The 72089-nt window shown below is 40.1% G+C and overlaps 1 protein-coding gene and 1 pseudogene across 1 annotated transcript; both read left to right on the top strand.

The window, feature by feature from the left end:
* The first annotated feature begins 39209 nt into the window (after window positions 1-39209).
* On the top strand, window positions 39210-41406 carry LOC148009727 (TGACG-sequence-specific DNA-binding protein TGA-2.1-like). The gene is made up of 3 exons (XM_087672823.1): window positions 39210-39225; window positions 40190-40428; window positions 40816-41406. The coding sequence occupies exons 1-3, from the start codon at window positions 39210-39212 to the stop codon at window positions 41404-41406; spliced, it is 846 nt and encodes a 281-aa protein (XP_087528949.1).
* Window positions 41407-45812: 4406 nt separating this feature from the next.
* On the top strand, window positions 45813-50373 carry LOC148009726 (pyrophosphate-energized vacuolar membrane proton pump 1-like; annotated as a pseudogene).
* Window positions 50374-72089: the final 21716 nt, after the last annotated feature.

Genomic DNA, 72089 nt, shown 5'->3' with positions numbered 1-72089 from the left:
GGCTGTTAGACGATTCTGCTATTTGCTTTGTTGAGCAATCAGCCTTATCATGAGCAACATTGCGCCTGTGGTGCTCATTATCCTCTTGGAAAGTCAAAGGATCCTTGGGCACTAGTGGTCTTTGTGCACCCTTGATGATTACATTTGATATCCACTTGTTAAGCACATTAGGCTGAGGATCTACCTTTCGAATAGTCATGTTTGGTTTCCTAATTTCAATCATAAGGGGCTCAGTCATTCCAAAGTTGTTGACTCGAGACTTGGATTTTCACTTGGATTTCCTCCTACGCTTCTTTACTTTTAATACGATTTGGCCTTTAGCTGATAGAGGTGGTTTAGCAAGGGGTTTTGGTATCCAAATCCATCAATTATCTATGTAATACCCTTGAGCACGTAGCAATACTTCTGATATCCATCATAGTGTTGTGATGGCTCTCCATCGATACCTTTGTTTATAAGGCATGGGCTTCTTTTGTGGTCTTCTACGATATTTGTAAGTCCAAAGCCTATCCTTGGTATCGTCTCCTAACCTTCTTGTTTCAAGCATGGCCTCACTAACCACTGGTTCTCCCTATTCAACACATGCTTGTATCAACTCTTTCAACAAGTCCTTACTCTCATTACTAGGCTTGCTTGGTATGTCAAATTATTCCTTGTATTTTCCCCTCAAGGTTTGATGAGGTTACCATTACTAAAGATTGTGATTATCCTCATACTCGGTAGTGTCAAGTGTATCCTCTGTGCTACATAATCGGCCTCACATTTTGTCACCCTTTTGAAGAGTCTTCCTAAGAGGGTTTCCTTTCCACAATTTGCACTATTTGGAAAAACATGGAATAGGATACACAAGCTTTCCGTTTCAATAGTTACAAGGATTCTGCACTTTCCTATAAGTTCTTGTGGGTGTTTCTTGTAAGGATTAAGAGTTGTATTAGTTGGTGTGAGCTCTGGTTGGCATAGTAGGGCCCATGCTTCATAGGTCAAGATATTAAAATCTACTCCTTCATCGATGGGAGCATTGACACTGTGCTCTCTTTTTGAGATGAGTTAAACCCTTAGATAAGCAAGTGATACTATGTCTTCATCTTTCGAGTCTTGGCTTATAAGTTCAAGCCTTCAAATATATGCCTTTGAGTCTCCAACTACAGAACCAGACGTGGATTCTCACTACAAGAGAAAGGCCATATAGACGCGCACTGTGCACGCGAAATAGCGGGCACGTTTATCAGCGCGTCTATTAGCGCTAGTATATAAAACGTGTCTATATACCCGCGTTTTTAAACGCGCTTATAGATGCAAAAATAAACGTACATATTTTTCATTTCTCATAAAGTCCTTAAATATGACCAAACATCTTAACAGCTAGTATTTTTTTGAATACATTACCAACTTTACTTCGTTCTGAGTATTACAAATATACATCCAATCATTCAAAGCTAATTATATATGCTACAATGAATGATCAATCTCATCTTCAATGAGATCAGCCCTTGCTAGACTATCTACCTCTAGGTCTATGTTACCAATAGGCAATGAAACAAATAAGTCTATCCCACTGTCAGATGTATTGCTATGCTTAATTTCTTCATCATCATCTACAACCATATTGTTATCCTCTTCTGCGCTTCCTTGAACATCCTCACGGGGATCATCTTGCACTGCATCATGTATATCATTGATCATGGCATCATCATGCACATCATCATTTATTTTTGGATTGTCATCAACTATCTCTATATTGGTAGCATTGCTATATATTGGTTTTGAATGATTAGATATGGGGATGACATGCCACCCCATCGGTTATTGTTTACCATTGGGTGATACACAACCTACATTTAAAAAACAAAATGTAAGCAACTTAGATATTTATTATATTTTAAAAATGTATCAAGAAGTAATATATATGAAAATAAATAGCTTCTAATATACTTGCTTGCATTGTTGAGGTAGTATGAATGTGCCATTCTTGCCTTGGTGAACTTTTGTAGAGTCAATCAGTACAAAACCACTTGGATGACGTCTAATTGTGCAATGCTCACCCGTTGTTACTACTTCTTTAAACCACTTCACATCTAGTACATATATAAAAAATCACCTAAATTCAAGCTTTAAAATATCTTGGATCAAGCCACAATAACCTTCCATGGTTCCATTGGTATCCCAGAAGTTTGCAAGGATACCACAATCATGGGTATTTCTCTTATCATCTATACGTTGAGTTCAAAAATGTTTGCCTTCACACCAAATAGCATTGAATAATGTGCACTAGTAGTACATTGTTGAGATCATATTAATAATTTAGTTAAAGATGAAACATGTGAAATTATTATATCATATATAACTAAAGATAATATAGTTATAAGTATGTCTCACCTTTGATAAGCAACCTCGTGCGTATTCCCACTCCTCTTGCGATATATCCATCGCCTCCTCTTTTTCCATCTTCTCCATTTATTCATGTAGCCAATCTATATCAATATAACGTGGAAGCGCACTTAAATGTTCTGGATATGGGACATTACATCCATGTTTAGCACGAAATGCTTGCCTTTCGCTTACTCTTATTGCCCTTGCTTCTTTATATAGTGTTACGCATTTGCTCACTACTTCGCTGTTAAGCACACAAAATACATTTAACTTACGAAGTTCCTCTTTCATTAGCACTTTGCTCCTTCCTTTTCCTTGAGGTATTATAGAGGTCATCCTCAAATCTTCATCATCTTTCCATAGTCGTGGTAAAGAGGGGTCCATTTTAGTAAGATATTCAGAGATTTGTACAAGGGATGATTGCACTAACCAACCCTCAGCCATGCTTTCCTCGGGCCATGCATTTTGCCTTACAAAATCTTTTAGGGTTTTCATAAAGTGCTCTAGAAAAAACATCCACTTGTATGAACTACCCCACAAATTGTGATCTCATCAATCAGATGTACGAGTAAGTGTACTTGAGTAGTCAAAATGGAACGATGAAAAGTTTCCTCCACCAAACAAACCACCTCAATGGACAATACTCGAGCTTCTTGCAACCTATTTGGATCGATTTCCTTCAAACTCACAAATCTACCAACATGCAATTGAGAACTATGATTAGTTTTTTCCATAAATTCAAGCGGGTTTACTATGTGATGTATGTAATATGTAAACTAAAAAATAAGTAAAAAGTATACATATTTCGAAACACAATGGGATATGCTAGTAGGAAGGATGAACTATATGTAAATATTCATACATTGTTAATTAGTCTACATAGTTACTCCACTAATTAATATATTTATGGCTATGAAAATCCTTACCTGAATCATTTTGTGCCAATCGTGAGACTTTAAACCAGATAGTTGCTCCACACCTCTTTTCTTTTTCTTTATGAAGGCTCCCTTGAGGCATCTCATATATCCTGTGGAAGTTCAAAAGCTACATATCTGCTGCTTCACCATCTTTTCTTCGTTCCTTGACAACATCCAAGGTACACGCGGTAACTCGATCTTTCCTCTGGGTCCGATGCGTGGCTGGAGCCCCAAGAGGAACACCAAGGAAAGGGAATTCTCTTGCAAAAAAATCTATCTTGTAACATCAACAAGCTTGTTTATTATGTTTTATATAATCACAATGAAAAAAAGAACACCAGGCACAACAAATCTTCATGCAGCATCATGTAGATCTCCCACGGATTTGATAGAATCAACCATATTCTTCAACATCTTCACAAAATCCATCAATATAACAAAGAAAGCAAAGGAATAAACCATCTTTGAATGGAAAATACATCACATAGTATTCATCTTCAATATCTTCATAGTCTTCTCTCTCAATCTCTCATATACAATCACTCTGTTCAGTAGAATTGACTATCTCTGACTCTCTCTCTCTCTCTCCATCAATAATACATCATATCCTCACTACAATCTCTCAAAATCACTCTCAATAATCCTTCTTAGGTCGTGGATACCCCTCCCAAGAGGTATGTCTGATATGAAAAGTCACCAGAGCCACTACAGCGTCCTTTCATAGCTCACTACTGCCACTTCACTCCAGTCTTTACTTGAGTCTTCAGCAGCTACTTATTCCACTTCTTTCATCTCTTTTGCACTTGTATTCACCTCTTTCCAAGGCTAGAAAACTTTCCCAACCTACACTCTCATCCAACAGAACACATACAGAAGCATACAGAATAGTCTACAGAACAGTACCAGAACAGCTACAGTACAGAATAGAACAGAACAGAGACAGAAGCTCTACAGAAGACCTATAGAAGGTTACAGAAGGTCATCAAAACCACTTAACTCATACTCAAACCATTCCAAACTCTCACAAACCATTCAATAAGCTTTCACAAGATCTCAATCTTCATCAATCAATACTCCATCCCTCCTTACAGAGAGAAAACATAACAAAACAGAACAAAACAGAAGCTATACAGAAGGTATACAGAACTAATCAGAACCTATCAAAACATCACAGAACCACTGATAAACATCATGAACTTTCAAAACACAATCAATATCATCCAAAACACTCTCAAACCACTTTCAAACCAATCAATCATCTCATAAAATCAACCATTCAGCTCTCAAAAACAACAAAAATCAGGCAAAAAACAAGTCATTTCAACACTCAACATATCCCCACACTTAATAAGGAAGCATCCTCGCGACCCAGGAAAAAAGGGAATACAAGTTCAGGTAAAAGCTCAACTTTGATCTTCAATATGTCTTCAAAAACAATCCATCCAACCACAACCCCAACTTATCACCTGTATCTAATATAAAAATACAACGAAAGGAAAACCCTTTATACATTAACACTTCTTATCAAACTGGAAATCAAAACAAACTTGTAAAGGATATAAGAGTTTGTCTTCTTCATCAGCATCTTCAACTCTCCAACCACGACCCCATCACCACAATTCTCCAAAATGTAACTCGCATGAAATCCAATCCAATAGGAAACCACCACGTTCGTATTACATAAATTAGCCCACAACACAAACACTACACACAACACAACTATCTGAATGACTCCTCCAAAAAGAGAGATTTTCATTAAAAATCATCCACCATACATTGAAAAAGGTATCAATGAAGATGATCCCTCTTGAAAGATTGATGATTTCGAAAACGATCCATAGACAAGGATTCATCTACAAATGTTTTGGGAGGATTTTGAAAAAACTGAAGGCAGCACATCCTTTCCAACAGGACCAAGTATCTGCTAGGCAAACAAAGGGCATGAAAATACAATATATCCACTTGCTGGGAATCAATGCTCACATTGACATTCATGCACAACTTTGGAATAGGCTTGGAATCATTATGAGAGTGCCTATGCATATACGCCAGATACCAAGCAAAGTGAGCAGTTAATCTCATTGAAGGATCTGCAGACTGTGAATGCTACTGAGCAAAATGAATATAGTTCTGATAAGCTTGACTGGCAGCTGTCCATTCTCCTAGAATTACTGGCCAGTTTATCTGAGGTCCTGTAAGGAAATCATTCGAGCTCCATCCCCTTCTTCTGGAAATCTGATGATCAAACCTGTCATAGTCACTAACCAACTGAGGTGGTTGAGATATAGAAGTGCTAGGAGAGGGAAGTGGAATAAGGAAAGGTGGATGAAGAGAGGGATAGGAAAAATCATAAAAGGAAGAATGATTTAAAGAAGGAGTGGCAGAAATTTGTAGGGAATCAGTTAAGAAGGGTGTTAACTGATAAATAGGAAAGGTAGAAGGTACATGAATGGATGGAGAAGGACATGGTGGAGAAGGGGAAAATACTCTATCCTCAATAAAAGAACAGTACGTAAAAATGGAAATTTGAGGAAAAGATTGAGGTTGGAAAAGAAGGGGTAAAATTGTTGTGGAATTAGTTTGACAAAGGGAAAGATATATATGATATCGGTGAGCCATTTGTTGGTAATACAGGAGGGTAGGAACAGAAGGTCCTAAGAGAGATCTTCTATGATAGGCATAAAAAAAGGTAGAATCAAACGGATTATGTTTTGAAAAATAAGCTAAGAGATCCACCCTCAGTTGATTAGTACTCTGGGCATAGGTAGGGGCTGTGTTCTGTCTTTGATTCAAGACCACAGAATCAAGCATGGTATGCCAGGAATTATTAGGAAAATTAGCCACTTTGGAGGAGTAACTCTAGAACATGCCATCTATGCGCAACTCCAAATGGTTGACATACAAAACATCTTGTAGAACCACGTCTCCCACATACCATGCCATATCCACCTCATCTGGAATCAACAACTCTCCTGGTAGATACATGTAGGACATCAACATGGTATCTATCATGATAGAAACTTCAAATACCATCCTTACCACCTCTGTCAGCAACTCAGCAGACCAAGCCCCACTCCATCCATCCTCAGGAAGAGGTAAATCCATCGTGTAAAGCTTCATGTAGAAGGCCAACTTCTGTAAGTGGTAGTGGACAAAGAAAGAATAGTCGAGTGGAACATATTCCTGAAACTGCTCAAATGTAGTCCATAACAAATCCATTCTGGATTGCAATCTTTCCACTTTATCTTGAAAGAGAGGACACAAGGTAGCCTGTCTCTGAAGAGCAGCCAAGTCCTGCTGTGAGAGAGAAGGAATCAAGGGAACATTAGGGCTTGGAGAAACAGACCGTGACTTTGCCAGTTGATCTTGCAACTGCTTGATTTGGGAGGCTTGTGATTCCACTGTGTCATTAGCAGTCTGTAAGGCTGAAAGTTTGTCATCTAAGAGAGTTTCGAACTCTTGCGCTTCTCTGGACATTCTCTCCTTCTCCTCTGAAAGGCTAGTAACCTCTGATTGAGCCTCGGTTAACTGAATCTTCAAAGAAGATAGCTCATCTCGTTGGGTTGCAACCAGTTGGGTTTGTTGCTCCATCTGCTTAAACAAATCTGCTAGGGTATCCTTAGCAGAGGCTAACTCAGATGTTGCCTTATGCAACTGGTCCTTAGATTGCATGAGTTCTTCATAAAAGGAAGCGTACAGCTGTTGAACACAGGCTGTCACTGACAATTCAATGGAACTCTGAATGTCGTTACAAAGGAAAGGAATTGCATCTCTCGAGACTAGACTGTTCAGTGAGGGGACTGATATATCCAACAAACCTTATCGATGTGCTATGAACAGGTTATTACATGTGAGATACGCAGGGAGATCACTGCCAGAGGTAGCAGGAATGGGCACGGAAGGAAGAATTGAAGGAGCTTTATCCGCTATCCGCTTCAAGCGTTTGCACTGTATGACCAAGGGAGGTGGAGAATCATCATCCTCTATATCAATGGGTTCGGACTCATCGGAAGGTGGAGGAGGAGATACTGAATCTGATGGAGGAGGGGGAGACACACTCTTCTGTAAACATGAGTAGGTCAAGAAGGCAGACAAATACGATCCATAGGTGACATTGGTAACATTACCACTGGTGACTTTGACGAAATGTTGATCCATTTAGTGAGGAGGTAAGTGCTCCAATCAATAGCGACTCCTTTCAACACCATCCTTGAAGCTATAAAAAGCTCTTTGGACAAGTACTGGGATGGCGTTTTTGCAGGCATAAACTTGTCTTGGAGAAACTGACAGACCATCTTCCACACAGGATCAGTGATCATGGAAAAGGAAACTCCTAAAGAGTTGATCACCTTCTTAACATCTAGCAATTCCCTTGTCTGCTTTTGTAACAACTTCAAAATCTCTTCGTTAGAGAAAAGCTAGCGAGTTATAACAAAGGGTTCACCTTTGGAGGGAAGAGACAGAGCCTTCCCTAGGCCTCGAGGTGTCAAAGTCATAGAAATACCCTGGACCAGTCCCGACTTCTTGCTGTAGGAGGCGAGAAACTTGTCACACAACAATGGATCCTCTGGAAGCAATGGAAAGGAGGTAGCCACAAAAGCAGCGAGTCCTGCCTTTGTGAGAGGCTCAAAAGTGAGTAGGGAAGAGTAATCCCTACTGACTAGTGGGACATACTGGATATGGGGAGGAGCGTGAGAAGGCGCTATTCAGATGGTTACACACCCACCACAAACACAGACAATCAAGGAGAATGCCTGCAAAGCAACAGACGAAAAACCAAGGATAAGATAACAACCAAAACGATAAAACGTGACTCGACCAACTATCCCCAAGCAAACCATAGCCTAGAAAAAATTCGGCATGACCTCGAGACATATGCGACCGAAAGCTTCATGCTATGCAACATGCAAACACCCAAAACCCCATATCAGGCAATAAAGAAAAAAAAACTACACACCGTAGCCTTAATCGTAACAAAGAAACTGAACCAAAACATCACCACAACCTACACATATCAAGACCACAACTTTGAGAAACCGATGTTTGACCATGGAAATAACTCCAAAGACTGCACATACCCATCCCACGAAACCGGGTTCATTAAAAAGGGGAAGTAAGTGCAGTGAGGAGAAATTAATTTAATGAAAAGTTCATTTTAATAAATTATTAAGAAATGGGTGAAGTTTTATTAAGTGATAAACCTTAGCAAGAAAATGGCAGTTCCTTCTTAAAAATTTAATTACCAATTATTAGGTTAAAGTGGTACTTTAATTCGAATCCCGGACTTCGATACCCAGACTAGGTCTCTAAATGCAAGTTTATTGATTACAAATTAAGGTGATGTGGAGCGCTTTTTTGCCAGCGCGTACTCTTGTGACGGCTGGTTCATTTTAATTAAAAATATTAAAGTGCCTCTTTAGCGCACTTAGCGCGTGCTAAGTGAACGGCGGGTTTATTTTTATTTTTAAAAAAATTATGTGTTTAGCGCGAATGCACGTGCCATGGTGGTGGTTAGGGTTCATTTGTTTTGGTATTTGTTTGTTTGTTTGTTTTGTTTTTTTTTTCTTATCAAAACCCTGGAGTACATCCAATATCATGTCTGAAGGCTATCCAAGCAATCTACAGGATTGCTGCTCTAAGTTCCGCCCGCTGACTAGTACATAGGCCTCAAGCTCCCATCTCGAGTCACGTCGGCCTCTTGTGCGGGACCCGGAGGCAAGGGATTTACAACCATAGCCTCCCCTCGCACCCAAGTGTCCTCCTGCTCCAAGCAACACCCACAAAGAGACCTCTCGCAGTGGGTTAGGTCCATATACCCGGCACGGCTAACAACCCCCTTGGATAGGGCCAGGCAGACAGTCGAAGGTAACTGTTCCTGCCTCTCCCTCCAGGATTTCAACCTAAAGCATTAAGTGTTTTCCTTGAATTAGTTCCTTGAGCAATGAAATCAAATAATGTACCTAAGTACAAGCACAAACATTTCCGAGGTCGTTTGTACGATTGACTGCTAAGGTGTGACTTCTTTTTTTTGGATGCGATCCTGGGTCATTTTTCCGAATGCTCCCAGCATTCTATCTTGGATCGTTCGCGACTTGGTGAGATCCCAACAATCTCAAACAAGATTACATAAGCAAATGTTTAACTTATTTTGATTTGCTCTTCCCTTGGGTTTTACCTTAGGGTATCTTAATCCCTAACTCAAGCATTAGTTGATCAGTCAAGGCAACATACATGCCTTATTCACAACCCAACCAAAGGTCTTTTCATCTTCTAGTTCCAACCAAGCTCAATTAACACACATGGCAACACATGATTCTTCATTTAGACCTTCAAGATGTAGTCTAGATGCATGCAATCCTTCCAATTCTCTTAGTGCGGTTCTATGCAGGATTTCCAAATCAACCTTATCCATCATGCACATGGTGCATTTAGTATAGTTGTACCTCCTAAATGACTTTTATCTCTCTTCATTCTTGGCAATGAGTACTTATTTCTAATGCACTGGATCACATGTGACTTGTGTATATGAAAGTCTAGGGTTTTGTCCAACGATGCAAGTGTATCTCATGAACAGAAACTAACATTTCATGTATTTCTTTTAACCATGATTGCGAAACGTGAATTCTAAATGACTATTTATGCAATGAACTAGTTAAAAAGCTATCATTTTATGTGAAGTAAGCCAATAACCTTATGATTTTATGTGTATAAAAGCTATCATTTTATGCATATAATCTTATGCGAATTCCAAACTCTACCATTTCGCGCATGCAACTTAATACTTAGAGTAAATAGAACCCTAAGACTCGTTCTTGTTCCATGCACGTCACCAACCCTTTCATCTCTTCCACGAGAAATAATACCTAATTAATTTTAAAGCTTAGAACCTAGGCTTGATTCGTGTTTGCTGCATTGGTTACGCCACTCACCTCTCTAGCATTACCGGTGGCTTTGGCTCCTACACTTTCCGCGACTTTCTTCTTGGGAGCCATTCGCCTCACGGAGATTGGACAGTTCGGACCTTGACGGTTTTTAGATCGATAGGTTCAGGTAGGAAAGACTGCTGGATGGGGTCCTTTGCTGAGGGAGTGATTTAAGTGTGGCTCTTTGCAGTTACTCACCAACTCTCACTCCCTCTCCTTCTTCTCTCTCTCTCTCTCTCTCTCTCTCTCTCTCTCTCTCTCTCTCTCTCTCTCTCTCTCTCTCTCTCTCTCTCTCTCTCTCCTTCTTCTTCTTCTTCTCCTCTTCTCCTTCCCTCTCTTTCTCTTCCTCTTCTCTTCTTTTCTCCTTCTACCTCTTCTTCTTCTTCTTCTTCTACTACTTCTCTCCTCTCCCCTTCTACCTCTTCTTCTTCTTCTTCTACCTCTCTCCTTCTCCTTCTTCTTCTCCTCTCCTCTCTTCTACCCCTTTTTTTATCCTTCTTCTACTTCTCTCTCTCCTTCTCTTCCCTCCTTCTCCTTCTCTTCTCTCTCCCACTCCTTCTTTTCTCTCCTTCTCCTTCTCTTTCTCTTTCTTTCTCTCCTCACTCCTTCTCTCTTTCTCCTTCTCTCCCTCTTCTTCTTCTTCCTCTACTTCTTTCCTACTCCTTCTCTTCTTCTCCTTCTCTCCCTCTACTTCCCTTCTTCTCACTCTCCCTCACGGGTGTCCTGTGGCAACTAGTGATCAGTCCGGGGGGGGGAGGGGGTGTGGCTACGGTCGTAGGTTTAGGAAGGGGGGTGTAGCTACCGCCAAGCAAGGAGGGGGGAAAAGAGCCGACTGACAATCAGGGGGGGTGGTTATGGTCGAAAGCCCCAGGGGGGGTGACTACTGTTACTGCGAACGAAGAGAGGAATGATCTTTAGTCGGGGGCCAAGGGGCCCACGCAGCAACTGATGGGGGTGGTGACATATGGAAGGGGGGGCGTAATCTCCTCTGTAGCCGAGGGAGGGGAGGGGCCTCCCCTTATATAAGGGGGGGAGGAGGTGGGTGGCATGGCCAACCCTCCCACCTAGGGGTTTCATGCCTCCCCCCCCATCACCACCACTCCTACTCTCTCTCTCCCCGACGTATTGTCAGCGGGGAGAGAGGGGGGAGTAAAAAAATTTATACTGATGATAATAAACTTTTCTTTTTTTAAAAAAATTTACAAAGGGGGGATTCCTATGGCATGTTACATATTTTCTCTCTCTCTCTCTCTCTCTCTCTCTCTCTCTCTCTCTTTCTCTCTCTCTCTCCGCCCCCTTTTCTTCTTCTCCCCTTTCTCTTAATTTTCCGTTTTTTCTTCTCTGCTTCTCTCTCTTTTATATTTTATATTTTTCTTCTCTCTTCTCTCTTTTAAATTATATATTCTCTCTCTCTCTTTCTTTCCCCTATCTCCTTCTTCTTTCTCCCTTCCTCTCTTTCTCAAAAAATATTTAAATTTTAAAAAGAATATTCTCTTTTGTCTTTTTTCGATCTCTCTTCCTCTTTCTTCTTATTCTTCTTCTCTCTATTTCTCTCTCTCTCTCTCTATCTCTCCCCTCTCTCCTCTCTTTTCCTTCACTCTCCTCTTTTTTCCATTTCTTTTTCTCTCTTTAAATTTTTTATTTTCTCTTTCTTTTAAACTTTATATTTCCTCTCTCTATAATTCTCTTTATGTTCAAATTCTCTCTTCTTCCTATTTTCTCTCTCATTTTCTTCTCTATGTCTCTCTCCCCCCTCTCTCCTCTCTCTCCCTCTCTCTTAAATTTTATATTTCTTCTCTATAATTCTATTTCTCTCTATTCCCCCTCTCTCCCCCTCCCTCTCCTCTTCTTTCTTTTTTGCTCTTTGTATAATTCTCTCTCTCTTTCTCTCTCTCTCTCTCTCTCTCTATTTTAATTAAAAACAAAGCTTCTCTTTTTTCTTTTTCTTTTTTTCTCTTTAATTTTTTTCTTTTTCTCATTCTTTTAAATTTCATCTTTCCTCTTTCTATACTCAAATTCTTTCTCTTCTTATTTTCTCTCTCTCATTTTCTTCTCCCTATCTCTCTCCCCCCTTTCTCTCCTCTCTTTTCTTTTTTTCTTTTCCTCTCTCTCTCTTAAATTTTGTATTTCATTTCTCTATAATTATTTCTTTCTTTTAAATTTTATCTTTTCTCTCTCTGTAGTTCTCTCACTGTGTTCGAATTCTCTCTCTTCTTCTTCTTATTTTCTCTCTCTCTCTCTCATTTTCTTCTCCCTGTCTCTCTCCCCCCTCTCCTCTTTTTCTTTTTTCTTTTCCTCTCTCTCTCTCTTAAATTTTATATTTCCTCTCTCTATAATTCTCTTTCTCTATGTTCCCCCTCTCTCTCCCTCCCTCCCTCTTCTATTCTTTATTTTTTTTCTTTGTATATATATATATATATATATCTCTTATATTAAAATTTTAAAAGTAAACTTTTTGTTTAATTAAAATTAATTCTATATTTCATCTCTCTATAATTCTCTTTTTTTCTTTTAAATTTTATCTTTTCTCTCTCTATAATTCTTTGATTGTCTCTTATATTAAAATTTTAAAAGTAAACTTTTTGTTTAATTAAAATTAATTTTATATTTCATCTCTCTATAATTCTCTTTCTTTCTTTTAAATTTTATCTTTCCTCTCTCTATAATTCTCTCATTGTGTTCAAATTCTTTCTCTTTTTCTTCTTATTTTCTCTCTCTCTCTCTCTGTTTCTCTCCCCTTTCTTTTTCTTTTTTCTTTCTCTCTCTCTCTTTCTCTCTCTTAAATTGTATATTTCTTCTCTCTATAATTCTCTTTCTCTATGTTCCCCCTCTCTCTCCCTCGCTCCCTCCCTCTTCTCTTCTTTCTTTTTTGCTCCTTGTATATTTTTTCTCTCTCTCTCTCTCTAACTTTTAAATGTAAACTTTTTGTTTAATTAAAATAAGGAGAGAGACAGAGAGAGAGAACCTAGGCCCTACACATGAGGGAGAGAGGGGGGAGGAATTTAATTAAAAAAGCGAGGGGAGGGAAGAAAGAGAGAGATTATAAGTGAAAGAGAGGGAGGGGGTTTTAATTTAAAAAAGGGAGGTGAGGGGGGAGGGAGGGGAGGCTTTAATGAAAAAAGGGAGGGGGAAGAGAAAATGAGATATTACACGTGAGAAAGAAGGGAGGGGAAGGGGAGGGAGGTCTAGAAAAGGGGGTAAGTTCGGGAAACCCTCTGGAAGTTTGGGGCTTTCTGAACCTATAACTAATATAATATAGTAGTAAGATTAAGGATTTTCATTTCCAAGGTATAAGAGATAGGTAATTGAACAAATTCCAAGATAAACATTGAAATGTAGACCATTAATTCAAAGGGTGCAAGCATCGAATATTGAATGGGGATTCAGTTTACTGAGAGAATATACCCGTGACGTTCTGCAATCTTTGCTATCCAAGTTATCTCAGTGATACTGCTATCCAAGTTCTTGCATATGAAGACACTATAAGAAACAATTGACATATACTCGCAGACAAATTGACAAAGCGTACCAATCACTGCGACAATTACTGTACTTGGTTGAGAAATTCTGTCCAGCCACAACTAATGTCATCATGTCCTGCAAATCCTGACTGCTTCCTTTTTTATGTAGCCTTTTGTCCCTTGCAAAATGTTGGCTGTGCTGCAGGTGCTATGTCTTGATCCTCTACATCCAACACTATTTAATCGAAAAATACAACACATATGCTATGGTCTTAGATAGTCAAATCAATGCTAATGAAAATAAATCGGTTGAATATAGAATATCACCAGTGACCACCATATGGAATTATTGTGCGTGGTTGAGGTTGACAGTCAAATATGGTCTAAAATCCCTTTTATTCAAGAACTCTGTATGCTTGTCCATTAGTGTAGTTGATATGGATGCACCCTATCCTATAGTCACTAAGCATGCTCTTGCATTGTGCCTGATTGTATTGAACATGTATTGGAAGAACACGTTGTCGATCCGCAATGATGATGAGTGAGATGACTTTGATGCAATGGTACTGCTTATTGACACCAATGCACAAGGAACTTTCAATCGTTCCCCACATAGGCAATTTGGTGAAATATAGGAAATTCTCCAATATTTCCTATGTAGACAAGTACGTATTCCCCATCTATAACTAGGAAATTGCATTCCCTACATCTTATAATAGGGAATATAGAGCATTCCCTACATTTCTTTGAAAGTCCCTACGTTCCCTACATCTTATAATAGGGAATATAGAGCATTCCCCACATTCCTTTGAAAATCCCTACATAAGGAATTATAAGGATGTGATTCCCTACTTTTATGTAATAGGGAATTAAAGGTAAAATGAGGATAAGATTGTTGAGTGTTGAAATGACTTGTTTTTTGGCTGATTTTTGTTGTTTTTGAGAGCTGAATGGTTGATTTTATGAGATGCTTGATTGATTTGGAAGTGGTTTGAGAGTGTTTTGGATGATATTGATTGTGTTTTGGAAGTTCATGATGTTTATTGGTGGTTCTGTGATGTTCTGATAGGTTTTGATTGGTTCTGTATACCTTCTGTTTTGTTCTGTTTTGGTCTGTTTTGTTCTGATTATCTTCTGTAAGGAGGGATGAAGTATTGATTGCTGAAGATTGAGATATTGTGAAAGCTTATTGAATGGTTTGTGAGAGTTTGGAATGGTTTGAGTATGAGTTAAGTGGTTTTGATGACCTTCTGTAACCTTCTGTAGGTCTTCTGTAGAGCTTCTGTCTCTGTTCTATTCTGTTCTGTACTGTAGCTGTTCTGGTACTGTTTTGTAACTGTTCTGTATGTGTTCTGATGGATGAGAGTGTAGCTTGGGAAAGTTTTCTAGCCTTGGAAAGAGGTGAATACAAGTGCAAAAGAGCTAAAAGAAGTGAAAGAAGTAGCTACTGAAGACTCAAGTGAAGACTAGAGTGAAGTGACAGTAGTGAGTTATGAAAGGACACTGTAGTGGCTCTGGTGACTCTTCATATCAGACGTACCTCTTGGGAGGGGTATCCACAACCTAAGAAGGATTATTGAGAGTGATTTTTGAGAGATTGTAGTGAGGATATGATGTATTATTGATGGAGAGAGAGAGAGAGAGAGAGTCAGAGATAGCCAATTCTACTGAAACAGAGTGATTGTATATGAGAGATTGAGAGAGAAGACTATGAAGATATTGAAGATGAATACTATGTGATGTATTTTCATTCAAAGATGGTGTATTTCTTTGCTTTCTTTGTTATATTGATGGGTTTTGTGAAGATATTGAAGAATATGGTTGATTCTATCAAATCTGTGGGAGATCTACATGATGATGTATGAAGATTTGTTGTGCCTGGTGTTCTTTTCTTCATTGTGATCATATGAAACATAATAAACAAGCTTGTTGATGTTACAAGATAGATTTTCTTGCAAGAGAATTACCTTTTCCTTGGTGTTCCTCTTGGGGCTCCATGTTTTTGGTGCGCAGCCAGGGAACCTTGCCATCAACAAGCACCAGAAGAGGCTGAAAATGAAGGAAATGGCATTGCCAAGAAGAGAAGAATTCAATGGATGTTTGTAAAGCTCCTTCTTCCACTGAAGAGTTGGAATTTCTCATAATCAGAGCCACTTTCCACAAGAAGTTCATCCCACAATGGTGGAAACACATTACCATCATGATGCATGCTCTATGTAGTGGATAGTTTCCTCTTCCTGTTGAAGCAACAGAAACTTGCATCTTGGTGGCAAACTGTTTGGGAACAAACTGAAGAGCAGAAACAGAGAGAATGACCATCCATGGAAGATTTGGCATTCATTGAAAAGTTTCCAGACATCATCAAGTGGGAGATTGTGAAGAAGCTTCAGGACTCTTGATCTGTAGAGGTTCACAAAGACAAGAAGGAAAAGAGTTGGAATTTGTTCGTGGATGCTCAACAGCAAGATACATGGGATGCTTGGTGCATTGATAACCTTCTGTTCGTTCAATTAGCAACCCACTGGAAGTTGGTAGACAGAGTGTTTTTCACAACATACACCGTTGAAACCATCAGAAGTTGGCATTACTATGATGATGGCACCACCACAATGCTCAGACGTATGCATTTTGACACCTTCAGAACCGAATACCTTCCTTTGTGCAGTGGAATGAAAGCAGAATTCAGGGACGTTGAAAATAAAGAAGTAGAAGAAATGTTGGCAAGAGAGTCCTCCAGAGACTGAAGCCTTCTGTTAACCCTCTGTGGAGCACTAACAACATAGTGGAGCCAACCCTCTGATGAATGACGCAATTAAGAGGCAAGCGTTAGAACGAGTCCAGAGGTACGTGAGAAGAGAGAAAGCAAAAATCAAGGCCGAGAACGAGCTCGCAGCAGAAGCCGCCTTTAACGCCCTTGTGGAACTCTTTACAGAAGTCCCAATGGCACATCAAGCCCTTCCTCCTCCTGCTGGAGGTCCACTTCCAAGCCAGATCCGTCCTGGAAATATTGATGACAGTCCAGCGAATGTAGTTCCATTGCCAGTTTTTAAGGGAGAGTACAATGAAGACCCCGATCTTCATGTAGCAGAGTTTATGGTAGCGTGTGTGGCTAGCAATGCCAGAACCCCTGAGCATTGGTGGAAATATTCCCCGCCACTTTCAAGGGCGCGGCATTTCAGTGGTATGAGAGACAAGCAGTAGGGACTTTTGGCACATGGGATGACCTGAAGTTGGCCTTCCTCACTAAATTCAGGCGTGAAGGTTTTGAAGAGCGGATGTGAGAGGAATTTATGAACCTAAGTCAGTCTTCTGGAGAAAGAGTGGAAGCTTATGTCTCACGAATGGAATCCATCCTGAAGAGATGGACTAACCATAATCTAGATGATGGCATTCAGAAGGGAGTGTTTCTCAGAGGATTACAACCAGAAGTCCGTAAGTTTGTGGAGCTGCAAAGACCAGCCACCCTGCAAGCTGCAACAGAAGGTGCAAGACTATACGATGAAGTGGAAGCTAGATTAGCGATGAATACAGGAAGAGGAGTCCTACCTCCTCTGATGCCAGGAATGATGTATCCACCAAATGCAATTCTAGGGACTGTTCCCTATCCCTACCAACAGATGCCCCCGGTATCACAGTATAGTATACCAAATCCACAGGGGCCACCATCCATGCCTCAAATGGTGGTTCAACCACAACAACAATGGTCCCAACCAATTTCCTCCATGCCAAATCAGCAGCAACAATGGAATCCTACCAACTGGAGCCAACAGCCAACAGTTCGAATAGGAGCCCTGAATCAGAACCAAAACAGAGACCCCTCTGTACCAGCCCAACCCGTTTATGCAGTGATTATAGAGACTCCTCAAAACCCTCCTGCCAGTACATCCGGAGGAGAAAGCTTGAAGGATTACTTATCCAACTCAGTTGCAAACATCAAAAAGGAGTTGATGGATGTGATTACAGAGCAGCTACAGACGCTGAAAGTGAATACTGCTAGCATATCCAATATTGCAGGAGCAGGAAGAGATGTGATGCGGTCAAATACTTGGTGTGGTAAGTGTCATCAAGCAGGCCATTTAGCCACTGAACGTACACGAAAACTGACCATTCCTGGAGCCTTCTGTTCCTACTGTTTGCGGAAGAACCATACAGAGGACATTTGCTCTCTAAAGGAGATGCATGATAGGAGAAGGAAGGAAGAAGACGCAAGATTTAACTTGCTAGAATCCAAAATGACAACACAGGATATTGGACCCAAGCCTAGAGATTTTGGTCCTAATTTCGGACCTAGAAGATTTCCCTCTCAAAGTTACAAAGGAAGACAGTCTGGCGGTGGTAAGAGATCAGAAGTGGAGTGTTATAGATGTGGAAAAAAGGGACACATCTCACCAAATTGTCCAAATCCCAGAAGGTCAGTGGATTACAAGCCCTTATGCAGTCGATGCAAAGGAGAAGACCGCACTGCAAAAGACTGTCCAAGCCCAGCCCCAGTGAAAAACAGTGCTACTGATAGTCCGGCCAAGGCCCAAGAGCCTACCTCCAATTTAGTGGAATTGGAAGTTGCTGCCATCACTCAAGCAAAGCAGAAGGAACCACCTATCCGAAAGAAAATAACCCTCCTACCAGAACAGTGAAGTTCAATCTTCCACCAGAAGAACAGAACAGAACAGAGCTTGACAGTGGATAGAAGGCTGCTTTATTGCAAATGCACTAATTGATGGTGGTTCATCAATGAACATTATGACGGATATGACAATGAAGGATCTAGGCCTACAAGGTGTGCAACCCACCCAATGGCTCATCAGACTGGCGGATCAGAGTAGAATCAAGCCTTTGGGCATTCTCCCATATGTGAAGACTACAGTGGCTGGAAAAGATTATTGGCTAACCTATCTGGTGGTGAAGCCAAACTCTTATGGTACATCCTACCCTCTGTTACTGGGTAGACCATGGCTTTTTGAAGCCCGAGCAAGGACGGATTGGTTCAAAGGAACCTTGACCTTGGGACGAGGATCCAACAAAGTGGTGCTGAAGCTCTATGGTGCTCAAAAAGGACATGGATCCACCTCCTTGGAATTATCTTCTGACTCTCCTAATGAGACTACAGATGGAACATCAGCAGACGAAGATGCTATCAAACAAATCCTTCCCAAGAAAACAGTGGCACGTTCCTTAACAGTGGATATTGTAAGCCAAATCCCAAAAGATGCAAAACCATTATCAATGGGTAAATACTTCCTGCCTGAACTAGGAACGATTTCCGAAATCACTTCTAACAGTGAGATAGAAGCATAGATGTACTGCTCTCCCTGTTATATGGCCATAGCAGAGCTAGAGACAGAGGCAAAAGATGAAACAAAGAACCTGTTCTTCTCTTACAGAGCTCCTACAGAGACAGAAGCAGAGACAGAGACAGAAGCAGAGATAGAGACAGAAGCAGAGACAGAGACAGAGACAGAGACAGAGACAGAAGAGGATGGAGATGATATGGACGAAGAAGGTTATGAAAGTGAGCCAGAAGAATCTATCCCACCAGCAGAGGATACATTTGGAGAAGAAGTTTCAGAAGCATCAGAAGTAGGAGAGCTCATGCTATGGGACAGAATGGCGATGGTACCATTTGGTCTGGTAAATGGATCTTCTCATATGCAAAATCTTTATAAGAGATGGTTGAAGAAGAACAAGCCATCTTTTAGCAATGGCTCATGCCACCCTCACCCATCCTTGCCAAAGAAAGATGATGATGATGCACCGTGCCAACAAGCACCAGTCCCACAAACCCAACAGAAATCAGAGGGTCCCTGTTATGTGACGTTCTTGGATGTGTCATCTTCAGAAGAGGAGTCTTCAAGCCAAGAGGTAATTAATTTTGAAACCAAACCCGAAACGGCTCTAATCCCATTCCAACATCTTAAGGAGCAACCTAAGTCTCCACCAAAAGAAGAAGTTGGTTCTAGTGGGACATCAGAAGAGGATACCACTCCTTTGAAGGAGTCGGATCTATACCTAGAAGCAATCCGTGGGACCTTCATTCGTGAAGTAGAAGGTGAAAGGTAGTTAACTTTTGTGGATGCAGAAGGCACTGAACGTCACTTGAAGGTGGGTAGCAGCCTCCCAGAAGAGGAGTTGTCAACCTTGTACAACTTGTTGAAAGAAAATTTGGACGTGTTTGCATGGTCCTATAAAGACCTAAAGGGGATTGATCCCACAATATGTCAACATCATATTGACTTGGAACCTGAAGCCAAGCCCGTACGGCAAGGACAGAGGCGAATGAACCCGAATTATTCCACATTGGTGAAAGCAGAGCTGCTGAAGCTTCTAGAAGCCGAGTTCATCTATCCAGTGGCAAATAGTGAATGGGTTTCACCCATCGTGGTTGTACCCAAGAAAAATGGCAAATTGCGAATCTGTGTGGATTTTCGCAAGTTGAATTCCAAGACGAAGAAGGATCACTTTCCTATCCCTTTCACAGACCAGCTGTTGGACACAGTGGCAGGACATGAGCTTTATTCCCTTTTGGATGGATTCAGCGGATGCAACCAAGTCCAAATCGCAGAAGAAGACCAGTCCAAAACAACCTTCACCACAGAATGGGGGACCTACGCTTACCGAGTAATGCCGTTTGGGCTTTGCAATGCCCCTGGTACTTTCCAGCAAGTCATGATGGCTGCATTCCAAAATCATCTGCACGACTTTATTGAGGTATATTTGGATGACTTCTGTGTCTATAGTTTGATCTGTGAACACTGGGGACACCTGGAACAATGCTTTGACCGATGCCGGGAGTATGGGATTTCCCTCAACCCCGACAAATGCATCTTTGGGATCTCTTCCGAAGTTCTATTGGGCCACATTGTCTCTGCACAAGGGATATCAACAGACCCTACAAAGATTGAAAAGATCGCTGCTCTGACAGCACCTACCAACCTCAAACAGTTGAGGGGATTCTTAGGCCATGTGGGTTACTACATAGGGTTCATAGCTCATTTTGCAACAAAGGCAACCTCCTTGCACAAGCTTCTAAGGAAAGATGCAGATGCAGAGTTTACTTGGACGGAAGAATGTGACAAAGCCTTCCACACTTTGAAGCAGTGTCTGATTGAGGCACCCATTCTGCAACCTCCTGATTGGACGAAGGAGTTCCATGTACACACTGATGCATCAATTGAAGGCTTAGGTGCTGTCCTTTGCTAGAAGGGCTCCTCTAAGCTGGATCAACCGATCTATTATACAAGCCGAAAAGTCACTAATAGGGAACGGAACTATACAGTGACAGAGCTGGAGTGCTTGGCAATGGTGTTTTCCTTGGAAAAGTTTCGCCATTACCTCCTATCTACCCACTTTAAATTTTATGTGGATCATGAGGCCCTGTCCTTCCTGATGAACAAAGCAGATGTGAAAGGCCGAATGATGAGATGGCTCCTTCTATTTCAAGAGTTCGACTTTGAGGTGATTACTAAGCCTGGTCGTTCCCATGTTCTGGCTGATCATCTGTCGCGTATCCCACAAACTGCAGACGAGGAGCAAGATGACCCAGACCTCCCTGATGCTTCCCTATTCTTGGTAGAAACTATAACTCCCTGGTATGCAGACATTGCCAATCTACTGGCAACCCAACAGTATCCTCCTGGTATTTCTAGTCGGGAAAGAAAGAAGCTTATGATAGAATCAGTCCCCTACACCCTGCTAGGTGGCGCACTGTACAAGAAAGGCAAAGATGAAGTGCTCCGAAGATGTGTTGCAGGAGATGAGATTGGGATTGTTCTGAAGGCTTGCCATGACGAGCCGTGTGGAGGCCACTTTGCAGGAGAAGCCACAGCCAGGAAGGCTTTGCTAGCAGGATATTGGTGGCCTACCATCCACAAGGATGCCTATGATTACTATAAAAGATGTGATGCGTGTCAGAGAATGGGAAAACCCACGAAGACAAGTGCCATGCCACTGCAACCTATCCTTCCCCTAAAGCCGTTTGAGAAGTGGGGCATCGATTTCGTAGGCCCGATCGATCCTCCTACTAGAAGGAAATAGAACCGATACATCCTCGTATGTACGGATTATGTTACAAAGTGGTGTGAAGCTAAAGCCCTAAAGCGAGACGATGGGAATAGCGTGGCCCTGTTCATGTACGAGAATATCATCACCCATTTTGGCAGTCCCTTAGAGCTGGTAAGTGACAGAGGCACTCATTTCCTTAACAAAGTCATGGAAGAGTTGACAGAGTTGTATAAGATCCGCCATCGCAAGTCCACTCCTTATTACCCCAGAGCCAACGGCCAAGTCGAAGTCACCAATCGCATCCTCTGCTCGATTCTGACAAGAACGATTGCCGCACATCGTCGTGATTGGGATGATGGACTTACAGAGGCCCTCTGGGCATATAGAACCTCCCATAAAGCATCAATAGGACAGACACCCTTTCAGATGGTGTATGGTACAGAAGCTGTTTTTCCTGTTGAACTGAAATTACCCTCTTTGAGAGTGGCTATCAAAGAGCGTTTGGGGGATGATGATTCACTGCAACGCCGTCTCCTGCACTTGGAATGTTTGGACGAAATTCGTAGGATGGCTCTACAGTGCATGGAAGCCACGCAAGCTCGACGCAAGGCTTACCATGATAGCTTCATCAAGCACAAGGAGTTCAAAGAAGGTGATTTGGTCCTAGCCTATGATTCACGCTTTGGCAAGTTTCCTGGAAAGCTCCAACAGCGGTGGATGGGCCCATATAAGGTACTTGCCGTCAACCCTAATGGCTCTGTCCAAGTGCAGACCATTGATGCCTCTGATGATCCCTTCCTGATCAATGGATATCGCCTGAAGAAGTACTTCCCTCCTTGGGGATCTTGACAATCAGGGTCACTTGATCTTTTCCCTCGTTGGCGCGGCACTCTACTTCTTATGATGCTACTTCTGATAGCCGTTCTTCAGCCACTCCTGATGAGGTGGACGCAACCCTCTGTCCCCTCAACCCTACCTTCCAACCTTGATCTCTTATCCTCTATTTTCCACCAGCGACAGTGGCGAGGTTGGTTCTGACAAATGGGCTTTCTACCATTTCCTTGCTCAATTCGAAGAGAAAAACAAAAGGAAAAAAAAAAAGAAAGAAAGAAAGAAAAAGAAAAAAAAAGAAAACATATCGATCATGGGAGAAAATGACTTAGGTCCCTGTCATGCCGACCTATTCTTCGAGAAAATGTGGAAACATCCTCGGAAATAGGGGAAAACAAGAAAAAAAAAAGAAAAACAAAACTGTTATGAGAGAAAATGAAGAAATTCCATGTCATAGCAGGCCTCGTTCCAAGAAAAGGTGGTAAACACCCTTGGGCGAGAAGCTGGCTGTGGACAAGGTGGCAACACCCAGCAGTCCAGAAAGTGGATTCATTAATTGATATCCCTAGGATCCAATTTTGAAGCTACCTCCCTTGGTACGCTGTGTCCTGGGTCTTTCTGCAGAGTGTCTACCTATCCTCTCGCAGACGACATGTCCTATCTAACACAACGTTCGATTTGATGGCTACCTCCCTGGGTACGCCTCTTCAACAACTGACGACGCGATCTTCATCGACAAACAATCAAGTGACGTGAGCTTTCATCCTAACCGGATGGGGAAGTGAGTATGGTTGCCCTCTATAACTATCAACAGAGAGTGAGATAGAGGGTGGGGCGAGTGACCAGTCTTTTCCCTTCAAATCAAATGAGAGGTGAGAAGTGTGAATGAAGTGTTGCACGCACGGGATGGACCTCTCAATGCACAAAGCACAATTTGTTTCTGTGCAGTGCACCATAAGGCTCCCTGGCCTTCCTTCTTGCACCGTATGCCGGCACAGGGCGGGATGCACAGTTGCACCATCAAATGCGCACAAGGCATACAATCTTTGCACAAGTGACCGTGAGGATTACATCAACGGGTTTCAGGAAAAGGTTGCCCTCCTGTATCTATCAACCGAGCGTGAGACAGAGGGTGGGATGAGTGTGACTGGAGTTTCTTCAATCAATTACCGAGAGGTGAGATTGAGAGACGTTACGACACTTGGAGTCAGGTATGTTCCCGTTTCCTTATGCACCCACGGGATGGGTCTCTATTTTCATCACAGGACACGTTACCTTGTTCTGTACATTGCACTATAAGGCTCCCTTGCCTTCCTCCTTGCACTTATGCCAAACGGATTGGACGCACTAATGCACCATCACCTGTGCGCCGTGGCATACTTCCTTTGCCCCATTTCCCTGTCAATTTCTCAACCGGGTACGAGATATGGGTTTTAATCCTTATTCCTCGAGTGATATTAGTCATGGGGCGAGTGACTGTTATTTCATTCCATTTGAGTGCCTGTGAGTTGAGTGCAACATTCCTCATCATCGACAACGAATTTCCTGCGATTCCTTCAATCAGCTACCTTCCTGGGTGCTGCCGCGTGGTCCCTTCTATGATGGATGTATGCCAGGAATATGCCTTGGTACCTCTAGCAGCCGACAACAACACAGGACGTGCCATCGACACTCAACCTTGATTCTTGACAAAATGGGCCAAGTTTTTCTAACCCTACAACTTCTGTTTCTCAGTGACGTTCATGTTTTAAGTGTAGGGACATTAGTGCATGGTCTGTGGCGTAGTCCTAGGTCCCTGTTGCTCGGTTAACCCTATCCGTTAAGGTCTTAAGTGTGGGGACGCGTCCCTGCGCATCTACATTGCATACCCTTCTGCATATGCCTTAACCTGCTCATGCATGTATGCCATGACTTGCTTTTACCCTAATGGGATTCCTTCCCACCCACCCCTTTATGTTTCCCCCACCCTTGGGGCTGTTCCCTTGCACTTTTCCTTCATTCCTTGCTTTTAAGGTCCTACCATGTGACTGCATCCTACGTTCACCGAAGTCCAAATCCAATCTCATAGCCCTGTTCCTCCCTCTGAACTGACCATTTTTTCTCTTTACCTACCCCTGTTCCAGTGCACGGTTCTCGCGTTATTAATTTTTGAAGCATTTTGCGCAAATTAGCTGGTTTTCCATGTGAACGCACTTTGCTTGCTTCAGACCCGTGATCTGACATCATAGCCCTGACAATCACTTTTCCCCTGAAATTTTTCCTTTTTACTCCGAGTCATTCCGATACAGGTTTGTCCAATATTAATTTTTCGGTTTTTTACGACTTTTTCGTGCGTCTTTTTAACATTTTTCCATGTGAACCTGCCCTGTTTGTATCGGAATTCCAATTTGATTTGACAGTCGTGTCCCCTGTTCCTTTCCCCACATTTTTCCTTTTTCCTCCACCCTCTTTCGACTTCTGGATTTTTTATTATTAATTTTTAAATGTGTTTTCGGGCGTATTTTTGGAGTTTTCTGCATGTGAACCCCTCCTACTTCCACCGGAACTGCGGTTTAACTTGATAACCCTGTGCCACTCCTTCCTGCGGACATGTTTCCTTCTTACTGCGTGTCATTCTGGCGAACAGTTCGTCCGATATTAATTTCCGATCCCATTTTCGGGTTTATTTTTGGATTTTTCACACGTGAACGCATCTTATCTCAGTTGGAACTATGTTTTGATGGGATAGGATTGTCAGGCACGTCTTTCTGCACAGTTTTTCTTTTTCCTGCACCTCGTTTCGATGCACGGATCTTCCGATATTAATTTTTACTTGCGTTTTTTTGTTCGTTTTTTGTGTTTTTTGCACGTGACTGCCCTTTACCCCTCCCGAAACCTTCGTCGCATATTTTCTTTGTTTTCCTCCTGTCGTCCTACCCACTTTTTGTTTTTATGCTATTTCGTTTTGACGTCCGGATTGGGTGTTATTAATTTTTCTTTATTTTTATGAGTTTTTACGCGCCCCGTCCCGCGCGTGAACGCGCTGCCGTCCTTCCTGCCGCCTGCCGTCCTCCCTGTCGTCGCCTCCGCCAGCCCGTCGCCAGGAGGTCGCCGTCGCTGTCGCCTCCGCCAGCCCGCCCGCCGTCGCCGCCGACGCCGCCGAACGCCCGCAGTCGATGCCGCCGCATCCCTGCCTTCGCCAGCCCGTCGCCGCCGAGGCCGCCGAACGGCCGCAGTCGACGCTGATGTCCTCCCTGCCGTCACCTGTCGCCAACGTGCCGCCGTTGTCCTCGAACGTCCGCCCGACGCCGCCGCATTCGCCGGATCGCCGTCGAGCACCGCCTGACGCCGCCCCCGCTACCCTCCTCCTCTTCCCCCTCCTCCTCCTCCCTAACTGCAATTAGAGGTTAGTTAACTAACCTTATATTAGTTAACTAACCTAACCTTACATTAGTTCCACTAACCTTCTATTAGTTACTTTAACCTTCAGTTGGTTACATTAACCCTAGTTAGGTTAGTTCCCCCTAACCCTAACCCAACTTAGGTTAACTAACCCCCTTTAGGTTAGTCTCCACTGACTTAGTCCCCCTAACTGACTTATCTGACTTCACCTACACTAACCTAGTTCCTTTTGACTAACCTGACTCGACTTAGTCAGACTTACATGACTTACATAGACTAACAGGACTTAGCTGACTTAATTTGACCTTACTTACCAGACTAAGTTGATTTTCTTGATTTAACTGATTTACTTAATTTATAAATTAATTTCCACCTCATAAAAATTTAGAAAAATTTCTAACAATTCCCTCCGCTTTTTGCCAAATTTTGGAAATTTGTTAGCTGGAAATTTTCACCCCCAAAATTTCTGAAAATTCAATATTTCCTAATTTATCCCACAAATTACCAACAAATGTCAAAAACTCATTTACAATTAGTGAAAAATTCTAAAAAAAATTCTACAAAATTCTACAAAATTCCCCTCACCCCTCTTGACCCTTTTCCATTCATTTTTCATTTTAAAATTCATTTTTCACTTTAAAATATTTTCATACATGGAACCCCTATTTTAAAAAAAAGAAAAAAACCAACAAACAACAATTAACCATACAAATCCCCATCTTATTTTCATACCCTAAATTGTGGATATTTCCTCCATGGCTACATTTTCATTTTTTCCCGTCATCACATATTCATGTGTTATATATCTTGATTTCATTATTATTCTTATTACCATTCAAAAAAAAAAAAAACAACAAACCAAACCAACCAAAAACACAAAACAAAACCAAACCACAAAGCAACCTCCGCAACAAAAACCAACCATAAATAATCACAAATTACAAAACTTAAAAAACCAATAAAAACAAATTTAACACATCCACTAAGGAGTTGTCTTTGTTGTTTCGTCAATGATCTTTACTTTTCCTTTACTAGATTCACTTCTTTTGGGAGACTCTTCCGTGCGCATTTCTGCATTACATACACACCCCTTCCAGGTATTTATTTTATGCGCTTTATTTATTTTCATTTCCCCCTTAATCACAAATTAATTGTTAAAATGAACTATTTATTCACCCACAGTTTCCACGCGCATTCGCGCTCAACACACAATTTGTTTAATTAAAATAAACCCGCCGTTCACTTAGCATGCACTAAGTGCGCTAAAGAGGCACTTTAATAATTTTTAATTAAAATAAACCAGCCGTCACAAGAGCACGCGCTGGCAAAAAAGCGCTCCACATCACCTTAATTTGTAATCAATGAACTTGCATTTAGAGACCCAGTCTGGGTATCGAAGTCCGGGATTCGAATTAAAGCACCGCTTTAACCTAATAATTGGTAATTAAATTTTTTAAGAAGGAATCGCCGTTTTCTTGCTAAGGTTTATCACTTAATAAAAATTCACCCATTTCTTAATAATTTCTTAAAATCAACCCTTCATTAAATTAATTTTCCCCTCACTGCACTTAATCCCCTTTTTTTTAACGAACCGTTTCGTGGGATGGGTATGCGCAGCCATTGGAGTTATTTCCATGGTCAAACACTGGTTTATCCACGATGTAGTCTTGATATGTGTCGGATGTGGTGATGTTTTGGTTTAGCTTCTTTGTTACAGTTAAGGGTACGGTATGTAGTTTTTTCTTTTCTTGCCTGCTACGGGGTTCTGGGTGTTTGTCTGATGCATCGCATGAAGCTTTCGGTCGCATTTGTCTCAAGGTCATGTCGAATTTTTTCTAGGTTGTGGTTTGCTTGGGGTTAGTTGGTCGAGTCACGTTTTATTGTTTTGATTGTTCTCTTATCCTTGGTTTTTTTGTCTGTTACTTTGCAGGCATTCTCCTTGATTGTCTGTGTTTGTGGTGTGTGTGTAACCATCTGAATGGCGCCTTCTCACGCTCCTCCCCCTATCCAGTACGTCCCATTAGTTAGTAGGGATTACTCTTCCCTACTTACTTTTGAGCCTCTCACGAAGGCGGGACTCGCTGCTTTTGTGGCTACTTCTTTTCCATTGCTTCCAGAGGATCCGTCGTTATGTGATGAGTTTCTGGCCTCTTACAGCAAGAAGACAGGACTAGTCCAGGGAATTTCTATGACTTTGACACCTCGCAGCCTAGGGAAGGCTCTGTCTCTTTCCTCCAAAGGTGAACCTTTTATTACCACTCGTCAGCTTTTCTCTAATGAAGAGATTCTGAAGCTGTTGCAAAAGCAGACAAGGGAATTACTGGATGTTAAGAAGGTGATCAACTCTTCAGGAGGTTCCTTTTCTATGATCACTGATCCTGTATGGAAGATGGTCTGCCAGTTTCTCCAGGACAGGTTTATGCCTGCCAAAATGCCTTCCCAGTATTTGTCCAAAGAGCTTTTTACAGCTTCCAGGATGGTGTTGAAAGGAGTAGCTATTGATTGGAGCACTTACCTCCTCACTAAAATGGATCAACATTTCGTCAAAGTCACCAGGGGTAATGTTACCAATGTCACATATGGATCATATTTGTATGCCTTCTTGACCTATTCCGGTTTACAGAAGACTGTGCCTCCACCTCCTCCATCAGATCCAGTACCTCCTCCTTTACCTTCAGATGAGTCAGAACCCATTGATATAGAGGATGATGATTCTCTGCCTCCCCTGGTCATCCAGCGCAAATGCTTGAAGAGGGTAGCGGAAAAAGCTCCTTCACTACTTCCTTCAGTACCCATCCCTGCTACCTCTGGCAGTGATCTCCCTGGGTATCTCACTTGTAATAACCTGTTTCGAGCACATCGAGAAGGATCCTTGGACATTTCAGTTCCCTTCCTGAACAGTCTAGTCTCAGGAGATGCAATTCCTTTCCTCTGTAAAGACATTCAGAGTTCCATTGAATTGTCAGTGACAGCCTGTGTTCAACAGCTGTACGTGTCTTTTTATGAAGAACTCATGCAGTCTAAGGACCAGTTGCATAAGGCAACATCCGAGTTAGCTTCTGCTAAGGATACCCTAGCAGATTTGTTTAAGCAAATGAAACAACAAACCCAACTGGTTGTGCAACCCAAAGAGATGAGATCTCTTCTTTGAAGCTCTAGTTACTAGAGGCTCAATCACAGGTTACTAGCCTTTCAGAGGAGAAGGAGAGGATGTCCAGAGAAGCGCAAGAGTTCCAAGCTCTCTTAGATGACAAACTTTCAGCTTTACAGATTGCTAATGATACAGTGGCCTCCCAAATCCAGCAGTTGCAAGATCAACTCGCAAAATCCCGCTCTGTTCCTCCAAGCCCTAATGTTCCCTTGATTCCTTCTCTTTCACAGCAGGACTTGGCTGCTCTTCAAAGACAAGCTACTTTGTGTCCTCTATTCCAAGATAAAGTGGAACGATTGTAGTCCAGAATGGACTTGTTATGGTCTACCTTTGAGCAGTTTTAGGAATATGTTCTACCAGACCATTCTTTCTTTGTCCACTACCACTTGCAGAAGTTGGTCTTCTACATGAAGCTTTCCACGATGGATTTACCTCTTCCAGAGGATGGATGGAGTGGGGCTTGGTCTACTAAGTTATTGACAGAGGTAGTAAGGCTGGTGTTTGAAGATTCTGTCACGCCAGATACCATGTTGATGTCATACATGTATCTACGAGGAGACTTGTTAATTCCAGATGAGGTGGATATGGCATGGTACGTGGGGGATGTGGTATTACAGGCTGTTTTGTATGTCAACCATTTGGAGTTGTGCATAGCTGACATGTTCCAAAGTTATTCCTCCAAAGTGGCTGATTGTCATGATAATTCGTGGCATCCCATGATTGATTCTGTGGTCCTAAATCAAAGACACAACACAGCTCCTACCTCTGCCCAGAGTACTAATCAACTGAGGATGGATCTCTTAGCCTATCTTTCAAAACATAATCCGTTTGATTCTTCCTTCTTTGATGCCTATCATCGACACTCTCTCTTAGGACCTTCTGTTCCTACCCTCCTCTATTACCAACAAATGGCTCACCGCTATGCTATATATCTTTCCCTTTGTCAATCTAATTCCACAATTATTTTACCCCTTCTTTTCCAACCTTCATCTTTCCCTCAAATTCCCATTTTTACATATTGTTCCTTTATTGAGGATAGGGTATTTTCCCCTTCTCCACCTTGTCCTTCTCCATCCATTCATGTACCCTCCACATTTCCTCTTTATCAGTTAACACCCTTCCTTAGTGATTCCCTCTAAATTTCTGCCACTCCTTCTTTAAACTTTTCTTCCTTTTATGATTTTTCCTATCCCTCACTTCATCCACTTTTCCTTATTCCACTACCCTCTCCTAACACTTCTATATCTCAACCACCTCAGTTAGTTAGTGACTGTGATGGGTTTGATAATCAGATTTCCAGAAGAAGGGGATGGAGTTCGGATGATTCCCTTACCGGACCTCAGATCAATTGGCCAGTAATTCCAAGAGAATGGACAGCTGCCAGTCAAGCTTATCAGAACTATGTTCATTTTGCTCAGCAGTATTCACAGTCTGCAGATCCCTTAGTGAGACTAATTGCTCACTTTGCTTGGTACCTGGCGTATATGCATAAGCACTCTCATAATGATTCCAAGCCTATTCCAAAGTTGTGCATGAATGTCAATGTGAGCATTGATTCCCAACAGCTTGATATTTTATATTTTCATGCCCTTTGTTTGCCTAGCAGATACCTAGTCCTGTTCGAAAGGATGTGTTGTCTTCAGTTTTTTCAAAATCCTCCCAAAAACTTTGTAGATGAATCCTTGTCTATGGATCATTTCCGACAACATCAATCTTTCAAGAGGGATCATCTTCATTGATACCTTTCCAATGTATGGTGGATGCTTTTTAATGAAAAACTCTCTTTTTGGAGGAGTCATTCAGATGGTTGTGTTGTATTAGTGTTTGTGTTGTGAGTTCATTTATGTCAAACGAACGTGGTGGTTTCCTATTGGATTGGATTTCGTGTGTGAGCTACATTTTGGAGAATTGTGGTGATGGGGTTGTGGATGGAGAGTTGAAGCTGATGCTGATGAAGAAGAAGAAAACTCTTATATCCTTTACAAATTTGTTGTGATTTTTTGTTTGATAACAAGTGTTACTGTAAAACGGGTTTTCCTTTCGTTGTATTTTTATATCAGAAACAGGTTATAAGTTGGGGTCGTGGTGGATGGATTCTTTTTGAAAAGATATTGAAGCTCAAAGTTGTGATTTTAAAAGCACTTGTATTCCCTTTTTCCTGGGTTGCGAGGATGCTTCCTTATTAAGTGTGGGGATATGTTGAGTGTTGAAATGACTTGTTTTTTGGCTGATTTTTGTTGTTTTTGAGAGCTGAATGGTTGATTTTATGAGATGCTTGATTGATTTGGAAGTGATTTGAGAGTGTTTTAGATGATATTGATTGTGTTTTGGAAGTTCATGATGTTTATTGGTGGTTCTCTGATGTTCTGATAGGTTCTGATTGGTTCTGTATACCTTCTGTTTTGTTCTGTTTTGGTCTGTTTTGTTCTGATTATCTTCTGTAAGGAGGGATGAAGTATTGATTGCTGAAGATTGAGATATTGTGAAAGCTTATTGAATGGTTTGTGAGAGTTTGGAATGGTTTGAGTATGAGTTAAGTGGTTTTGATGACCTTCTGTAACCTTCTGTAGGTCTTCTGTAGAGCTTCTGTCTCTGTTCTGTTCTGTTCTGTACTGTAGTTGTTCTGGTACTATTCTGTAACTGTTCTGTATGTGTTCTGATGGATGAGAGTGTAGCTTGGGAAAGTTTTCTAGCCTTGGAAAGAGGTGAATACAAGTGTAAAAGAGCTAAAAGAAGTGAAAGAAGTAGCTGCTGAAGACTCAAGTGAAGACTAGAGTGAAGTGACAGTAGTGAGCTATGAAAGGACACTGTAGTGGCTCTGGTGACTCTTCATATCAGACATACCTCTTGGGAGCGGTATCCACGACCTAAGAAGGATTATTGAGAGTGATTTTTGAGAGATTGTAGTGAGGATATGATGTATTATTGATGGAGAGAGAGAGAGAGAGTCAGAGATAGCCAATTCTACTGAAACAGAGTGATTGTATATGAGAGATTGAGAGAGAAGACTATGAAGATATTGAAGATGAATACTATGTGATGTATTTTCATTCAAAGATGGTGTATTTCTTTGCTTTCTTTGTTATATTGATGGGTTTTGTGAAGATATTGAAGAATATGGTTGATTCTATCAAATCCATGGGAGATCTACATGATGTTGTATGAAGATTTGTTGTGCTAGTGTTCTTTTCTTCATTGTGATCATATGAAACATAATAAACAAGCTTGTTGATGTTACAAGATAGATTTTCTTGCAAGAGAATTCCCTTTTCCTTGGTGTTCCTCTTGGGGCTTCAAAGATAAAGATGATGTTCATCACAATTCTCTATTTCTCAATTCAAGTTGATAATGATGGTTTCGAGAAGGTAAGGACAAAGGTCACAAGAAACTCTAAACCACTTACTATATAGAAAGTTCACATTATAACTAGGAAGATTACTAACCAAACTAGGAAGAATGTAGAATTTTCTAGTTATAACTAGATAATTTTGCCATCACTAGTCTCTTCTAACTAGTAACATCCTTTTCCTAGATAGTATCTAGAAAGTTGAAGCCCTATCTAGCAACATTATCTAGCAAGTTATTGTATAACTAGTAATAATATCAACCTAATTAGAAAATTTTACCTTTTACTAGTCATAACTAGCAAGTACTATCCTATAACTAGGGAATTATAGATATTCTATCAAGTTAACTTGGAATTCATGATTTTTCTAGGTATAATTAGTAAATAAATATTCATTGATTAGGCATTTACATTTGTATAATACTTACTCACAGCTAAGCTTTTCACATTGACACAAAAGCAAGACCACAATTGTTGAAAGGTAATCACAATAACAAAAAAGAAAATTAAAAGAAAGATGTTTGGTACACATGAATAACACAAACTGTGTGGCCCCAACAATAGAGTCATTGCATTTAGCAACAATAACACTTACAATGTGGAGCAAAGTACATGGCCACATTGACCAAGCATATATCATGGCCATGACATCCATCTTATTGCAAAGCTCATGATTATATTAGTGAGAAAAAAGCATATTGTACCAATGGATTAAATAGAAACTCCACACACTAACATCATATTCCGTACTTTCCAAATGAGCAACAAGAGCAAACATTCAAAGTGCATGGCAAGAAAACCACACAATCATATATACCCTATCATGAAAATTAGATAGCCATATTAAAAAGGAAAGCACATTACCAAGTGCATGACCATATTGGTCATGGAAGTGCACATGGAAAAAAATAACCACCAAGGCAAAGTGCGTAGCCATATTGAGAAAAAGCTAAATTGCATTGCCCAAAACATGTGGCTATAGAAAATGAAGCAAACTACATTGCTAGTTGTATGATGAAATATTATCACCTTTCAAACTAGCACTAAACTTATAAACTTCATGTCTTAACACAAAAATATAAGTACCAAGGATTCTAGTGATTCCCAACTATTGTAGCTAGCTCTATGTGGAAGCTTGCAACATGATAGATGGGAAGCTACTTTAAGGTTCACTATGAGGTGACTTGAATAATAAGAAGGCTACACCTAAATAGCCTTACAAGGGTGGAAGTATATTACCTTTACAAAGAACTAGTGCTCCAAAACAAAGAAATCCTCATTGGATATTCTCATTTTATTAGGGTTTGAAGTTGAGAAATTCCATAGAAAAGTATCGATGGGAGCATATCAAATTCTCACCAATCTCAAAGGTAGGTGAAATAATTCAAACAATGTAGAAACTCTTGCAAATTCTCAATGGAACATTGAAAGTGCATCATAATAAAAGGAAAACACAAGAGGAAAAGAAGAACAAATTAAGATTGGAAAAATTTTGAATTTATCTTTTGAGAAAAAATAAGAGAGCCAAAAGAAAAGCATGCTTTTTGTGCTAAGAACATGCTCAACAAGGCCAATATTAAAATAGAGTACTATAAAAAGCAAGGAGGGGAGGAAAGCATGTTGGGCTATTCTCTCCTATACATCTTAAACCTTCCATGTTGGGTAAAAAACCATAGGTTTGAATCTCTATAAGAGAGGCTGAACCCCTAGAGGATCTTAATGTACTCTCCATGAGGATTTCAATCATGCTATGCATTTGGCAATTCAAAAATTATGATGTGTGCAATCTTGTGTAACAACTTCTCCTATAGGCACCTATTTGGCTAGTATCATCTTGTGGTCATAACAAACATCAAGTGTAACATCCATGACAAGTCTATTTATGCTACCCTCTAATCCCTCCTAACTTGCTCTAGCCCTTATTCCTATAAGTCAAGCCTTAAAGGTAATTCAAAGCTCCCAAAAATCTTGGAACAACTCAAGAAAATTCATGAGCACTATCATATCCCTTCTCTACCCTTGGAAATAATAGACACATGAATTTTTAGCAAGACCATTCATATATACTTGTGAAGATCATATCCCAACGACTATATTTATGGCCCCAAAAAACATTATTACCAATATTTTAAAATTACTCTATGAAATTATCATTTTGTCTAATTATAACAAATATTTTGAAATTATTATCTAAAATTATTCTTTTTCATGGAACAATCTGACAAAATTTTTATCATTGTAGTTCAAGCCATTGGCATTTCCATCCCAATATGCCTTAGCATCCTATAAGATGCCAAAATACTCACTAGTGGGTTGGGATCCCATGATCTTTTAGGAGATAGGTGTTTTTGATTACATGAGTGCTTGAGAAGGCAAAAGGCCAAGTGACCCTATTATATAGGATACCTTTAATGCTAAGGGAAGCTTATCATGGCTCCAAGTTAATAAGTTCCCTACTGTGTGTTGTTGACAGAAGTAGTGTAATCACATACAACCCAATCTTATGGGGTTGGAAGCTCATATCCTAGGCTAGACAATTGTTTTCTCTGTAGGGAGATGGATTTTATACTACTTCATGGAATTGTGTTTTTATATATTATCTTTTGTGCAATAGAATGTTGTTTTTCAAAGTGTTTGTCATGTGCTAGATGTTGTGTTAATGGACCCTATGTAACATGATAATAAAAGGAAGCTACTTTTTTATGTTGTAATAGTATGGTACCTTTGCTAATTAGATAAGTAAAATAAATCCCATCAAGGAACATGAGAATACCTCAATCCTAATGACCAATCATCTATGGCTAGATGGACCTAATAATTTGGGTAGCTTTTCTAAACATTAGATGGAGTTATTAATATATGATCCTCCAAATTCAGTAGGATATATATGAGGCTCAACTTCATTTTTGGGGGGCTAATGTGAGATGATGCCTTATCGGCAAGGGGATCAACATTTTATTCTCTTCCACTTCTCACTCTCTTTTAACCAAGTGCCAAGGTCATTCACCTTCTTATGTGCAACCAGATGGTGCGAAGCTGCAGAGCAAGAAGGATGCAGTTCCTGTTGTATATGTTGATTGCCTCCAGATTGTCGGCTCCAAATTGCTGAGCTTTGCAACCTCATCCAGAGTTTGGAACGTACCATACATCCATAAGCCGGTTGACAACAGATTATTCAAAGGCAGCATAGGTTGGTTGTATCTTTTGAGAAACTCTACTACAATCTTCATGCTCAAGGTGTGCCAGTGGCCAATATTAAATGATGATCATTGTAACTTCAGTTATGCTTTTGCATGTCTTAGACATTGTGGATTTATGCAGCTATTGTGACTTGTACATTCACAGTCGATCATTCCTTTGTCAACATGGTGGTCATTTAATTCACTTTCAAAGTTCATGTTTTGGAGGTAGATATATTTTTTGTCTTATGCTATTGAAGAGTTTGTCTTATAGAGTACTTCTTTGAGCACGCTTGATTTTTGAATTTAGGAACTTTGATGTCATCGAGGCATGAGATGATCATTCAGCTTCAATCAGTGCAACAAAATTTGCTTATGGTGGTTTCAATTTGCTGAATGACATGGAGTAAGCAAGGGGCTTCCTATACCATTAAGAAGACACTTGGTCTCCCAATTCTTTGCCAACAATAACTTACCAATATTGTGCAAGTAGAGAGGCAACTAGTAGATGTATTTGATGAAAGTGTATGAAAGTTTTCTAGAGCTATCTGGGGTTGTGACTAATGTGAGCAAAAGCAAGCTCATTTATCTAAGATTGAATGAGTTAGCAAAGTTGCTAAGGGATCTAGGCTTCCAAGTAGTAAAATTGGAGCTGTAGTTGCTTGATTCTAAAGAATTTGGGTGTTTTCAAGATTTTTAGCATCAGACCTTAATTACTGAGCATATGATGGAGGAATTTATTTGATTATCTTGTACATTATGTATGTTGTGAGTCAAGTAACATGTAACAATGTGACCAAAAATACACGCACAGGAAAGGCCTAATTTTGGCATCATGAATCCAGTGAGATTAATGAAGGTTGAAGATCCATAGCCTAGATTATCATATAAGACACTAGAAGTGAAGTAGGACTCTTGTTTCACCGTGGAATATGCCTCCTGGCATCAATGATCCTAATGTGATTGAGTTGCTAGTCAATGTAGAATTCTCTCTCTTCTTGGTTACATGCTTTATATGTAAAGAACGTGGGTGCTTTGCAAAGGAATGGAGCTAAGAAGTGCCCAAGGAGAAAAGAGTGAAGATAAGGAAGAACTTCATGCAACATAGTCACAAAAGAAGTAAAAAGAAAAAAGCTCATAGATTGAGAAGGGTAAATCCAAGAAAACAAACAACCCTCAAAAGGAGGAACCCAAATCCTAGAGATGTCAAAGTTAAAGCAAGATGGAAACAAAGAAATTACTTTCATAAAACTTTTCATAAAACCCAAATTACTTTCATAAAACTTTTCAAATCATAAGTGAGGTTGGAAAAACTTAAAGCTTGAAATGAATAATAGGGAAAGATTAAAAGATGGAGTGCCATCAATGTTATGTAAAAAATTAAAAGAGATATGTTCAGGATAATAATTAGGAATATTATTTGAGTCCTTGAATATTGATGAGTTAACTACACTTTTATAATAACATACCAACAATGGATCGTTAGGTTACTTGTTGATATTTAAAGGTGCCAATGTCCACAACTTGTGCTTAGGCATGCCCTTTATCAAGAGAGCATGCATGTGTTTGGGTTGGGGGCTTTATATGCTAGTAAGTTTATAACACTCCTTTACGATTGTTCATATCTATCATAGGCCAAGTAACATGCATGTGTTTGGGTTGGGGACTTAATTACTGAGCATATGATGGAGGAATTCATTTGATTATCTTCTACATTATGTATGCTGTGAGCCAAGTGACATGCAATAGTGACCAAAAATACATGCACAGGAAAGGCCTAATTTTGGCATCATGAATCCAATGAGATTAATGAAGATTGAAGATCCATAGCCTAGATTATCGTATAAGACACTAGAATTGAACTAGAACTCTTGTTTCCCACATTGTAACTAGGGCAATGGCCAACAATTAGAGAGGGATGGTCAATGCCAGCTTGAGTTGATCCAGACCACCTATAGGTGGATACACCTGAATTTGTGTGTTATCTTAAAGATAACAACTAACAAAATTTAATGACGCCCTTTATGTAGTGATTAATGCTTGCAAATCTAAAGCCTAACACGCAATTATCTATATCTTTTTCTATCAAAATAGCTTGAAGAAATTCTAGTAAATGACTAAAGCATGTGTACAATTCTAGATCACTAGGAGGAGACTTAGCCTCATTGCATAAATTCATGTAATGCATTGTTCACCACATTGTCCTCTGAACATAGTCCCCTAGCATAGTCCTTTGAGCTTGGTTCATGCAAGCTATCTAGTACACTCCTCAACCTATCCTCTTGAGAAGCTTGGTACAAGTAGGTTGTGTGGTAATCCTCTTGAGAAGCTGGGTACAAGTAAGTTGCTTTGGGTTTCAATAAGCATCCATCTTAAGTAGTAGCTATGCCCTAGACTCTCATGTCAAGAAGCATATTAGACTCAACTTGGGAGTGTATTCCTCATGCATCCCTCATGCATCTGTAACATACTTTGCTTGATGGGAAATTAGGAGCACCTTGATATTAAGACTCAAAGAAGATATATTCAAGAAATATAAGACTTGAAAATAAAGTCAAATGGTACAAAGGATCAAAACAATAAATTCAAAATACCTTATTCTCTATTTTCTTTATTTTAAATGCTAAGAAAAAATCATAATTAGGAGCATTAGGTAGGCCCAAAAAAAGATGATAGAGAATTCCAAAGCCATGGAGAAGAAAAGTCTGAGAAGATGGTTAGAAATTTTAAACTCATACGAAGAGGAATTCAAGGGGAAGTCATAGCTAGAGGTAAAAAGGTGATTCAAGCTAAGCACAAGAAACATTTGGAATTCAGGAAGAATGATGTGTTCCTCAAGCAGCAATAAATGGAGTGGAGATCCATCTTCCCTAGGGAACATTGGAAGATATGGCAGAAATGCACTAGAAAAGTGTGGTCTAGTAATCCATAAACAAATTGAACACCCCTCTATGTAAGGTGTATATCTAGAAGCTAAACATGAAGGAGAGGCCCAATAAGTTTATAAAAATCCATGCATGGTGTGTCATGTGCCATCAATCTTGGGAGTCAATTCTCCATGTTCTCTGGCATTGCCTTGCAAGAGCAGGCTTTGTCTAAAAGAACGTGACAGGGTGGATTACAATTGCAGGCCTTAATGTAGAGGTTATGATGAAGATGGCATTGTTTGGGGACAAAGGTGTATTGGATGAAGACATATTAAACCTATGGAATGCCATCAGGGCATTAACATTAGCACCATTTGGGCCAATAAGAATGCTCAAATATGATCTACTATCTAGATAGAATGTAAGAGAAGTGCTTGCAACATGTAGAAAGATGAGGAGGAGAGAGCATGTCTTCAAAGTGGGGGTACAAGCTCCTTAGAAAGACAAATTTTTGAAGCCTATGGGAAGGCTTTTTGGAGCCCAATAGCATATTTTTCCATGAACCTCAAAATACTTTGTGATCGAACCTTCACATTAAAAAAAGGAAAGAGAGTACTCATTCACACTGTGTGTGCATAATCGAGGGCTAACAATGGGGCAGGGGCTCTGCTACTACATGCGTCCAACATCCAACGCTCGACATCGCAATCCGTCGCATCGAGCATTAATCGGCATCGCAATCCGTCGCATCGAGCATTAATCGATCCCATGGAAGCCCAGGACTCATGGCAGCTGGCTCAGGTCTAGCTGCAGTGGAAGGCCAATGTGTAGGCCCTCCGGTTCGCCCTCGTCTCCAAGAGCCCTGATTCCCATGTCAGGCAGCTTGTGAAGGACTGCATGAGCAACTATTTCAGGTCAGGCTTCACACACTTTTTATTTGTTGCATTGCTTGTGGATTGCATTAACTTGTATTGAATTGTGCCGTTGCGAGACTCTTAGGTCCATAAGCCCATACAACAAGAAGAATTCCTTCATTATTCCATTTTTCCCATAAGTCCATACGACAAGAAGCATTCCTTCACAATTCCATTTGTCCCCATGGCTTGCATTTCAGCAAATGAAAACTTAGAAATTTTCTGCAACACATCCTGTGAAAGAGAACAGAATAAACATATAGCGATGGTTGTCCAGGAGAATTGCCTGACACAAATGTACTCTAAGCTAGCATTAAAAAAGCACTAATAATATTCTATTTGAATTAGATATTGCATGACTTACCTTCATTGCATTAGGGAGCCATGTACAGAGTACTTTCAGTACACAGTTGGTAGTCATTCTATCCAAACATGCACAGAATACTAATCTAAACACGCTCAATGGCTTACTTTCATTGCCTCAAGATGGGCTTATTGATTGCTCAAACCATTCAAACACTCTAGCTTGTTTCTCAAAATTATTCTTAGCACATATTATATATCTTCTTTCCAAAACTCTCATCAGGAAAATTGTCGTGACTAACAGCTTGGCTTACACATATTGTGTCTAGTAAGTAAAACATTCAAGCTAAAATGATAAGTTTCAGAGAATCTGTTCTATATACGTGTGTAGGTGATAGAGTGAGATTTCAATCCACTTTTGGGTGGCCAAGAAGAGAATGCAAGTATTCTTTGGCTTTAATCTATTTGATTCTTTCTACTTTCCCCCACTAAATAGAGTTTTGTGTTGAGGCATGTTTTCTAGTATTGGTTAAAGTTTTTTCCTGCAGGGCGTCATTCCTCTGCTCTTGAAGCAGCATTTATGTGGATAGGTGCTTGGAGGCCCACATCAGCTATAACACTCGTGTACTCAAAAATGGGTATTGATGTGCAGAAGCTTAATGGTTGCATAAGCCATGATGATGTGACATGCCTATTGTCAAAGACACAGTTAGCTTCAATGGATGCTTTCCAGCATTACATGCACCAGGCAGAGATGGAGCTTTCAAATCAACTAGCAACCATGCAGGTGAACCTTTGCTTCTTGAGTTTTCTGTTGCAATTTATCCTATTTCTGCCAAGCCATTTTGAAGCTGTCTGCCATGGTCTGGCATGATGCACACAAGAACTTTTCAACAAATTCTCACTATACTTCCCACATTGTGAATTACGACAACATCATGAGCTTCTGCAAGGGAGGGACCACATACCGCTCAGTGTGGTTGCTCCCTGCCCCCGACCAGGTATGTGGTCCCTCCCTCACAGAAGCTCATGATGTTGAATACTATAAGGAAAAACAAGGGAAAAGATCCCCTTTTCCTAGTGACACAGGAAAGTGTCTAAAGCTACTTGTGATTCATAATATTTTGGCTTTTCTAGGTTTGCTGAGCCTGACTACTACTTTGGGTTCTTTCAGATGCTTATTGCAAATCAAAGCATGAAAGAAGCCATAGGGATTGGGAGCTCTTCTTTCATCATGTCACACAACATAGTGCAAGGACAAAAATTAATGGAGTCAAAGCTTGAAACTTTGAGTTCGCTGTTAAAGCGATCAAACTCTCTCAGGCTGCATACCCTCCAAGAGCTACAAAACCTACTGACCCCAGTACAGGCAACCCATTGCACACTTGCAGCCTTTGAGCTGGTTTTTGCTTTGAAAGCATTGGACCTAAAAACCAAAGCAAAGATGGAGGATGATAGAGAGAACCACCAAGTATTGTCTGTGTCTCCTCCCTATTCTGCAGATGCTGCTTGCAGACCACCTTATTGCCAGGGAAAATATCATGCTGATGGAAGAGAATCACCAGTGGCTTATTGCAAAGAAGCCGCATTACTTGATGGAATCAAACACACATTAGCTGACTATGAAGAAACCATCTTACCTGATGACCAAGTATATACTTCAGCTGGTGCAGAAGAAAATGCATGTACCTGTGAAGGTGAAGACAGGAGAGGGACAGAGCATGTAGATTGGTTGAGTTCCACAGCTTGCAGTAAGCCTGCATAAGTCTAGATTATAAGCTTGTGCATGGATGAGCTATCATGGGCTGCCATGTGTTTCAAAGTGCTCACAGCAATTGCAGTCATGTTTTTCCCACAACAATTGCAGTTATGTTATTCCCATCAAGCTCTTGCATGAGTTGAGATAGAGTGATTACTAGACAAATCGACATGTTGCTTTTTCACTGATTTCCTGATTTCCTGATTGTGGGCGAGAACCAGCAGGCATTTGACATGCAGGGAGACAGTGGCAGCCTAGTACTGATCCTTAGGAAGGCAAGGAAAAGCCTAGCCCTGTGGGAATAATATGGGGAGGCACAATGAATCGTGGGTGCCTGAAACTTCAGAATGGAGATGCACTTGTGAATTGGACAAGTGCAGTGGATCTTGGGCGCCTCCTCAACTGTCTTCAACTTGATTTAATCACTAGCGATGCTGCTTTGGAAGGTAATTTCAGGAGCTTAGGCCACAGTTTGTCAATGTGCTCTGTTGTTTGTATCTCTACACATTGAGAAGATTTAGACAAATTCCCACTATAATTCCCATTGGAATTACGGTGACATCATGAGCTTTATGAGGGAGGGACCACATACCTGGCTAGGTGCTAGGTGCGATTGAGGGCAGGGGGACTGGTGGCCTAGGGTAGTTCATGATGTTGAGCACTATATGGAAAAACAAGAGAGAGGAACCCCTTTCCCCACATGGGAACATGTCAAAAACTTCTTGACATGCTAGTATTCTATATTGCTGCACCATTTTTTGATAATCGGTGTAGCTCGAAGTCCTCGAGAATATTTAATAGAAACATGTGCATGGTTTTTAGTTTAACAAAATAAGGAGAATTTCAGTGATTCAGGATTTCAAAGGTGTGCTGAAGCTAAGGAGTTGTTAATGTTAGAAGTTAGTGTTTATTCATCTCCTATCTTGAAGATAACTGTCCCTTTGAATTGCTGTCAATAGGAATTCCGAGTGCAGGAGAATCAAGCTCACGGTTCTTTGGCACCATGCAATTTGCAGAACCCAATCAGCATGCCTTTGAAAGTTCGAAGGTGAAGTCACAAGGTCAAAATTATCACCACCCCACCATGATTTGAATCATGCCAATCCTTCCTGCATTGACTTCATAAAGAGTTTCGACTCAAGAACACGTTATGATGACAAAAGTACAGATGTTAATGGCGAGGAGCTATCCAGTTGTGGGCTGGATCTTTATGGCAGGGATGCAAAAAGAAGATGGCTCTAATCCTTACAAGGAAGTGAGCCCATTCCTTTACATAGAGTTTAATATTGTCATTTGAATGAATATGTACTTGGAATGGGCAGAGATTAATGATGCATTTGCTTACCTTTCCAATTCAACGTCTTAACTTTGCAAGAATGTAGTGTAGCTCCTGAAGCGGTTTTACTCTGCGCCTTAGCAGTATTTTGTTGACTAACTTGTGGGGTATGATTGCTGGTGTAGATGGTGGAGCTTCTGGTCCGAATGGACTGTGCCGATTGTGAGAGAAGTGTGAGAAAGGCCCTAGTTAACCTCAAAGGTACAAGCAGTTTGTTCACTTTAATATGTTATGTTGCATGTGAATGTAAAGAGATTTAAGGCAGTCTGCTTGCGATTGACTTTTTTTTGCTTAGAGGAATAGCCTGTTATTCAAGATGAATGAAAGATGCAGGAAAAATTAATGCATACTCACAGTGATGGAGTGTGTCAAGGAGACATTGATCTTCACAAGTAGGTTGGAACCTACTTATGGCAGAGAACTCTTTAATCTACATTTAGGACTTGGGTTTTGTGTATGATTTTATCTGAGCAGGTATTATCTCCCAATTACGTGTTTTATTACTCAATATCAGATTCTCTAAGAATCTTCAAAAGCAGGGATTCTTTTCTTTGGGCTCTAGGAGAACCATCCAATGCTAGCCTTTGCAAAGAGGAGAGAGCAGTAGGAAGGATCAAGACAGATCTTTTAACTTCTCCTCCTCCATTCTTTCACAAAGCCAAGAGGACTGCAGTAGAGTTCTCCTTCCCTTTGGTGGACCCAAATGTTAACAGTTTTACCAGCAAAGGTATGGACCTAGTATTCCTTATAGCCATCAGGCCCTTTGCACATGGTGCTAATGTGGCAAACATTTCCAGGGCATCATTAGTTAAGCTTGCATTGCCATCAGTTAAGAGACTGAGAAGCTTGCCCCATCTGCTTGTAAATTTTTCAAATTTCCTGCAACAATGGAGGGAAGACAGTGGCCTTCTTAGCAGACACATAAGGTTGTAACAAAAGGCCAAGACAACCCAAAGTGATCTTCTGGCATTTACTTCTCTTCTTATTCACTGTTTAAGAACATACACTCATGCTCAATATAGCCCATGGAACCTCATTCAAAAGATCACAATCACACCCAAAAGAGCTTGAATGACAACCCCATTCCCTACAAGCTTGAAATATATTCTGACATCAGCAGTTTCTAAGCAGTTGCTCTACCTCCAGACATCTCAAGGGAAGCAACTTTCTCACTAACTATGGAGAATAATCATGACCTTCATAAGGCTCATGCTGCAAGTTGGACTGTTGTGTATGCCCCTGACATCGCTGTTTGGCTAGCTTCTCAGGAAGCAGGACATGCTGTAAGGTAGCAAGGGATTTCCTTCTGTCTTCCTATATGTCCTTTCTAATTGATCATTGTTTTGTATTTTGCTCCTGGTAAAAGGCTGAAGACCTGTCTACAGCATGCATCTTGGCCAAAGAAGAGTTTTAAACCTTTAGTCAGTATGCAGCTGCTTAGCCAATTCTATTTAAGCTTGTAGGAAAATTTTGATCTCTCTTAGTATGAATGAAGGACCAAATCAAGGCTCACCACATCAAATACTTTCACGGTTGACAGCATCAAACTTGCTATGAGTTTGTCCTCTTTAACTCTCATCTACATGTCTTTTGTAGCAAGAGTTTGTCCTCTTTAACTCTCACGGTAGACCAGCTGGAGGCATATGGTGTGATGTTGATGTGGTAGAGTTCTCTTATTTTGGTATTCCAGCCACAACCCCTAAGCAAGAGGTATACACAGAGCTGGCTGAAGATTTAAGGGGCAATGACCCATCCATCGGTCCAGGATCTCAGGTAAAAAGCCAGTGAATAACTTTAAAGTTTGAATACAAACTGCTTGTCTTGAAATTTAGTCATTCTATAATTTTACTTTTGTTTTGGAGGTGTGCATCTTACAACCAACTTTCTAAATTTTATTTCAAGGATCAGTTGCATAGCCTTAGAGCATGGTCATAATCTCGATATGTCTACTCTTTTGATGTCATGCTTGTGGTCTTAGTTCAATTTTCGGATCAACTGTAGGCCCTTTTATGTAATCAAGATTGATGTCTTATATTGATCTAACAAACTGTTTAGTATTTTTTATTTAATTGAGTTGTATAAACTAGCATATCAAATGAGGGCATTTGATGCATTATGATAGTGTACAGTTTAGTGGCAGATTGATATGTCTACATTGATATTCGAGGGGCATCACTCTCAAATCTATCATCATTTTATTTACCGATATACTCAATTGCAGCATGATGATGTCCATATTTGTGTATAGAAAATAGAAATGACCATCTCATGTGTTTCTATGTTTTTGGTGTCATTAGATGTTTTCCACACATTTTTCCCCTCCTTTCCATAAACTTTGAGAAATGCTGAGAGTGTGTACATGCTTCATCATATATCAATTAAACAACTGATGGTGTTTTTTACACTGTAGAGGTGAAGATTGGCAGATTTTTAGTTGCAATATATGTAAATAAATGTTGCATCATTACTAGTTTGAAAATTCTGATACGTTTCTCTCTCTGGTGAATTTCACAGGTTGCAGGTCAGGAGACATTTGGTACACTTGGAGCCATAGTAGAGAGTAGGATAGGGACTCCTCAGGTTGGGTTTCTGACAAATCGACATGTTGTGGTTGATTTGGACTACACCAACCAGAAGATATTCCATCCTCAACTGCTTCGCACTATACCTGTGAGGCGGTAATCCTCAACTGCGCGAATTGAAAGCATTGTCGTGGATGAAGAAAGCTTCCTGAAGGGCGCTTTTTAAGTGTTTTCTTGCTCGCTTTCGGGTCCGCAGGCGGCAGCCTCAGCATCAGCAGCAGGACAAATGCTGATGGCTTTCCCCAGCGGTCGCACCTTTCGAGATCCCTGCTGTGTTGTGCCAATCAGATCATCCCCTTGGTAGCAGCAGTAGCTCTAGCGCCGGCACATCCAGCAGCACCAAGATGTATTTCTCCAGAGAGGAGATGGACAGGTGCTGTCCATCCTAGCGAGACGGCATCAACGTCCAAGCAGAGACATTCCTCAGACACTCCTAGCTAGCACCACCTCGTGGTAAGGCCTGCTGTGATGCTTCTCTACTGAATTTGGGGGAGATGGCGGCACTGGAAACAATGGTAATGGCACCAATGGTGGTGATTCCCACAGGAGTTCCCCCTTCCGAAGTTGTAAGAGAAGGTGATAAGGCACCTAGGGAAGCCGTTCTGAGGCAGAAGCAGGGGCCCGACTGGGTGTTCTTGCCTTCTATTTGTTGGCACAGCAAGGGCGAGAGGTCGATGGTAGGGACCTCGTGCAGGACGATTGATGCATCACTATAGGGGCGATAGGGAGGGGGCAGTATGAAGGGAGCAGGGACGTGATCGGCTTGATGAAGATGATGATCTGCATGGCCATGGCCGTCTTTTTCTTCATCTGCCCCTGCCCCTACCCTCGCCTCTCTGCCTCTAGCGGCAGCTCTCTGTGCAGTGCACATCTACAGCAGGGCGACTACAGATTATACTGGGTACAGTCCTGGAAGCTGTCATTCTACTCCAAGAAGGCTTGAGGAGCTAAAGACTTGGCTGTGGATGAGACGAGAACAACCATTTGTTTTCATGAAAGCCGGTAGTTGCTTCCATCTAAAATCATGGTTGGAGAAGCATTTGGAGTGCCTGAGAAATCTAGTAAAAACTGCATCATTCAAAAACTAGTTCAAAGGCCGAAGAAAATAGAAATTCATAACAAAAAATGCTCGATTGCAAGCAGCCTTGTCTGTTACTATTGTTACAGCTAGAATAGCAGCTTCAATATCAAATGAAAGAGATGCAAAGCTAGGCTTAGCTTTGGCCTCAGCTGCTGCATTATTGCAGCCCAGTGTGCTAGGCTTAGCTTTGGCCTCAGCTGCAAAAAGAAGATGGCTCTAATCCTTACAAGGAAGTGAGCTCATTCCTTTACACAGAGTTTAATCTTGTCATTTGCATGAATATGTACTTGGAATGGGCAGAGATTAATGATGCATTTGCTTACCTTTCCAATTCAACATCTTAACTTTGCAAGAATGTAGTGTAGCTCCTGAAGCGGTTTTACTCTGTGCCTTAGCAGTATTTTGTTAACTAACTTGTGGGGTATAATTGCTCGTGCAGATGGTGGAGCTTCTGGTCCGAATGGACTGTACCGATTGTGAGAGAAGTGTGAGAAAGGCCCTGGTTAACCTCAAAGGTACAGGCAGTTTATTAACTTTAATATGTTATGCTACATGTGAATGTAAAGAGATTTAAGGTGTTAATGAAGACTGTGACTTATGACGCTCGTTAATCAACTGAACTGATTTGGAGATCACCAAGATTAGCTAACCAACTGATGAGATTAGGGACGTTTATGTTGAATGGATCAGCCCAAACATTTCTGAATCCTCAAGTGGTTATTGCCTATCAATAGAGCTGTTTGAGGTGTGTTAAATCAAATGGGCCAGAGCTTCAGGATGGGTACAATATAGTTTGCCTCTCCCATGTAGGCTAGCAGAATCATACAATGCTGCCCTTGCTATACTTCATGTTATTTCCATCTAGGTCTGTGGCTTTTAAGCATAGGTAAAATCAATAAATTGTACATGTCTTATCACTATTAGGATGTTGCTAATAGGCTGATTTTTCTGCATGTAGGGAAATGTGATTGCTCGTGGGATTATTGAATGGTGTGATGGAGCGCCTTAGGTAAGGAATTCTACAGTTGGCAAATGAAACTTGATTCTGTTCAAGCTAGAAAGAAGATATCTTTGAAAGAGTTGACTAGTTTTTTTTTACCATTGTAGTTCAAGGTACAATGCTGCACTTGTTGCACATTAGCAAGAAATGGATCCCTTTTAAAGACTTTAAATTAGACTTATTGGCCACTTGTTGCTTAAAGGCTTTACAAATAGCATTTCAATAATATCAGATGCTCTTTAAATCATGAGAGGAAGTGTAACTCTGCCAAGACCATAGCAAAGACATATTGTTTTTTGTATTTTAGATGACTCATGGAGTTAGATATAGAAATAATGAAAATCTTGAAGAAGCTTGAAGGAGATTGATGATGAAGTACTGAAACAGCAAAACACGGATCATGAAGTGATGTAATTTGCAGATGAAGTAGGGCAGATATGAAATGCAACAATTGAGATGCTACATGGCAGTCCACAATAAGTGGTCAACAGGCTTAGAGTGGAAATGCAGCAGCTCGACAGGTCATGTTGGTTGTAGCTGACTTGAAAGATCTCAAATAGTAATAGTTGAGGTGAGGATGATGAATTAGCAGAAAAACTAGTAGATAGAACCACATGTAGACTGTCATCAGTAGTAGGTGGAGGGTAATGAATAGGCAGTAGCAGCCCCTGGATCTGCAAGTTGTGATGGTTGGCTGAGAGAGGAGCTCCCAAGTAGAAGCTCATGTTATTGAACACTATTAGGGAAAACCAAGGGAAAACAGTTCCCTTTTCCACATGGGAAAATTATGTCAAAAAAACTTCTTGTGATTGACTATATTCCATCTTGACATTTGATTTGTAGGCTGCAGGAATAGAGAGATCATGAAGAATTTGGTCACTTCATGCAATAATCATGGCGAATTTGGTCAAGATATCCTGAACATCAGCAACCTCCTCGAGATTAAGGCCAACATGACTACAAAGGATTCTGATCCATCTGATCAACCTGGCCATATCATGAATCAAATGAATCAAGCTGATATTTCAAGGTCAGGTGGTATGATTAGCATATCCTTAAATTGGCCGTGGACATCCATACTACTTAGCAGATCAAGCCTAGGCAGCATTGGTCAAGAGCATGTGCTCCAGCTCAACAACATGGGTGGATCAAGAGGCATGATTGGTGATGATGATCTGCATAATTTGTAGGATAACTTGAATTTGGTATCTTCTATTGCTAGACATGTTCAAGTTGATAACTCAGCAAATCTGAAGGCTCCAAGGTAAGTGTAATGGAGGTTTCTTGTTCTTTTAGTAAAAATCGTTATGGGTTATGGGTTGAGGGTTGTTATACAAAACATTAAAAGAAGATATGATATGGAAAGGAGGAATCTTATCATGCTTTTGATGCATCTTTTTATCCCCATTAGTAAGTATGATACAATATGGTTCCATGAGCAAATAATTTAAATATCATTTCATTATTTGTCTTGTTGTGGATCATCTGACAACAACGACACCCACAGTCACAACATCTTCAATGGATCACCAGACTGTGACGAGGAGGATAGATTAGATGAGGAATCAGATGCAGCAGCTATTAGGAAATGCACTAAAATTCAGCAAGCCATATCCATAGGAGCCACATCGTTTTTGCTGACAGAGTACAAGTTTTTGGTTTATTTCATGGGCATATTTGCTGTTGTCATTTTCTTGTTCCTGGGATCTGTGAAGGGGTTCAGTACTAAGCCCCAGCCTTGTAGATACGATCCAAAGCAGGAATGTGCCCCAGCTCTCTTTACATCAATTTTCACTACAGTTGCATTTATATTGGGAGCTTTGACATCCATAGTGTCGGGATTTTTGGGCATGATGATCGCAACATATGCGAATGCTCACACAACTTTGGAAGCCAGAAAAGGGATATGCAAGTATTCAAAATCGCCTTCCAATCAGGTTCGGTGATGGGTTTCTTACTTGTTGCTAATGGCCTCATAGTTTTATACATCACTATAAAACTATTACAACTTTATTACAAGGATGATTGGGAGGGCCTTTTTGAGGCCATCACTTGCTATGGGCTTGGACGCTCATCCGTGGCTCTATTTGAAAGGGTTGGAGGTGGAATCTATACCAAAACTGCGGATGTTGGAGTAGATCTTGTTGGAAAAGTAGAAAGGAATATCCTAGAGGACGATCCACAAAATCGAGCAATCATTGTTGACAATGTGGGTGATAATGTAGAAGATATTGCTGGAATGGGTTCAGATTTGTTTGGCTCCTTTGCTGAAGCTTCTTGCGTAGCTCTTGTTGTGGCTTCCATGTCATCATTTGGCACAAATCATGACTTCACTGCTATGTGCTTCCCACTACTCATTAGCTCTATGGGCATTGTGGTGTGCCTCATCACAACCTTGTTCGCAACTGATGTGTTCGAGATCTCAAATCTAAGGGATATTGAATCTACACTGAAGAGACAGTTGCTGATATCCACCATCTTAATGACATTCGGTGCAGCTTTTGTTTGTTGGCTGGCACTACCATCCACATTTTACATATATGATCCTAACGGTGGTGCAAAGATGGTTCAAAACTGGAAACTATTTTTTTGCATTGGAGTAGGGCTTTGGGTAGGGTTGGTAATTGGATACGTTACAGAGTATTTCACCAACAATACATACAGACCAGTCGAGGATGTTGCTGATTCTTGTAGGACAAGAACTGCTACCAATGTCATCTTTGGTTTGGCACTTGGCTACAAGTCTGTAATTGTTCCAATATTTGCTATTGATGTTGCTATCTATGTCATCCATACCCTAGCAACCATGTACGGGATCACAGTTGTAGCTCTTGGAATGCTTTGTACCATTGCCACCTATCTAGCCATAGATGCATATGGTCCCATAATTGATAATGCTGTTATCGCAACCGGTCTCTGGATGACCATGATACTTCTTACACATCTCTCCACAAGAAGTGCAGCCGCAGTATAGACTATGAGGCCGCAAAGGCTTTCAAGATGGACAGATTCCTCAACCATAGGACTTCTTCAAAGTCCAACTTGCGGCATTAACAGCCCCCAGTTGACAGCACTTTGGGGGAGCGCTTTCTTAGATTGGTCTCCATGATCCACACTTTGGGGGAGCGCTTTCTCAGATTAGAAGAGATGAAACTGCAGATGCAGAGAGAGTTTGAGCGATTTCGTGATAATCTGGAGGCTAGGTGTACAAAGATGTTCCTAGAGTCCTAGAAGCAGATTACTGAGATGTTTGCTTGGGCTCTGAGCAGCAGTAAGAAAACTGATGAGCTCTTGCTGACGATTGTCGGTATTTTGTTCATCATTTGATTATTCTAAATGTTTCTTTCTTCTAGCTGATTTTTGGCTCTTCACGCTACGTTTCATATCATTTCATCTATATTACAGCTAATGCGTTGAAATTATTCCACGCTTTGTTTATAATAAATGTTTCGAGCTGATGGGATGATATTTCATTTCATTCTTATTCCAGCTGTTGAAATGTTCCAGCTGATGTTTCATTATTATTCTAGCTGTTGAGTTGTTCTAGCTGATGTTTCATTGTTTCCAGTTGTTGTTTGTCTATTTTCAGTTGATTCGTCTGTTCAAGCTTATGTTTATTCTACTTGATGTTTTATCTATTCTAGCTAAGGAGCTGATGTTGCAGCTAATGTGTGCTCACTTGATGCACTTCTGGGGTTCCACTTCCGGTGTCTCGTGTCTCTCTTCTCTTCTCTCTTCCTCTGTTCCTCGTCTCCTTCGCGCATTGTTCAACAGGAAGTCTGTAAGATGCTTCAAACTAGAAGGAGAAGTTGGTGAGCCCATAAAAGTATAAACAATGAATTCCTTGTTTTCACCTGCTCAATTTACTATCAGATGGTATAAAGAACAGGGCAAAAAAGGTATGCGTGTTTTGATGTTTTGATGTTTTACAAATGCATGTTTTGATGTTTTACAAATGTCTCTTATGTTTCTAAACTTTGGTTTATTATGTGTACATAAAGGTAACAAAATCACAAATGATGGTACAAGAGATAATGGAACAATGAAAGCTAAGGAGGTAATTGGCCCTAATGTCTCTTCAAATCATGATACAGGTATATGTCTTTTGAAAATTAAAATTTGTACATATTTTAGATCTTGCTTTATTAGGTGATTCATTTTGAGATTAACTAGCTTTAATTAGTCTCTTTGTCTAATTTAAAATGTTCATAGTTATTCATATTTTAAAACTTTGAGTAATTGTGTGTATATATATAAATATAGATTAAAGAACAACAAAAGGTGGGAAAAGAGGTAATGTAAGAAAGGGAGATCAGGAGGTTACTCGCAATAATGTTTCTTCAAGTCAAGATGCAGGTACCAACTTTAAGGATCAAAAACTTGTACAAATTTAGTGACCCAAATTGATACAAAATATCTAATTACTTTCTTTTGTGTTATTGAAATTTTTCATAATGTATTATCGTGAGCTTTGGTTAACTCTATGTATATATAGGTAAACAAGTTACTAAAGATGACATAAGAGACAATGCAAGAAAGGAAGACATTGAGATTGCTTGCCTTAACACTTCTTCCAGCCAAGAATCAGGTATTACCAGCTTTCTTATGTTGATAATGAGTCATTTTTTGAAATGGTTATACTAACTAATGATATTTGATCACTTGAGTATCAATAGGAGTGATACGCATACCATCATATGATGATATCTATCGGCCACCCATGTTGAAATTTAGAGAAGAGGGTAGACAAACATTTATTACTTTGCAACATATTGGAGATTGAAGGGATAAAACAATCAAGACACACATGTTGCTTAATTAGTTTTTAGTTCTATGCTCCTTTAAAATTATTTTCATTTTACTTTTGTTGATGTCTTAATTTGTTTAATCTATTTTGATCATTAGATGTATGTTATTGATCCTTACTTAGAAATGATGACATACTCTATATAATTTTCTAGTTAAAAATTTATTGTGCAATTTCTTGTTTGATATTAGCATGTCTAAGAGGAAGGGAAAAGTAGATAAAGTGATAAGGAAAAAAGAGAATTTCTACGGAATTCCCTAGTTGAAGGTACATATAAGTAGGGAATGTAAAAAATAGGAAAAATGAGAGATTTCCTAGTGAGAGTACCTAGGGAATCACCTCTAGAAAATTTTTCCTATATATGAAATATTTCCTATATAGAAATTATTCCCTACATAGAAAATTTTGTATTTTCCTATATAGGAAATATTTCCTATGTTAGGAAAAGTCTTATGTGATTCCCTACTTATTCTCACTAGGAAATGTCCCATTTTCCCTAGTTTTTACTTTCCCCACTTATATGTATTTTCAACTAGGGAATTCCATGGGGAATTCTCTTTTTTTCCTATATGGGGATCGATTGAAAGTTCCTTGTGATGGTTTTCCTCAGTGCTAGTGCCAGCAGCATATGTTTGGACTATTCAAGGGGGAGCATGAAGGAACGAATGAGACCCCATTCCCAGACGCCTCACTGCAGCTGGTATGTGAATGGGGAGAATCTGTGTAGTAGAGTCGTATGCATATGCGTCCCCGTTACTGTTCCTGGTTGGGAAGGAAAGTGTGGGGAGCCACCCTGATGTGGCAGAGCTCCAGCTCGGTGACGAGGGGATGAAAATGCAGTACTGTTAATAGGCGTAGGGATTGCGTGCCTTGCATGAGGAATGACTGATGCAAAAGACTGCAATGGGAAGGTACTGGCTATGCCGGGGAGGGAAGGGAGACGTCACACCAATAGGCGTCTACGATCTCGATGGAGTTATAGGTGCAGGAGGGGTAGTCAAGAAGGGTATACTGCTCTGGTGCACGACATGTGCTCATACTGTGCCTCGCAACATCGATGATGAGGCAAAATGGGAAGCACCCAAGACCTAATCCTCCAGCTGAGACAATGCATGCATACACTGATCCAGGAATGAATCGTCAAACAACCCTTGCATAGATCCCAAACCACAAACTTTCTCGAGCTTAATTGGCTACGCAACACCTGAAGTTTGCGAGGTCCGATTGAACTCATGCAGCTTTGAGGATGTTCACGAGATTAGTTCTTGGATCCGATTAGTAGCTACTGCAGTATCCAATTGCATGTGTTCATGACTAGTAAGACCAAGCTGGATGTTACAATGTGATGTAGATGTGTGCTATGATAATAAGCTTAGCACTGCAAGCTGGGTCTATACTTGCTGAACCTATCCAATGCTGCTTCTGCATGAGTCGGATGTCTGATGTTTTTTTGCGCAATAAAGGCAGCCTACGCACATGCGCACAGTTTTGGCTATGAAGAAGTGAGAAATTACAGATTATGATAAATTCTGAAACGAACTGGTTAGAGGGCGAGGAATAGAGATGGTGGAATTATCGCTCATGAGTAATTTCATTGCAATGCGGATGATCAATCGCCCCACACAGAGCCCTGTGTACATAGGAGATGTCAAGTGTAAATATGGAACATGCGTGATGAAGCAGACGAAATCTCAGCTGAGGATTTCGATTCCTCTACATGCAAAGCAGAAATCACATGCAAATTGCTGCATGCAAGTTCTTCTTGTTTGTATGCCATATGATGAGAGACAAATTGCAGATATTAAATTAGGTCTTTGAGAGAGTATAACGCATATAAATCATGTTGTGTAGATCGCCATATCTGGGAGGGTTTCCAGTGTGAGGCAGTCTGTGCATGCAATGATCCGGTTAGGCAGAGAGGATGCTAGCAGTGAGGGAGCCGGACATTCCACCTAGAAAAGGTTGCAATGATCCTTGCATTTGTGAAGATTGAGCGGCATGGAAGATGCAAGAGGGAGCATGTAGGGATATGTTGCGCCCTGCTTTCCCCACACTTCTAATATAGGGTAATAGGAGGGTGCAGGGGAGGTGCAATCCCAGGCATGTCACACACTAGAAAACTTGACTTATTGGAGATCTTAAAGGTGTGCCAGGTTTACATGTGACCCTACTCTCTATTAGAAACATAAAGCTTGAGACCATAAACCATTGTTTAAAGCTTTCGCCCAATAGCTAAAGGAGCATTGCTTGATGATGGAGATGGTACAACCTCTTCGATGAATGGATAGCTCTTCGTAATCTCTCCTTGATGTGCATGGGTGAGTAGTTTTGTGATGCACGTATGTGTACATTGTATTATGATTTTGTGCTCAAAATACATTAAAGGCATCTTTTATGTTTTTTTACTTTCATTACCTTTCCTTACTTGATGCATGTATTTATACATTGTATTAGGCTTTTATGCTCAAAATACATTGATGGAATCTTTTATGTTTTTTTAAATTTCCTTACTTTTCCTTTTCTTGTACTACTTCTTTCTAGTAAAATAATCCTTCCATAACCTATTCTAATAACTTTATATAAACAATTAATATTTAAGCCTTTCTGGCATTTTTATAATAAACATATCTCAAAATAGATTAATTCTACATATGAACATGCAAAACTCTTGCCTTTATACGCCTACAAAAATATCATAATTTCTCACTATGAAGCATTCAATTTTCACGTGTTAAAATGCACATTCTCAAAATATCTATTACACATAACAACATTGAATAATCCATTCACCACAACACAGCATATTAAAATCCTTCCATCTATCTACCAAGCATAATGCAACTAGTGTCACATGGAACACTATATACAACAAGTCATGGATCACACAAAAAATATTAAAAAACTATATAAATATAAATAAATTAAAAATAATCTAATTTGTATAGTGAATTTTAGTAAATATCATAAATACTACAATTATATCAATAGCTTGTATACTTTATTGAAATCTATCTATAACGTTATCAAGAGAGATCATAGTTTTTTAGGAGGATACAATGAACAAACATTACCAGCTATGAGAATGTCTATTATGAATTACTTACTTTACAAACACTATAACAAAAAGGCCTCTTAGACGCACTTCTAGACGCGATTTTTGAATTGAGAGAAAATCTTACGGGTGCGTCTACCCGCCCGTCTATTTGCATGTCTACAATTTCACGTCTATAGTCATATATATGAGGAAATTTATACGCAAAAATAGACGCATGATAGACGCGCATATACATGCATGAATACAAGTGCATAAAAAAACCAAAATTATTATTTATTTAATTTCTTTTGTGCATCTACCAGCGCGTCTATATGGCAAATTAGACGGGCATATAGACACGCCCATAGACGCGCTTTTACACACGTTGATAGATGCGAATGCAAAACCAAAAATCTCCTTTTTTTAAAAAGATATTTATTTTTTAAAAAAAAAATTGAATTATGTAGTGAGTGTATGAGCTCGTGTACTTTGCATTTTAGACGCGATTATAGACGCGTGTTTTCTGCAATTTAGACGTGCAGATAGACGCGAAGAACAGAACTGGAAAAAAAAAACCAGAGAGCATGTGGTTGCCCCCTCCCATACATCAAATTGTGCATTTGGAAAAAACACAATGGATCTGAAGGCACGAGAATTGAAAACAAAAATCCATGTATTCATTATAGATAAAACACATTTACATGGGGAGTTTATGTGCTTGCAACCTAAAGTGTGGCCGCAAGCAGTAGGCTCAAAAATGGATAATAGATATACAAAAAAACAAGGTCATAGAGGAGGTATGGTGCTCCTCTATGAATCTGAAGAAGAAACATCTTCGCTAGCACCACCATGGCTACTAGTGTCGCTATCCCCCTCCTCGTTATGCTCCACATCGGGATTCGCCTATACACACAAAAGATCAAGGTTGCTTACGTACAATTGCAAAGAAAAAGTTATAATTAGCTATACTTTTAATAGGAAAGTAAGAAAAACATACCTCCTCTGGTTGTCGAATCAGAAAAACATACCTCCTTTGGCTGTCGAATCCTCATAGCCCGATTGTATTGCTCCTCAGTGATGAGACCCTCCTCATAGAAGTGAAGTCATGTGGCTGCGTGGTTATGGCCTCGATGGTAACCTACCTCTCTAAGAGTAGGTATCCTACAAACAATAGTCGTCTGCAAAACAACTATGATATATACAAACAATTATGAGACACAATGTATTAGAACAAATTATATAAAGAATTAAAAGAAATATAAATTTTAAAAAACTAAAAATCAAAATATACTTACAAAATTTTCCTCCCACGACTCTTTGCCGCCCGATCCGTAATGCGATGATCCCATGGTTTCCATTTGGATGCGTCGCGCCTCTACATACTAGTGACTCTTCACTTTCTTTGTTGCTTTCTTCTTGGCTTTCTTCCACTCTATGCGATGGCACATAGGTGGTTGGCTATAGGCTCCATGTCCCTCCTCCTGTCTCCGCAGTGACTCCCTAGCACGTGTCGTGAGGTGGGATCTTTTGTTGTGAAGCAAATCCCTCACTTTTGTGCATCCCCAATCATCCGAGAATCGCTGACCCTCAGGATTTGGGTACCTCCTATGGACTATCCTCAACACCTCCTGCCACAAGCTGCTTTTCTGATTCTTGAAGTAAACAAAACAATCTTTATACGTCGCATGCACGACGCTCCTCATGTATGCCATTACATCTCTTCCTTCATCATCATGGAAGATGCCACCAGTATCTGTAACTCTATAGTACTGGCATACAAGCTCCTCTACGTGATCTTCTAGTGAGGGTGATCGCTTGTCACCTCCTAGGCAACCCCCACACAAGCCTCATCCTCCCTCTCGACTCTCCCTCCTCCCTCTCTATCGACTACCCTCTGCCTCACTGGATGCATGTGCCAGGCAAAGACGTCAGAGGCATTCTAGACATGAGGCTCAGTACCTCGTCTGCCAAGGTGTCTAGTCATCTCTCCCATGAAGTCTTCCTTACTAGGAAAACCTCCAAAAAATGCATTGATCCCTTTGTCAAACAAGCCCAATGTATCATTCATGCGATCCAAATCTGGGTCATTGCTAGATGAACTAGGATGTGACATCTGCAAATAAAACATAGGAAAAAGACAAATTCGTACAATTCCAGAAATAAAAATTTGTTTTTTATCAGAGCTAGCTGGCATGTGTATAATTGTGTCTGAAATGTAGGATAGACGTGCACTCAGATGCATCCCTGAGGTCAAACCCTCTAATCAGAGCGCGTGTATATCAGAATCTGAGATGCAGCATAGACGCACTCTCAGATGCGATTCTAAAGTCAATCACTACAAGAGAAAGGCCCTATAAATTCGCACTGTACACGCGAAAAAGCGGGCGCATTTATAAGCACATGTATCAGCCCATCTATTCACGCTAGTATGAAAAACGTGTCTATATATCCATGTTGATAAACGCGCTTATAGATGCGAAAATAAACGCACATATTTTTCATTTCTCATAAAGTCCCTAAATATGACCAAACCTCTTAACAACTAGTATTTGTTTGAATAGGGCATGATTGGATGTATATACGACATAATTACACTTGAATCATACACTAGGACACGATATACATGTATAGGATCATACAGACATGATATACATGTATATACGACATGATATACACGTATAGGGCATATACATGCATAGGACATGATATACATTACCAACTTTACTTCTTTCTGAGTATTACAAATATACATCCAATCATTCAAAGCTAATTACATATATGTAATTTCATGCCCTATATACATCCAATCATGCCCTATACAAATGTGATTGGATAGGGCATGATGATTGGATGTATCTATAGATCAAAGGTTGACTTGTGCATTTGCAATATATATATATATATATATATATATATATATATATATATATATATATATATATATATATATATATATATATATATATATATATATATATAGAGATAAAGAACTGATCAATACACTCACATGTCTCATTTGTTGTGCACTTAATCTAGCCATGCATGCCAATTCATAGCATGAGTAGATTGATGTAAATCAGTTGCCTTGTGCATGTGCAAGCTATTCCAATCATATCAAGGTGCACTTATAGCTCACAGATAATTTTAGATAAGGTGGACCACATGTAGCCAATGTGCACATGTCCTCTTTTCGTCATCTTTAGCCAGTGTGTCCACTTGTTGGTAACACCAACAAGCCAACTACAAATCTCTTATCTATGAAATGTATAAGTAAATTAACTTGGTTAATTTGATGAGGCCAAGTTTTCCTTCCATGGACAGTGTGGTTGGCTATATTCTACTTCAAGATTATAGGAACTTGCAGAAGTCAATGGATCATCCTAAAAATGACGATACTTTAATTACTATATAAAGTGTGTACATATCTTTGATTGATGGATGGATAATATGCCTTTCTCTATCTCTTTCGTGCACACCTTCATTGCATTATCTCTCTCTAGCTAAAAACCATTCGTGCTTTATCCACCTATTGATACTTGTATGCAATTGTAAGTGGGATGGTCTAGTAAGTCACTACATATGTGCCAATTGACTTGCAAATTTGTTATCTCTTATCCTCAAGCTTTGTTATATATGTCACCACATAAGTCAATTGATTCCCTAAATGCATGCATTGATTCCCTAAATTGTTCCTGCGCATCTGTAAGCGCGTGTAACAGGAATTATCTGCGCATATAAACGCGCAATTACACGTGCTTACAGATGCACCACACAGGTGTAGAAAAATTTAAAAAAAGTTGTGGCTTTCTTTTCAAACCTATGCTTTCCTGTGTTTTTTACACGTTTTCTGCAGTTCGAGCTCGACGTCACTACTCGTGTCTATCTATCACTTCATGAAGACAATGAGGCAAGGAAATAAGAGTAAAAAGAGGACAGGAGAAAAGAAGAGCCAAAGAGTAAAGAACAAGAGCCAAACAACAAGGAAGAGAATAAGATTCAAGCAACTTACCAAGGGAAGGGAGAAGGAGGACAAGGAGCTTGCAACCTAGTCGCCACCCGTTGGAACAAGCAAAGAAGGTGAGTTCTTCTTCTCTCTCTCAATCTTGTTTACTTTCTCTGTTTATTTGTCTCTCTCTTCTCTCTCTTCACATGCAGGATCTTGTCATCTATGGAGGTTTTTTGCACGTTTTTAAAGTAAGTTTGAAAAGAAATAGTTCGACTGTGCGTATCTATCGGTGCATCTAGATGATAGTGTAGACACAGGTATAGACGTGGAAATAGACGCATTGAAAGGCGCTGACAGACGCCCACAGAGACGCACTGACAAACGTCCACAGAGACGCAAATATAGACGCTCATAGAGACGCAGGTATAGACGTTGCATGTAATATGTTTTATCTGCACAGGGTAATATGATTTTTCTTGTGTAGATGTGGAATCCTGGATTCTCTATTACCCCATTCAACAAGGAGCAATTCATGGGGGAGATGACCAATTATCTTGGTCGCCCTCCCACTGCAGAGGAGGTTTTCAGTGTGATGTCTAGGACACCTATCACATCTTTGCCTACATAGGGATCAGCTGAGGTACATGGATCGGCTGAAGCACGTGCATCTGCAGAAGCACGTGTATTGAGTGAGGTAGAGGGTAGTGCACATCGACGGAGGAGGGAGAGTGGTGCGGGAGGACGAGGAGGTCGAGGGCTTTGTGGGGGTTGCCTAGGTGGTGTCTCTCGATCACCCTCACCGGAAAATGAGAGAGGTGAGCCTCCACAAATGTACTACTCTATCACTGATATTGGTGGTATCTTGCATGACTTTGAGGGGAGGGGAGTGATAGCCTACTTGAGGAGTGTCATGCATGCCACATACAAAGATTGCATGATTCCCTTCAAGCACCAAAAAAATGGTTTGTGGCAAGTGGTGCTATGGGCAGTACATAAAAGGTACCCTAATCCCGAGAATTCACGATTCTCAGATGATTGGGGACGGTCAAAGGTGAGAGACGTGCTTCATAACATGAGATCTCACCTTATGACGCACGCCAAGGAGTCATTGCGGAGACAAGAGCAGGGGCGCCCTGGATATGGCCAACCACCCAATTGCCACCGCAAGGAGTGGAAAGAGGCCAAGAAGAGAGCAGCGGAGAAAATGACAAGTCGCCAGCATGCAAAGGCGCGACGTATCCAGATGGCAACCATGGGATCGTCGCATTATGGATCGGGTGGCAGGGAGTCATGGGAGGCTGAGTTTGTAAGTATTATTTGATTTCTTTTTTAATTTAAATTTTGTAATTTGTTTCACTTTATTATGTAGTGTGTTTTAATACGTTGTATGTTCAAATTGTTTTGTAGTATCATATCGTTGGTAGGATGCCTACTCCTAGAGAGGTAGGATACCATCGAGGTCATAACCGAGCGTCCACTTGGCAACATTTCTACGAGGAGGGACTCATCATGGAGGAGCAATATAATCCCGCCATGAGGATTCCACCACTAGAAGATGTATGTTTTATTTTTTACATGAAAAGTATAGATAACTCTAATTATTGTTTGTAATGGTATTTATATACCTTAATCCTTTGTGTAGGTGAACCCTGATGCAATTAAGGATAGCGAAGGGGAAAGTAGCAGTAGCGGTGTCGACAACGGCAGCGGCACACGCAGCGGTGGTGGTAGCGATGATGATGCCTCTTCTGAGGAGATATAGAGGAGCCCCATGCATGCATGCCTCCCCTTGGCTTGTAATTTTCATTTTTGATATGTATTACTTTCAGCTAGTGCTTGCGACCATGACGTCACAAGCACTAGAACTCATAATGTAAAAACCTTTCATCTATATATATGAAATTTCGTGTTCTACATACATTGTTTTGTTTTCAGTATCCAATCTTCGAAATAATCTTTCTTTGTTTTCCCTAAGCATACAATTTGATGTTGATGGGGGGAAAAAAACCAGAGAGCATGTGGCTTGCAAAGCCACATGCTCTCTGGTTTTTTTTTCATACATCTGTTTTGCACGTCTATCAGCGCGTCTAAATTGCAGGATAAATGCGCGTCTATTCTCGTCAAAAACTTGCAGAGTAAACACGATTTCAAACACGTAGATACATGCGTGTATAGACACACAATATGAATATGTCCACTTTTTTATAAATATGATTATATATTTACGTAATGCGTCAATACGCACGTCTATATGCGCGTCTAAGTGTGCATGTAACTCTGATCATAAGCGTGCTTTTAGACGCGATATGGTAGACACAGAAATAGACGAGGTAATAAACGCGCTCGATATTTTTTTTCAGAATTCAAATATTGCGTCTACAAGCGTGTCTATGGAGCCTTTTTGTTATAGTGAATACTTATGGGTAGCGCGCGTGTATTCTCGCGTCTGGAATGCAGTATACACACGCCTAGAGACGCGACTCTGAAGTCAAAGCTTCTGGGCAGAGCGCATGTGTTCCCGCATCTGAGATGCAGAATACACGTGCGTGGAGACGCAACTCTAAAGTCAAAGCTTCTGGGCAGAGCGCGTGTATTCTCGCGTCTGAGAGGTAAAATACACGTGTTACAAGATGCGACTGCAAAAGCAATGACAGCAAACATAGATTCGTATCTATATCTGCGTCTGTACTGAAATTTAGATGCGCTAACAAATGCGCTCAGTCGGTTGATTTCAATCTGACAACCGCCATTCATGGTTTATTTGTGTTATAAGAAGTTCAATCATAGATCCTAATACACAGAGAAAGAGAGAGAGGACTCACCTTGGGTGTTTAGTGTGGATGGGTGGTGGCGCTTCTTCCTTCTTCTTCTTCCTCTCCTTGGTGAGTTACTCTCCCTTCATGCTTGCTTGCTGCTTGTTGTCTCCTCCCTTTGCTTCTTCTTTCTCTTGTTCTCCTCTCTCTTGTTCTCTCTTTCTTCCTCTCCTTGGCTTTCTTTTTTCCCCTCTTATCTCTTTGAAGTGAAAGAAGAGGTGAGTCATGAGGAGGTGAGGCATGAAGAGACTAGTGGAGGTAGACTGCATATCAGCTAAACTCGAGCTTCAGAATGCACAAAAAACGCACGAAAGGAAAGGCACAGTTTGAAAATAAATGATTCAAGTATCTTTTGAATTTTGACTTTTGCGTCTATTTTCGCGTGTATATGTGCGTCTAAGTTTACGTAAATGCACTTATAGACGCGAAGTTAGATGCGCAAATAGGCGCAGATTTAGACGCGTAGATAAATGCAGATATAGATGCGCATTTAGCTTTTATCATAAGTTTTTGTTTTTAAGATAAGTTTTGATAGTAAGTTCTTATCATAAGTTTTTATGTATTTATGATAAGTTTTGTGTATTTAAAATTGATATCTTAGAATAATTAATAAGCCAACTTGAAGTTTTTATGTAAACATATGAATAACAAATTTTATGTTGTCATGAATTAGGTTTAATGATGTCGTCATCATCACCTAGTGTGGTGCATGCTGATGAGTCAACGAGCACATCCTCAAGTGAGGATGAAACATTACGTCTTCATAATCGAGATGCATGGCTATGACGAAAAATTAAATGCATGTGTGATCGTTGTCGAGGGTGTATTTTTCGAGCATGTCGAGTTGCAATGTCACACCTCAGTATCTATTAAGAATGGGACTAAGAAAAATCACCGGTATTCATTGTTTTTTTTAACTCTAAGATTGCTAGTCTATGTTACTCAATATATATCAACGTACATGAAACTCCCTTTTGTGGTTAAGCAAGATGCGGTGCCACATCCTTAGATGCTCCCTCCCGGGCATCGAGAGGCTGCAAAACGTCGACGCGAGGCTAAGGCTGAGTTTTCAAGAAGAGTGGAGATTGACGACCATGATAGTAGCCCTCATGAAATGCCCCATCAAGTTGTAGAGGATGAGATTTTCGAACAACATGGTACACCATCTATTTTTGCAACCAGTTCAGGGAGAAGGTCACTCTACCAAGCCAGATGACCGACTATATGTAGCATCATCTACTCCGTTGTATGAAGGTTATATGTACTCCGTTCTTTGTGCGTCCCTCGAGATACTTAACTTTCAAACAATTTATGGATGGAGTAATGTCAGTTTGAATGTGTTATTGAAGTAGGTATCAATTTAGTTTGACTTATGAATCATAATATCAATTGTTCTATTTTGAAATCAGGCACAAATATATGTTGGTGGTTTTTTAACTCACTTTTAAAAATATATGTAGGTTATTATCACAAATGCTTTCAAAAGGAAACAAATTGCCAACTAAGAGAGAGCAAGAAATACATTACTTGACATCTCTGGGAGGCCTCGATTATGTCAAGATCTATGCATGTGTCAATGATTGTGTCTTATTTCGTGGGATTCATGAGTTCACACGAGAGTGTCTTAATTGTGGCGAATCAAGATACGAAGTGGAGATGAAGTCAATGGATGTGCCTCGTAAGGTTTTGCAACATTTTTCGATTGCTCCATGTATTCAATTTATGTTCAAGTGTAAGTCTATTGGAAAGCTCATGTCATGGCATGCTAGTCATCGTTCAAGTGATGAAAAATGGAGGATCCCTGCAGACACACCGGCATGGCAACATATAGATAATTTGTGGCCCGTTTTCAAAGAAGAGCCAAGAAATTTTGAGATTTGATTTAGGTATGGATGGAATCAATCCATTTGGCATCAAAAGCACATCATACAGTGTATGGCCAGTGGTATTGGTGAACTATAATATTCCTCCATCCATGGCAATTAAAAAGGGATATGTAATGTTGTCCCTTCTGATTCCTAGAAAGCACAAGGTAAAAAACATGGACATTTACTTAGAGCCTTTGATTGAAGAGTTAGAAATGTTATGGGAAGGTATTGAGGTGCAAGATACAAGTGCATTTGCATCCTCTAGAGATTTCACGTTGAAGGCCATGTTGTTGTGGACCATGCATGACTTTCCAGGATACGGAGAGTGTTCAGGTACATGTATATAACTCTATATTTGAAATTCAAGACTTGAATCAATTACATTTTATTAATTCACTTGTTTGTTCAAGTTTAACCACATCAGGATATCATGCATGTCCTATTTGCGGTCCCTCTCTAGTTTCCTTTAGGCTAGCACGTTTAAAGAAGGTTATCTATGACAATCATCATCGATTTCTTCCTATTGACCATCCTAAATATGTTCTCCCTACTAATGGAATGACTCCACAATCTCTAATGATTCGAGATTGGAAGGAGAGATTGATTAATGCCGACAGCCACCCTCTACTCGGCATGAGTCGGTAAGAAGTGCATTTCTCTCGATTGACTTTAAAGTATTTAGCATGATGAATTTTTTACATAATATATTGTTTGTTTGTTAGGTTCTCTATATTTTTTTGTCTTTTTTATTAGACTGACAATCACCTGTTGGACCCCATGCCAACCACGACTATGGAAAGACGATGAAGACTTGAGGATGACCTCTTTAATACCTCAAGGAAAATGAATGAGTAAAGTGCTAACAGAAGAAGAACTTCGTAAGTTAAATAGTTTTTGTGTGCTCAATAGTGATGTAATGAGCAAATGGGTGACACTATATAATGAAGCAAGGGCAAGAAAAAAAAGTGAAAGTCGAGCATTTCGCACCAGATATGGACGTAATGTCTCATTTCAAGATTATCTAAATGCGCTCCCATGTCATATTGATATAGATTGGTTACATGAGGAAATGGAGAGAATGGAAAAAGAGGAGGAAATTAATATATCTCAAGAAGAGTGGAAATACGCACGAGGTTGCTTATCAAAGGTGAGACCTACTATCAATTAATTTATTTCTAGTTATATTTTGTATAATAAATTGACATGTTCGATCTTAATCTTTTAATACTAGTGCACATTATTCAATGCTATTTGGTGTGAGGGTAAACATCTTCAAACTCAACATATAGATGAAAAGAGAAATACCCAAGATGACGTCTGATGAAAAGATGTTTACCAACATATAGATGAAAAGAGAAACATATGATAGTGGGATAGACTTATTTGTTTCGTTACCTCTCAGTAACATAGACCTAGAAGTAGATAGTTTAGCAAGGGCTGATCTCATTGAAGATGAGATGGATCATTCATTGTAACATACTTAATTTGCTTAATGATTCAATGTGTATTCTTAATTCAATGGAAAATATCATGCACACACGTGCATACTCAAGAATCAATAGTCAAGTTTAAAGCTAAATTGAATTTTTCAGAATAAAAAGGAAGTATTTTTTATCATCTTCAAGTAGAGAAATTACGAGATACATGCAATGCTTGCTACTAATTGTATAATAAGGTTTGTGTCGCTTGTCACTAATTACTTATATCAAGCTTGTCAACTAGAGGAACTGCCATTCATTAGAGAGCAATGCAAAAATAATTATTAACTCTGATTTTTTTATTATATTAAGTCCAATTTCAGGTGGTTAAATAATTATGTGTCTGAAAACGCGTCTATATTCGCGTCTATTTGCCCGGATATATAGATGCAAAATCTGCATCTATTTACACGCTCTTTTACAACGCATATAGACACAATGATAGACGCGCCCGACTTTGCACGTCTAACATGCGCGTCTATGCCTCGTTTCTGTTGTGGTGAAAGAGAAGATTCTTGTTTTAAAAAAATCATAATAGTCCTTTGACTATTGAGGATATATGTATCTTAGACTAATCTCTTTACTAGACCAATGAAGCCAATATCTTTAGGTCTTCTAATCATTTTAATATGACTCTTTTTACTATATAAGCCAATCGGTTGATCAAACATATACAAAATTAGACTGGAACCTTTCAATTGGCCAATCAGACCAACCCAAAATTAGACATCTAATTATAATAATTTAACTCTTGAGAATCATACAAAAAATTGTCAAAATTGGACATGTGAATAGAATACAAATTTGACAAATCTAACCCTTGAAATCGAGCTGTATAGAGCCGAAAGCACATCATAGATTTGTCACTAGGCTGAAATCTAGAGCAAGTAGTTCAAAACTTGGCTACAAACGGTTCTTCAAATCGTGCATGGTAGTTAGCGTAACAGCCTTGTGGGTCGTGAGAGATTACCCCCGTAGAGGGGGCTTTGCCCTCTTCGCACCTCCCCCAAGTAGGCAAGAGAGAAAATGTGCACCGTGACATGTCCTCCAATAGATCCTAGAGTAGTAATGGCTCTGCACAAGCATAGATTCTCACTTGGAAAATAGCAACCAAAATCCCATACTCGAACAATGATAAACAAAGACCCTAGAACCTCAATGGGCCAATCTAGCCAATAAGGGTAAAAAGGTCACACTAGAAAAACATGCATATGTTGTGGTCAGAACTGCATCTAGTCAAAGCAGAATGTAACAACATTAAGCTACAACTGCGAGAATGACTAGACATGATAGTCTTGATGATAGATGCACCTTGAATAGCACTGGGCAGATGACCCAAGATTTCAGTAGAGACACTACAACAAAAAGACTCCATAGATGTGCTTGTAGACGCAATATTTGAATTGTGTTAAAAAATGTTAGGCCCGTTTATTACCGTGTCTATTGTCGCATCTAAAATTTCGCGTCTACAAGCGCGCTTATAGTGAAATCTACACGTGCATATAGACACGCCTATGGACGCGCTTCGTAAATATATAATCATATTTATAAAAAAGTAGATATATTCATATTCTACGTCTATACACGCGTGTAATTGCGGATCTAAAAAGGTGTGTACTCTGCAAATTTTTGACGATAATAGACGCGCATTTTTCCTGTAATTTAGACATGCTGATAGACGCACAAAACAAAGGTATGAAAAAAAAAACAGAGAACATGTGGCTTTGCAAGCCACATGCTCTCTGGTTTTTTTCCCCCCCATCAACATCAAATTGTATACTTAGGGAAAACAGAGAAATATTATTTTGAAGATTTTTGTACTGAAAACAAAACAATGTATGTAGAACACGAAATTTCATATATATAGATGAAACGTTTTTACATTATGAGTTCTAGTGCTTGTGACCTCAAGCATGGTCATAGTCGCAAGCACTAGTAGCTGAAAGTAATACATATCAAAAATGAAAACTATAAGCCAAGGGGAGGTATGCATGCATGGGGCTCCTTTATATCTCCTCAAAAGAGGCATCATCGTCGCTACCACCACCGCTGCCACTGCCACCACCGCTACTGCTAGTCCCCCCTTCGCTATCCTCAACTGCATAAGGGTTCGCCTACACAAATGATTAAGGTATATAAATACCATTACAAAAAATAAATTAGAGTTACCTATACTTTTCATGTAAAAAATAAAACATACCTCTTCTGGTGGTGGAATCCTCATGGCGGGATTATATTGCTCCTCCATTATGAGTCCCTCCTCGTAGAAATGCTGCCAAGTGGACACTCGGTTATGACCTCGATGGTATCCTACCTCTCTAGGAGTAGGCATCCTACCAATGATATGATACTACAAAACAATTTGAATATACAACGTATTTGAACACACTATATAATGAATTGAAACAAATTACAAAATTTAATTTTAAAAAAGAAATATAATAATAGTTACAAACTCAGCCTCCCATGACTCCCTACCACCCGATCCATAATGCAACAACCCCATGGTTTCCATCTGGATACGTCCTGCTTCTACACGCTGGCAACTTGTCCTTTTCTCTACTGCTCTCTTCTTGGCCTCTTTCCACTCCTTGCGGTGGCAATTGGGTGGTTGGCCATATCTAGGGCACCCCTACTCTTGTCTCCATAGTGACTCGTTGGCGTGCGTCATAAGGTGAGACCTCTTGTTATCAAGTGCGTCTCTCACCTTTGACCGTTTCCAATCATTTGAGAATTGTGAATTCTCGAGATTAGGGTATCTTCTATGTACTGCCCGCAACACCTCTTGCCACAAACCATTTTTTTTGTGCTTGAAGGGAATCATACAATCTTTGTATGTGGCATGCACGACACTCCTCAAGTAGGCTATTACTTCCCTCCCCTCAGGGTTATGCAAGATACCACCAACATGACATAGTAGTACATTTGTGGAGGCTCACCTCTCTCATTTCCCGGTGAGGGTGATCAAGAGCCACCTCCTAGGCAACCCCCACAAAGCCCTTGACCTCCTCGTCCTCCCGTATGACTCTCCCTCCTCCCTCGACGGGCACTACCCTTTACCTCACTCGATGCATGTGCTTCTGTAGATGCACATGCTTTCGGTGATCCATGTATTTCATCTGATCTGTGTGTATGCATAGTGTGTGGAGTACCTGTTAGTAGAGGTGTACCAAGGATTGGTATGCCAAGGTTTGGTGTTTGTACGGGAGTGCTAGAAAAAAATGTGATAGGTGTCCTAGACATGACACTAAAAACCTCCTCTGCAATGGGAGGGCGACCAAGATAATTTGTCATCTCTCCCATGAATTACTCCTTATTCAAAAAACCTCCAAAAAAGCTACTAACACCTCTAGAAAACTCTGCTAAGGTGTTGTTCATGCGTTCCAACTCACGATCGGTGCTAGAAGATCCATGATTCCACATCTACACAAGCAAAAATCCATTACTACCCTATGCAGATAAAACATATTACATACTGTGTCTATACATGTGTCTATACCCATGTCTGTCAGCGCTTCTATTCTTGTGTCTATACATGCGTCTACAGCATCATCTAGATACGCTGACAAACGCACACAGCAGGACCATATTTTGCAAACTGTTATAAAAAACGAGCAAAAAAACCTCCATAGATGAAAATCTATAGCATGTAAAGAGAGAGAGAGAGAGAGAGAGAGAGAGAGAGACAAACAGACAAAGAGAAAGCAAACAAGATTGAGAGAGAGAAGAAGAACTCACATTCTTTGCTTGTTCCGATGGGTGACGGCTAGGTTGCAAGCTCCTTGTCCTCCTTCTCCCTTCCCTTGGTAGGTTGCTTGATTCTTCTTATCTTCCTTGCTGTTTGGCTCTTGTTCTTTACTCTTTGGCTCTTTCTTCCTTATGTCCTCTTTTTACTCCTATTTCCTTCCCTCATTGTCTTCATGAAGTGATAGATAGACATGATTAGTGATGTCGAGCTCGAACTGCAGAAAACACGCAAAAAACGCAGGAAAGCACAGGTTTGAAAAGAAAGCCATAAAATTTTTAAATTCTTTTTATATTTGTGTGGCACGTCTATAAGCACGTGTAATTGCGTGTGTATATGTGCAGGTAAGACATATTACATGCGCTGATAGATGCGCAATTACAATTAAACTGATTAGATGCTAGCTTTTGGTTATTTTTTTTATCAACATGACTTTCCTAGTCTTTCAATATCAAAATGTTTGCCTCCATGTTGTAAGTATCAATGCATTTAGGGAATATGACATATATACCAAATGAAATCATTTATGTCCTTATGATTCAGGTGTAATTATATCGTCATCTTCTACTAGTATGGAACATGTTGAGTCAACAAACAATACATCCTCCAGTGAGGATGAGACATTGCATCTTCACAATCGCGAACCTTGGCTACGACGGAAGTCAAATGTATGTGTGATCGTTTTCGAGGATGATTTTTTCTAGCACATTGAATCACAATGTCACACCTTAGCATGTACGGAGAGTGGGACCTACTCCGTTCTATGTGCATCTCTCGATATATTGAACTTACAAACCATTTATGGATGGAGTAATGCTAGCTTCAATGCATTATTGAAGTATGTATCATTTGATATTAATTCATAAATGTTTCTAGACAATATTCGTAGTTTGTTAACTCTGTTTGCACAATATATGCAGGTTATTGTCACAAATGCTTCCAAATGAAAATAAATTACCAACTAGAAGGGAGCAAGCAAGGTGTTTCTTGACATCTCTTGGAGGACTCGATTACGCTAAAATCCATGCATGTGTCAATTATTGCATCTTGTTTCGTGGGGATTATGCATCTGGATGACAGTGTCCTATTTGTGGTGAACCAAGATACAACTAGGAGATGAAATCAATTGATGTGCCTCATAAGGTTTTGTGACATTTTCCTATTATTCTATGCATTCAACTTATATTTAAGTGTGAATCTATTGCGAGACTCATATCATGGCATGCTAGTTACCATTCAAGTGATGGAAAGTGGAGAATTCCTTCAAACACACCAGCTTGGCAACACGTAGACAATTTGTGGCCTACTTTCAAAGAAGAGCCCAGAAATTTGAGATTTGGTCTAGAATTAGATGAAATAAATCCATTTGGCATCAAAAGCACCTCATATAGTGTATGGCCAGTGGTATCGGTGAACTATAATATCCCTCCGTCCATGACAATTAAAAAAGGACATGTAATGTTGTCCCTTTTGATTCCTGGAAAACACAAAGTAAAAAGCATGGCCGTTTACTTAGAGCCTTTGATCGAGGAGCTAGAAATGCTATGGAGAGGTACTGAGGTGCAAGATGTGAGTACATCATTGTCCTCTAGAGATTTCACTTTAAAGGGCATGTTGTTGTGGACCATGCATGACTTTTCAAGCTATGGAGAGTGTTCAGATATAGTTGCATACTCTATTTTATTCATTCTTACCCTTAATCAAATTGATGTCATCATCAACCCACTTATTTTTACAGGTTTAACTACCTTAGGGTATCATGCATGTCCAATTTGTGGTCCCTCTTTGGTTTCTTCTAGACCGACACGCTTGAAGAAGGTTTCATCGTTTTCTTTCTATTGACCACCCCAAATATGCACCCCCCACTAATGGAAGAACTCCACAATCTCTGACCATTCAAGATTGGAAGGACACTTGGACACACGCCAAAGATCATCCTCCACTTAGCATGAGTCGGTAACTAGTTTACTTCTTTTGTTTGTCTTTAAAGTACACTCCATTATGAGAACGAGAAATAATATATTATTTGTGCCTTAGATTCTCTATATTTTTTCGTCTCCCATGTTGGACTGAACTCAAGATCAATCACCTGTTGGACCCCATGCATATATTCAAGAATGTTACCTCTACATTATGGGATCACTTAATCGGGGATCGTAATTCTGTCAATGTAAGGGAGGATTTACGTAGCATTAGACGTATGAGACGACATTGGCCACTGTTGAGTATTGAAATGACTTGTTTTTTGGTTGATTTTTGTTGTTTTTGAGAGCTGAATGGTTGATTTTATGAGATGATTGATTGGTTTGGAAGTGGTTTGAGAGTGTTTTGGATGATATTGATTGTGTTTTGTAAGTTCATGATGTTTATCAGTGGTTCTGTGATGTTTTGATAGGTTCTGATTGGTTCTGTATACCTTCTGTTTTGTTCTGTTTTGTTCTGTTTTCTCTCTGTAAGGAGGGATGGAGTATTGATTGATGAAGATTGAGATCTTATGAAAGCTTATTGAATGGTTTGTGAGAGTTTGGAATGGTTTGAGTATGAGTTATGTGGTTTTGATGACCTTCTGTAACCTTCTGTAGGTCTTCTGTAGAGCTTCTGTCTCTGTTCTGTTCTGTACTATAGCTATTCTGGTACTGTTCTGTAGACTCTTCTGTATGCTTCTGTATGTGTTATGTTGGATGAGAGTGTAGCTTGGGAAAGTTTTCTATCCTCGGAAAGAGGTGAATACAAGTGCAAAAGAGCTGAAAAAAGTGGAAGAAGTAGCTGCTGAAGACTCAAGTAAAGACTGGAGTGAAGTGACAATAGTGAGCTATGAAAGGACACTGTAGTGGCTCTGGTGACTCTTTATATCAGACATACCTCTTGGGAGGGGTATCCATGACCGAAGAAGGATTATTGAGAGTGATTTTGAGAGATTATAGTGAGGATATGATGTATTATTGATGGAGATAGAGAGAGAGAGAGTCAGAGATAGTCAATTCTACTGAACAGAGTGA

This window comes from Lygodium microphyllum, chromosome 30 (genome assembly GCF_053477565.2).
Source record: "Lygodium microphyllum isolate KBCC chromosome 30, Lygodium_microphyllum_v1.1.10, whole genome shotgun sequence".
Lineage (NCBI taxonomy): Eukaryota > Viridiplantae > Streptophyta > Polypodiopsida > Schizaeales > Lygodiaceae > Lygodium > Lygodium microphyllum.
This window is presented reverse-complemented; position numbering and strand designations above follow the sequence as displayed.

Bases quoted from the DNA above. Each gene is read 5' to 3' on its own strand.
- LOC148009727 (XM_087672823.1), top strand. The intron at 40,429-40,815 runs GTGAACCTTTGC...GGGTTCTTTCAG, and splicing joins ATCAACTAGCAACCATGCAG to ATGCTTATTGCAAATCAAAG.